General features: G+C 39.9%; 2 protein-coding genes across 2 annotated transcripts in view; one reads left to right on the top strand and one right to left on the bottom strand.

Moving 5' to 3' along the window:
• The window catches only part of LOC132115851 (collagen alpha-1(XXI) chain-like), a 50433-nt gene extending 34670 nt beyond the window's left edge, over nucleotides 1–15763 (bottom strand). The window contains exons 1-16 of the mRNA XM_059524226.1: nucleotides 15687–15763; nucleotides 9845–9975; nucleotides 7765–8322; nucleotides 6558–6723; nucleotides 6130–6355; nucleotides 5372–5545; nucleotides 4823–4900; nucleotides 4145–4156; nucleotides 3966–4058; nucleotides 3826–3879; nucleotides 3682–3735; nucleotides 3361–3414; nucleotides 3028–3081; nucleotides 2573–2620; nucleotides 1781–1834; nucleotides 1624–1677 (exon numbers count right to left, since the gene is read on the bottom strand). Coding sequence (XP_059380209.1) covers nucleotides 1624–1677; nucleotides 1781–1834; nucleotides 2573–2620; nucleotides 3028–3081; nucleotides 3361–3414; nucleotides 3682–3735; nucleotides 3826–3879; nucleotides 3966–4058; nucleotides 4145–4156; nucleotides 4823–4900; nucleotides 5372–5545; nucleotides 6130–6355; nucleotides 6558–6723; nucleotides 7765–8322; nucleotides 9845–9926 — 1761 coding nt within the window. The 5' untranslated portion in view covers nucleotides 9927–9975; nucleotides 15687–15763. The remainder of the gene's footprint in view (nucleotides 1–1623; nucleotides 1678–1780; nucleotides 1835–2572; nucleotides 2621–3027; nucleotides 3082–3360; nucleotides 3415–3681; nucleotides 3736–3825; nucleotides 3880–3965; nucleotides 4059–4144; nucleotides 4157–4822; nucleotides 4901–5371; nucleotides 5546–6129; nucleotides 6356–6557; nucleotides 6724–7764; nucleotides 8323–9844; nucleotides 9976–15686) is intronic.
• A 23165-nt stretch (nucleotides 15764–38928) lies between these two features.
• On the top strand, nucleotides 38929–64387 carry LOC132115655 (vesicular, overexpressed in cancer, prosurvival protein 1-like). Its single transcript, XM_059524067.1, has 5 exons — nucleotides 38929–39211; nucleotides 47813–47871; nucleotides 60217–60294; nucleotides 61280–61413; nucleotides 63554–64387. Exons 1-5 carry the CDS (start codon nucleotides 39149–39151, stop codon nucleotides 63760–63762), a joined length of 543 nt encoding a protein of 180 aa, XP_059380050.1. The 5' UTR covers nucleotides 38929–39148; the 3' UTR covers nucleotides 63763–64387.
• Nucleotides 64388–72089: the final 7702 nt, after the last annotated feature.

Genomic DNA, 72089 nt, shown 5'->3' with positions numbered 1-72089 from the left:
CACCTGGACCAGAGCCTGCGAGATTGCTCCAAATGAGGGAGCGCACTAAGGCCAAGGCCGATCGCCACCGGTCAAAGCCTCCCGTATACGTCGTGGGTCAAAAAGTGTAGCTATCTACTAACAATATTCCTCTCCGCTCCGTTTCTAACAAATTAGCTCCCAAATTTATTGGCCCGTTTCCTGTCACCAAGATCATTAGTCCGGTGACAGTCCGCCTCAAACTACCTCCAGCGTACAGGAGAATTCATCCCGCCTTCCATGTGTCCAAAATTAAACCCGTGTTTTATTCACATATTAATCCACCTACCCCGGTTCCCCCACCGCTGCGTCTCGTAGATGGGGAACCAACTTATTCAGTGAATCGTATTCTGGACTCGAGACGGAGGGGACGAGGATTCCAGTACTTGGTGGACTGGGAAGTTTACAGTCCGGAGGAGAGGAGTTGGGTACCTGCTAGGGACATACTGGATCACTCCCTTATTGATGATTACAATCAGCAGGTAGGCCCTTCTGGGAACTCCAGGAGGCATTCTTAGAGGGGGGGGGTACTGTCACGGTTGGTAAACCGTGATCTCAGGGTTTTGCACTATGTGGGTGAAGTCTGTGTGTTACGTGTCAGCACTGATTAGTTTGTGGGCGTCTCTGCTAATTGTCATCAGCAACAGCTGTAACTCATTACTCATCCCTATATATTGGCTTGTCTAGCATCTAGTATGTCTAGTATGTGACTTATGTTTGCTTTCTTGTGTGTTTCTGCGTTGGATGTCCGTGTCTCCCTGGAACCCGTCCACTCTACGCACATCACCAACAAGCAACATCACTTACCTTCGCTCGCTTCCCCGCAGTTCCTGTGTCACCCTCTCCTGCTGCCAACACATCTCCGCCATCCGGATCCTTCACCCACGTGCACCATCCTGGACTGTGTCTTCCATTCAGCATCATCTTTGTGTCCTATTGTTGTCCTGTATCATTGTTCTCATTAAACCGTGTTTAACTCGCACTTGCTTCGTGCCACTCCTTCACCCAGTCGTTACAATATTTAAATATCTTTATTCTTGTTTTGTGGAAAAAAGGACGTGATGGAAGGTGTTTAATAATAATTTTAACTAATTTCACTCATTGCATCATCAAATTAAATAATATTAGGCTTTTTTTTTTTGCAAAACAGCAGAATTATTTATTATTATAATTATTTTTTTTTAATGCTGGGCTGTTAAAAATTTTTTGGATAAATGGCACAAATACAAAACACGAATTTTCAAAAATACAGATCTAAAGATAAAAATAAGTTTAGCATGTCACACTCTTAGCTATTCTGACACACTGTTGCCAACTTTTTCTCTTTTCTTTCACTTTTTTTCTGTGTATTAATGCTGAAAATCTCTCTTTTTATAATGCAGAAGTACCATGCAGAATAACTGAACACACATGTAAACATAATGACTAACCTCTCCTAACTTCCACGTCTGACAAATGTCGACCTATAAATATCTGTGCATTAATCACATGGTATGCATTAAATCAAATCAGAAAGCCTTTGTCAGTAATGATCAGCGGCTGTGTCACAAGAGTGAGTGAGAGTCACTGTACAGCGCTGCATATCCTGAACACGCTCAGACTCACCTTTGCTCCAGCAGGGCCGGCCGCTCCATCCTCTCCAGCGAGTCCTGGTCTCCCCTGAAGAAACACACGTTTTCAGGACAATTATGAGACATTTTTAGAGGATACCGTCTGGTTCAATATCATTTATCTCATGTCATATAACATCAAACTACATTACCATTGGACCAGGCTCTCCAGGAGGTCCTCGTTCTCCTTCCCCCCCCTGCTCACCCTGTTTAAAAATACAGATGAAGTTCAATATCATCTTTGTTTTGACAGCTTATGATTTATGAATAAGGGCTTTACACTGCTCATTTATTTATTTATAGTAGTATATAGTAATTTACAATATTTATTAGAATGACATTTAAAGGGACAGTCTAGACAAAAATTAAAATTCTGTCATCATTCACTCCCCCTTGCTTTATTATGTGGAACAGAACAGAAGATATTTTAAAGAATGATGTTTGACTTCCCTTTGACTTCTTTTCATTTTTAGATAGACTATCTCTTTGTGACTATCAGTTGTGTTAATGTCCCTTTACTTTTTCCCAAAATGTCATGTCTGTAGTGCATCTTGACATTTACTTCTGAGTCAGTTTCCTATATTATTCTAAAAGGATATTACCATTGTATTACCCATTGTAATACCACTCTATCAAAAAAAAAAAAAAAAACGGTAATGTAAAATCAAATGACATTACAATATTTTACTGTAAATTTGAACTACAGAAAAAATACTATTAAACAAAACAAAATGCAATGCAATCATTTCTTATATGAATAAGCAATAATCAAAAGAAAGTGCAAAAAATATTACCAATAATGCATGCACTTTACAAAATAATTTGTGTCAATAAACATTTGATTTAGAAGTCAGAATTAAAGTTGGGCATAATTTATCATCTGTTTCCTCTGATTTTGGAGTGAAATATTATATAAATAATCTATTATTTATAAATATTATTACCTTTTTTCCTGGCAATCCAACTGGGCCAGCATTTTGTTTTGATGCTCCCTGAAACAAAAAGACAATTAGTTTTCATGTGTGCTGATAACTATATAAAAACGTTTTACATGATGATCCAATGACCTGGTAATGTTTTAAAAAAAAAACAACATTCGACAACATTGTTAATTGGTTTATGCTTAAGCTGTTTATAACTTAATGGCAATAAAGGAAAATGGTTGTAGACTTTAAGCATAACAAGTGCATGTAAATGCACAAAATGTTTTGCACAAAAGTAGATTTTCTAAAAGTCTGTTTGTCTCCAGTAATGCATTTGGCCCTTCTTCACTTGCTGTGTGCAGTGATGGAGATTGTCAGGCTGTTGCTCTGTCAAACACTTATAAAGTAAGCTCTGAGCCATTCACACAGACCTGACAGAGGGTTTGGAAAGAGGCTGCTATTATTTCAGCTCTTACCTTGGGTCCTGGCGGCCCCGGTCTCCCTGGCAGCCCTTGTTCTCCTTGTTCACCCTGGAAATAAAACAGACCGAATGTGACTCGCAATAAAGGCGAGCAAAGAGTCTGCTCACTGAATTACACCTAAAAGCTGGTAATTAGGAAGCGGGATTGAGAACATCACGCTCCACCAAAGTGGGAAGAGGCTCTATTCCTGCCAAATGTTTGTTTCATCTAAATTTGACAATGAGCATCTAAAAGCATCTGCTTGGTTTCCAAAATTGATTATTTTGCTAGGAAGGGTGTGAAGTGAGGATGATTTTTTTTTACCATTTATCCCAATGCAAGACTCACTTTTAAACCCTGAGGTCCTGGATCGCCTCTCAGCCCCAGTGGACCCACATCGCCCTGACAGAGAGGAAGACAAAAAAATATATGTTCTACTGTACTTCAAGAGATAAAGCCATATGCTTAGATATGTAGGGCCCTATGAAATCCATTATTTTTTCTGGATTTATATATATATATATATATATATATATATGTGTGAGATTCTGCATTATACAGTAATTTCCATTTTAATGTCTTATGTCTGATTATGCATTCAGTCCATGTTTTCTGCATCACAGGAATCAGAGGGCCCTAGCAATGTATTGAAATATAAGAACATCTCACCTTTTCTCCAGATAAACCTGGATCTCCTGGCTCTCCTCTTAAACCTGGGGGTCCCTTTATTGACAAAGCTCTTTTTTAATAAGCCTAGTTCACACAGAAAAGCCAGGAACAGACACAAATCCTGAATTTACGGGGTTTACTCACAGGCTTACCATCTGGGCCTGGAGGTCCTTCCCTTCCCTTCTCTCCACGAAAACCCTGTTGAGATCAGACGTTGGCTGTAAATAACCATCTTAGAAGTGACTGCAGTTAACAGGAAATGATGAATGGAGATTGTGATTGACCCTGGGTCCTGGAAGTCCTGGAGGACCTGGCTGGCCTTTGCTGCAGTCGCAGGACTCTTCAGTGTCGATGGTGGGCTCACGATCCAGGGGACACTAGAAAGAGCCGCACAGACTGATACCACATAAATCCTTTCAAATGAGAATAAAATTGTGAGAGAAACAGTCTAATGCTAACTTACCCGCTCATCATCCTGTGAAACAACAGAGAGTAAGAAGAGTTAGATCTATCTGCAGAAGTTTAGATTCAAAGTCTTCAGCTCGTAGTAGATTGTAAACATTTTCCAGCAGCATTGTTTCTGGAACTGTTTTGGTTCCTCATAATTCCTCATAGTCGGGTAAACCTCTATAATTGTGAACAGAATCTACTACAAAAATAATTTTCATGTTCACATTTCCTGAAATAGCAAACAGAAAGCAGTTCTGACTTTACATGACACTTTTCTCTCTCTCTCTCTGAATTGTAAGAATAAAAGTCTGAACTGTGAAACTCAAAGTGAAGTTGTTTAAGGGTACAGGGATTATTTAAACTTGATTACAACATTCACAATGCTTTATGAAAGTGGAAAATCTGTTGAAGGTCTGTCTCTCTCTCTGTTTTTTATTATTTTCTTTTTACATTTCTTAATTTTTAAATGAAGTCTACAGAAGCATATCATTGCTCAGGGTTTATCTGATGTGTATTACCTGCCGATGATTACCATTACAAAAGTGCATAGCCTTTTCAAGGTATGTAACAGATTGTTCAGTATTTAATAAGGAATTGTTGGTCAGAAGTACTAAAATGTAAAAAGCCAAGTCCTAGGTCACAGTCAATCAGATCCCAGCTACAAAACAACAGTTGTGTTCTGTTTCCTCACCACAGAGTAGATCTCACATGCTGTCTCTCGCTCACTTTGCTCTGGGTCACAGTAAAGCCTCAGTTTCTGGATTTCTGTCTGCGGCGGTCAATGAGAAACGAGAAGAAACATTTAGGTTTCTCAAAACAGCAATTATAACAAACAGACGATTGAGATGTAATGTCTATATCAATCACTACTGTGTGATGTTAGTAGTTTATTTAGAATTTAAAACAGCCATTCCAGTGCTGGGGATAGTTCCTTTTATAGTAATGCATTGCAATATTGTTTAAAATAATAATAATAATAATTAATTAATAATAATATAGCAAGCTAGAGTTAGAGATCTTCTTTTGCTTTTTGTTAATTGTATAATAAATAAAAATAAACCAAGTAGGATATGAAAAGAATAGAGAAGTACAATAAAGAACTTTACTAGTTACTTGAAAAAAAGTCATCTGATTGCATTGCTTGTAATGTGTTACCCCCAGCACTGATCCATACTGTACTTTACTTCACTGACAGTAATATCCAGTGTTCAGGTTTACTACTGGAAGCTACTGTACTTACAGGAAGTGTAGTGTCGGAGCCAGAGCGTTTGGAGATCTGAGTCTTCCCGTTGATGAAGATGGGCAACACAGCATCCAGAGCCTCATCCTGGATCTGCTGGTCATCCAGAAAACAGGAGACACGTCTGGGTCCAACCAGAACCTTCAGCTGGTGCCAGCCTCCATCATAAAGAGCCTGTGGGACATTTCAGACTCTGAGAAATGGCTTTGTGCTGATTGAAGACACATTGAAAAGATAAATGTAGACTAAGGTGTGCACAAACACTCATAAATGTCACAAGAGTCTGACAGTTTTCCAGAACAAGCTGTTCTGCATGAATGAGGCGCTGTGATGGAGGGAAATGGCTCTTGGCAAGACTCGACTGAGCACAAAACATCACACACAACCACTTGCTTCTGGCATTAAGAGCCGAAGACATGGAAGAGGTACAAGATGATAATTGCTGGAGCAGAGAACATGAAAACATTTCTGAGAATTTGTAGTATTTAAATGTATAAGTGAGGAGCTTTAGTGGAAACGTGTCATGGGATTTTGAACAGGAAATTGCACAAAGTCACAGTTTTAAAAGGAAACATGTCATAAAGCAGCTTATTTGGACTACATTCTGCTGTCTAAACGGATGTATGGTTCAGAAAGAAACTTCTGTTTAAGTAGCTAGATCTGTTGCATTACTATAAGGATGGTTAATGACAAAATGCAGCGATGCACATTTGTATAAAAGGAGAATGTTCTACAAGCTGCTGGTAGATTTCACTCACCTCAGTGCCTTGTGCATCAAAAGTAACTATCTGTTCCTCATTAACCGTGTTTGTGGTAGTGAAGATGACAGATTTGTCCAGTCCATTGAGTGTGACAGCCGCCTGAATCTGTCCGTCTTTAGACAGGACCCTCCACAGGTCCAGCTTTTCCTGACCTGAAGACCCTTTCAGCCTCAGAGTGGACACAAACACATAGGAGGGAGGAAGACCTTCGGGAAAAATCTCCCTTAAAATAAATGTTAAACGTGTATTAGTCAGACATATAATTATGCAGCATATTGTATAATCAAAACCATCAACTAAAAAAAAAAATCAATTTTTGGAGGCTGTGAAAAGTGATTAAAAACCACAAAATTCCCAATTATTCCATGGTAAACACATACTAAATCTTTATGATTATCAAAATTAGCATTTTGCTTAAAACCAACCTTGTGTTTTCAGTGATGTCTGTGCTCTTGTCTAGCAGATACGCTCCCTCCGACACTAATGAGCCCTGTATCTTCTTGGCTTTCTGATGGATCTTCATGCCCAATATCAGCTCAAAGCCTTTCTCATCACGAGAAGCCACAGGAATACGAGTGGGGCATACAGATTCTGCAGAGGAACACATTTAACATGGTCATCAATACATTAAAAGGTAACTAATTGCATTATGTAGTAACTTTTTATTCAAAGTAAAGCATTACAGTATTGTGTTTCTTAACTACTCAATAAAAAGTAATTAATTCCATTACTTGGTTACTTTTTTAATAAAATGTAATGCATTACAGTATTGCATTTCTTCATAAAGTAACTAATTGCATTATTTAGTTACTTTTTATGGAAAATAATGTGTTACATTACTATTATATTTCTTTTTGTCACCTTGGATGGCCTTGCTTATTATTATTATTTTTTTTTATAATAAAAGACCAAAATGTTCTATTTTTGGTAACTGTAAAGGCTCTTTCACACCAAAAGTGAAATGAACAATCATCAGGCTGATGGAAATGATTCTGCATTAACTCCCGATATCTCTAAATACAGGGACAGGAGAGCTGTCAGTGAATACATGGGAAAATAAAGTCATTTGCATTACTTAACTCAGATATGTTGTTGTAACTTAAAAAGTAATGCGATATTAGTTACTTGAAAAAGATAATCTGATTACTTGTAATGTGTTATCCCCAACACCGCTTTTGTGTTCCACGGATAAAAGTAAGTCATAACGGTGTGTTCAATTTTGGGGGGAACCTACCTACATAAGTACCACTTTTGTACCTTTTACACCTTGCCCTGACTCTTTTGTACCAAATGACAAGGTGTATGTTTGTAATTGCTTTCGTTTGGAGAAACTACATGCCTGCCACTAGTGACAACTGTCTGTCCAAACCAGAGCTGCCAGCTGCATTGGCATTGGGTAAAGCCACATCTGGTTCCTGTTACCATTCACCCACAGTTCCTCCCTGCCATGGCATCATGCCGCTGGTTTGGCCCACGAGCTTTGTGGCTTTCCCTGTCACTGGGCATGAATGGACTGTGGTGTTTTGGTGGTCACTGATAGAACTGCACGCCCAGGAGTGGACTGGTAATGCCAAAACCTAGTTTTAATGTGGTAAATGTTTATGGGAAGTCTCACACGCATGCAAATCTCACCCTCACACAGCTTCTGTTCCATAGCATCACGGATACGGTCGATATTGGTGTAGTCCTCCGCATACAGCACGTATTCACCCTCTGGCTTGTTGGCGATGGTCACTAGCTCTGATGTGGTGATCTCCGTCCCAACGCCCACCGCAAACACTTTAATCCCTTGTGCTCGCGCATCAACGCTAGCATCCATAACATCGTCCTGTGACTTTCCATCAGTCACCACTACAGCAATGCGGTTCTTCACATCACTTCGTTGCGAAGATGCAAAGACGTTGTCCACAGCAAACTTTATGGCACGGCCCGTCTGCGTGTTGCCACCTAAATAGCTGATGTCCTCAATGGCTTTAATGAGATCTCGAGTGGTCTTGTGGAGACCGAGAGGGATCTCCAACCTGGGAGTGTCGCTGTATTGTACTACACCCACCTGCGAGTAGTGTGAACTCACGTCGAAGCCACTGGTGACATTGACCAGCCAGAGCTTGGCTGTCTCAAAGTCATCACTTCCCACACTCCAGGAGCCATCCATGATGTAGACCAGGTCATTCACAGCAGTGCTGCAGCCTGCAGAATGAGGACAAGAACTGGGATAGAGCTAAATACCACAGAATGACAAATATCCATCTACATTCAAACCAAAATTTATTCAAACACCTTCAACATTTCTCACATTATTAGGATTTATTTGCTACTGTTTAGAAATGGTTATAAAATATGACAAGAACTCAGAGTTAAACTGTGTCAGAACAAATTCATCCTTAAAATATCAGATAAGTTTGATAGAAAAGTATGTAATGAATTTGAATGAATAGCTGTCAGCTGTTAAATCTAAAATACACAAATAGATAATACCAATTTAGCTCAACCAATTACCAAGCAATGCTTAATTTTGTTCAGTATGTGGTATAAAAAGGTTGCATTAGCAATTAGCACAACAAAGTGTCTGAATAATTTTTGATCCCAATTTTTTTTTATCAATTTTACTGCTAGTCCACTGGTGTATATATCAAAAATTATATCTGTTGTCTGAATAGTTTTTTTGACTGCATAATGCTCAAAATGTTACACTTCAAATTTATATTCTCTATCAAAACCTACTGAACCAAACAAAAATGTAACTTCATAATGGAATGGTATACTGTATGTACTAGATGGACAGAAACTAGTACTACCCTCCAGAAGTTACATAAGATACTTACATGTTTCCCAGAAGAAGAAAAAATAAGTATGATTTATCCCTGATCATCTAATTCAAAAGTTTACACCCCCCTGCCTTCTTGAGCCTCAGTAAATGTTTTCAAAGTTCGTAGTAGTAGATGTTGTCAATGTGAAACTATGGATCTTAAAATCATACAATTAATGTTTGTAAAGGTTCAAATATGCAGAAGATGCTGGAAAACCAAAGGATTCACAGGACCTGGAGGATTTTATCTGAAGAACAGCAGGCAGTTAAATTGCTTAAAACAATCAAATGACTAATCAACGATTATTACTAAACATAAAAGCAATCGTGGATCATCCAAGTAACGACATATAGTATTAAGATTCATGGTTATGTAAACTTTTGAATGGAGTAATTTTTATGACTTAAGTTATTTTGTCTTGTAGAGCAGTGGTTCCCATCCCTGGTCCTGGAGGCATCCCAACACAGCACATTTTGCATGTCTCCTTTCTCTGACACACCAGTTTCAGGTCTTGGAGACTGTACCATGAGCTGATGACCTGAATCAGGTGTGTTTGATTAAGGAGACATGCTAAACGTGCAGTGTTGGGGTGCCTCCACTGTTGTAGAGTATATATAAACATCTGTCATGTGAAATAACTAACTTAGGATAGTAATAAATTGCATTATTTTATAATGTTCCCTCTTAGTATGTATATGAACTTAGGAGCAAAACAGGATCTACCTTTTGTAGCATCCTTTATGGTTTTGGAACACATCTATAATGACTTAAAATACTCCCTATATTGGCACCTCACTTACTTTTGAAAACCTTGAAGCCATCATGAAACCAGAATTGCAGTCGACCTTTTCTTAGTTGATTTACACACATCAAGTAAAAAAGGGATAAGAAACTGGTAATACCTGCTCGAATATCATCGTCCTCTGCTGCGTGCGAGTACACCAGGAACAGCAGTGCTGGGAAAGACTTCAGAATCCACAACATTCCCAACAAAAGTTCCAGTTCTTTCCCTAAAATGTCAATCTTCAGATCCCTGTTAAATGAAGAACATTAAAATGAGTTTGTTTTGGATGCAGAGCAACATCTATAATTATTCTAAACAGTTAATAATCAGTTTGCTTGCATAATTACTTAAAGATGGCTGTTTCATTTGATTATACCTCTGATGTTACACACTCACTTAAACTAATCAGATCAGTGCACAGTTGTCCACAGGGGTGTTAAGATGCTTTCTCAGAAACAATCAAGTAATTACTTCTGAAATTAAGCATTTAGAATAATGGAAAGGCCTATTGCATTGCATCATTATATTAGGAGACGTTTGTCCCACGTTCCTAAAGTCAACCTAGCTATAACTAATGACTTCTGTATGGTATGATGTAAAAAAAAAATAATCTTGAAAAAAAATAATCAAATAATTAGTGGTTTATTATTATTATAGTATCATATTTGAGTGCAGCAACTATCTAGAAATGCAACATCTTGCTGGACACTTTTGCACCACTAATATTTTATTAAACAGTGTTCAAATTTAAACCAAAACCCTACCCAAACTTTTACATTCCTCTATAAATGCCTGCAAGATTCATACGTCAGCCAGACCCACCCTAAATAATATGCATACATTTATATAACTAAAACAACATGTGTCAGGCTATTTTGTTAAGGTTTCATTGGCCGAGCAACAGGCCCTCTAAAACTTTACAGACTACGGCAATTCCCTTTTAATCAATCATATAAAAGTCTCCATGGTTTTGCTTGGTACCAAACGACATGTGGTCTTATTTTCTCGCTTTGCTTCAGAGAAGTCTACAAGCTCTCATTTAGCATACAATGCTGCCCAACAGACCACAGACTGCAGCGAAGAAAATTAAAAATGGTGAACACAGCATGGAAATAAACATGGCATGCGGCTGTGTTGCAAACGTGTACTTACAGAAAACACTTTTTGTAGTGCATCATTCATCAACGCCTAGAAATTTCATAAATCATGACTATTTAGCTTTAATAATTCTGTGCAAAAAGTATCATAGTGTAAAGATTAGATTAGATTTAATTGCATGTTAGAATATGTCAAACAGCCAGTCTTTCAAAACACACATTGCATAAAATGTTTGTCTACTTTACAAGGGTTTTTCTGAGGCAAAGCATGCTTGACCAAGGCGATGGCATTGTCTTTGGCAAACAGAACACAAGGAATCACTCATTATAGTGAAGTGCTGTCCCATTTAACTATAATGAAATGTTAGAGACACTGACACTAGGCGTTGAGAACATTGGTCAGGGCATGGGAACGTTTTGTTTGACTGTGGCTTCAATAGCAATAGCCATGATGACTCAATAGGGTACATGACAAGCAAAAGATGAGACATTCAAACACACTTCAAGAGTATGTGAGGAATGCTAGTGCTAAGATTTTACTGGAATGAAGATTAAATAGAGAAGAAACCAGCAGAAATCGAGATCCCAAAGTTGAGTTTCAATGGGAGCTGATGAACTGCGTTAAACTGACACTCAGTAGTAGGGGTGTGTGATATTTATCTTCTACAAAAATAGTGCAATTTTTGTTTTAACGATGTGCAAGCTCAAATTATCGAGTATGTATGAGAGTGCAAAAAACAAACAAAAACACATCTTGAGACTACGTGATTTTAGAATATAGTTAGAATACCCTTTAAAATTCAAGTTACGAAAGCTAACAATATCCCTGTAACGGGTTTTGATGTTTTTACATTTATAAGATATGACAGAGTTAAGTAATATCACACAAGCTAGAGTGTCAACAACAAAAATAGTTCCAAACAAATCTCAGAGCAGCACTGCAGTGTTTCTTTCTTGAATGAATCTGTTTTGGAACAAATCATTTGAGTCAATGATTCACTGATCCTTTCATAAAGACAGAGCATGTCCAAAAACTCACACTTGCGGTGTTGGCAACTCGAGAGCAAGTGCACAAGACTGTGCCGGGTATTAAAACACAAAGCGCAGTTCCCCGAATGCACACTACATCTTTATTCTGGAAATAAATTGTGTGTCATCTGTTATAGGGACTAACATGTAGATGTTTATTTTAAAAAGTGTTAAAAATTAAAATAGAGCTCTGTAAACACTTGCACTTTTACAACACTTATCGTGTCTCATAAGGTAATAAAAAGTTCTACTCATCCCTGTGGTCTTCGTGCTCACTTGAACACCTGGACCAAATACAGAAAATGCATCATGTAAGAAGACAAGTGGTCAAGTGCAAAGACCACAAGTGTGTGTATCTGGACCTGCTGCTTCGTTTCTAAATAATCAGCCATTGTGAGTGAATCATTTCAATGAATGATTCAATGAATCACTCATTAAGACAGGAACTTACTGCCACCTACTGGCAGTTTTAATGTCATTTTTAATTATCAACAAAATATTAATTACTGGTTTGAAAAAAAAATGAATTTTTTTTGTCAGTATTGCAGATCCCTAATCAATAGTTAATAACCATAAAAAGCACTCCATTCTGAAGGCAGACGATAGTATGTTTACTTCTACCTAAAGCATGAGAAAGTTTTGTTTGACTGTGGCTTTAACTGATGACCCAACAAGAAAATAACAAGACATTCAAAGACGTTGAGTATGTGAGGAATGTCAATGTTAAATCTGCCAAATATGTGACTTTGTGGCAAAACTGTACTGGATTGAAGCTTAAAGGGTCATATGATCTGATTTAAATTGTTCCTTACTCTTTGGAGTGTTACAAGCTCTTGGTGCATGAAGAAGATCTGTAAAGTTGCAAAGACTACAGTCTCAAAGAGATATTCTTTATCACAGTTAAGACTCTGCTACGCCCCCTAAAACACCCTGTTTAAACACACCACCACATTTCTACGTCACAGTGTGGAAATATTAGCGTTATACCACTCAAATGTTCACGCTAAGAAAGAAAGCATGGTTTCGGTAACACAGTTAGTGTTGAAGCAGTCATGTCAGGGAGATGTGTGTGTATCTAGGAGAAAGAAAAATAACTTTATTTGTTCTTCAGAGAGTAGATGCATTTATGAATATTTAAGAGTACTTACAACAGAACAGCAACTCATTTTATGGATGACTGTTTCAGAGAGGAGGTCATTCTGACTTTGCTACAACAATCTGGCGCTTCTGAATCAGCTACTGTACGTATGTTTTGTTATTAGTTTAAGTATTTGCTATTGAATGTTCAGATGCAGAGTTTTGCTAATAGTATCTGCACGTTGTGAGTGTGTGTGTGAGACAGAGAGAGAGAGACGGTCAAACTTCCAATCAATTCAATTCAAGTTTATTTGTGTAGCGCTTTTTACAATACAAATCATTACAAAGCAACTTTACAGAAAATTACATTTCTACAATATTTAGTAGTAGCTAAGTGGAGTCAGCTCTTAACCGTCCGTGGCTTGTGTTCTGCAAACACATACGAGCTTCATCACTGTGTCTGTCACGAGACTCTGTTCCTCTTTCAGTCTTCAACTGATGGGAAAACTAAGGACATTATTAACTGTCTTTACATTCATTTTGAAAGATGAAGCTCACGATTATAGAAAGGGGCGTTACATTTCCGACGAGTGCTTGCGGTGTTCGGCCAATCACAATGCACTGTGTTAGCTGGCCAATCAAAATGATGCGGTTGAGAGAGGCGGGGCATAGAGGACCTACAATAATGTATAATATAGTATTTAGTATTTAGGGGAAGTCGTGGCCTAGTGGTTAGAGAGTATGATTCCTAACCCTAGGGTTGTGGGTTTGAGTCTCGGGCTGGTGATACCACGACTTCTAATACAGCACGAATCCTAAGTATGGGTCATCATACTTGGCTGTACTGTATGTCACGTCACTTTTCTTATTTGAAAAATAATGTTTTTTGAACATTAAAGCATTTCAACATATTCTGTTACACCGAATACACAAAATAATGATCTTTAAAAAATCATCATGTGACCCCTTTAAATAAAAAAGAAACCAGCAGAAGTCACAACTTAAAACACAATATTTTACATTATTATTTTATCGGTAAAATAATAAATCCCTAATTGAGATTACAGTACTAATTTATATATATATATATATATATATATATATATATTAAAATTTTGTTCATAAAATTATATATATATATATAATTTTATGAACAAAATTTCTCAAGATAAAGGCCAAAACATACTATTGTTAATATTATCTTCATAAAAATAAAATAAATGTATTGGTTTACTCCGTTAAAGAGATGTTCTCTTCATTTACTTGTGCTGTTCCAAACCTGTATGAATGTCTTATGTTGAAAAGGAGATATTTTGAGCAATGGCTTTATTTATTGTTTGTTTGTTTGTATTCATACTATTGATATTAATGTTAATATGGTATTTTTGGTGTTCTGTGGGTTTGGCAAGACATGAGGAGGAGTAAATAATGACATGCATTTTATTTTATTGGTGGACCTGTAACCATTGTCTATTAGGTTACCTATGTCCATTTTTATTCATTATTATTAACAGTGTTGTCCTGTTTAAAGAGAAACATCTGAAATTAAGCTAATAGTTAATAAAAGCAAACTGAGAAGTTTTGGGTTGTGAAAGAGTAATTAAATCCTCCAGGCTGTTCTCAGTCTGTGTGGCCATCGGCCAGCTCCTGATCAATGAAGTGCATCAGACAGATCCAGTGCTGTCAGGCACAGTTTGTGTCTCTCTTATATTTATGCTCTGTGTGACTGAGCTGGTCCTGATCCAGCTAAGAAGGTATGTTCTACTCTACTGAGCATGGCTGATGCAATTTTTAGCAAGCAATAAACAAACAGCTTGACCACAAACTCACTTACCCCAGGGATTACTGCAAACATATGAACACGCTTGCGTGCATCCCTGGCTGGCATCTAAAGACAACATCCGGGTAGATATTCTTCCACAGCCATGTCAAAAGACTGTCAGAAGCCCCTTAAAGCAGGCCATTCAGCCTCAACTCCACATCACTAAGTGCATCACTAACATACACTGTCCCGCTATAAAAAGCATTGCACCAGCATTCAGTGAAGACTTAGAGTCATCAAACTGATAGAACAAACGGTGTTGACAATGCAAATACTTCTAAACGAGAAGCATATTTCAGTAGCAGTATGCACACATGAATAATAGTGTTTCTGCTCTGTTTCAGCCGGTTACATAGTGACAAGAATGCAGAAATAAATGCTGGAATATGTAGGCTTCAGTCAGAAGAGGTTTTAGACATGTTTTACTCTGAATATACAAGAAAGGAAACTAAAATAGGTTGAGCTGTGTTAAATCACAGATCCACTCCGTAAGAATTCACTGCTCTTTCTGCTCTCTTACTTTACAAAACCTGTTCACCGTTTCTGCACTTTTATTATTGGAACATTCATTTGATTACACAATTTTAATAATAATAATAATAATGCAAGACAAAAGATGTGTTGGGGATCTGATCATAATGGATCACCTGCCCTATAGAGGGCGCCTTCTTTGTGTCACTCAATATTTTAAACAGAATATAACTTCATAATAAGTCGATTTTAAAATACAGACCGGTAATTAATCATTAGTATAGTTTTATATCAATTCAGATAAGTGTATATGAGATTAAACACAGTGATCAAACATCTAATCACTTTAAATTAATATTAATAAAACAAAACAAAAAAATCTGAATAAATGTTAAAGAAAGTATTAGTTTCAGCCAACACAGAGATAAAAAATGCATGCATTAATAATTTAGGTTGGCTCTTACCTCCTGAAATAAAACTGCCTCCAGAAAAATGAATGGCTTGATTTGAAAATATGAGTTGATAAATCATCACATGACTGTGTGTGTCCACTGGAGGAGCCATAGTGCGAGTCACCACTGACTGCTTATACAGACAGGCCTGGTGACGTCAGAGAGAGAGAGACACGCCCCCTGATAACCATTCATCACTTTCTTGCACTGTTATTGTTGTTGCTGTGTGTCCAACTGCATACACATTTTCTCCATATTGCAGCTAAATTGTATTTTTACATGACTGTGAATAGTTAAATCTACACAATGCAGTATAAATGAGGTAAGAGTGAAGATTCTCACTGCATCAGAATAACTGAAAGGACATGAAGAGACTGTATTTGCTGTGCTGAACCTCATCTGCATCGGCCTCAGTTTTTTTAAAAGACTCTTTTGCATTCACGATCCACCACAAATCCCAAATTAACCTATTTGTGATCAAATGTGCCACTACAAACATCAGTCTGAGCCGTTTGACTGAGGACAGTAATAGCTCCCGGCGGTGGGCTGACAGGACGGAGTTAATTATGCATGTACAGATTTAAATATGCTGACACTCTAATTAAAATGCTCTGCTGTTCAGTAGCTAATCAAAATGAGAATGAGGATAAACCTAAGTCTCTTTATCTGTAAATGACCAGCAGTTTCCGGACCATCCAGACTGCACTGCTTTTGCCAGAAGCGCGCGCGCGCACACACACACACACACGTGCGCGCGCACACACACACACACAGGTGAACTGATGCTAAAACACCTGCCTCAACAGAGTGCAAGCACAGTGCTTTACTGCCATCTACAGACATGATCAGGATCTGCTGCACGTGTCTTTATGATGCAGATTAATATTAATGCAGAGAAAAGATATTAACGATCACTTAATGATCATTTAATTATCACGCAGAAAACATTTAAAGAGTATTTCATTCATCTACCCTGCCTCATTTATACTAAAGAACTCTTCTGCTTCTTAAAATGAACATAAAGCATGAATCAGAGGTAAAGATGCAACAAACAGAAACCGGAGGAGGCATGTTCTGTTTTTTCCTTTTCTAATGGTGTGAGGCACAGCCTAATATGTTTGGTACATCTACTCTAATGTAACTTTTACAGTATTAATCTATGGACAGTAGATGATTTGTTGATTTTTGTTTTGTTTTAGTTTATTAAACTGATTTGTTTGTCTTAATTCAAATAATTTAAAGTTCACATAAATTCATATTTGGGATGACATAAATATGTAATTTTTAATATGAACTATTGCTATAAGATTCCCTCGCTCCACATCTTTCTTAGTCGGGAGTTTTTTACAATAGTAAATGTTGCCACTAGAGGGCTGCAAAGTAATAAAGGTTGTCACTTTTTCTCCTTTTTTTTAACCCAGTAGTATTTCTGGGAATCTGCCATTGTTTCTGAACTAGGTTAAGAGCAGCACTGTCACTAGCGCTTTACCTTTCTGTTGTTCATTGTCTCTTTATACACAAATGGTGTTAGAGGGATTCAGGATTCAGTACTGGAAGTATCAAGTGAAGTAAACAACCCATTATTAGCGGCTGTTGTGTGAGATGAGATGATGACACAGACAGGTGCTGAAGCTACTGAGAACATCAAATCTGTCGGTTAAATAATTGCATCCTCTAGATGACATTTTATCCGCAGCAGATATAGATAGATAGATAGATAGATAGATAGATAGATAGATAGATAGATAGATAGATAGATAGATAGATAGATAGATAGATAGATAGATAGATAGATAGATAGATAGATAGATAGATAGATGCAGTGCAGTTGTTGTGTTGAATCAGCAGGTGGCGCCAGTGCTCTTCTGTCTGTAAACACACCGTTAGCTGAAGTGCTGTGGCTCTTCCACACAGTAACATTTCATTCATTCAATTGTGAGTTCTATTTATCATTTTAATTCTGTTCTCTGATTTTATATTACACATCAGTTGTATACAAAACATGCTATAGCAGAAATACCCTAGTGTAAAATTAATATACTAAAATGTTATTTTAAATACGTTTATTTCGTGCTAAGTATACTACAAATTAATTAAAATATTATGTACTAAATAATAATACCTTGCAATAAACTAGGTATACTTTAAGTCTGCTAAATCAGAACAACTCATTTTGTGCTTAATGCAGTTTAATTGTGTGAAAATAAAGCCAACTTAAGAAGTACACTGAAGAACATTTGACTGTGATAAAGTGGAACTATTGCAAGTATACTTCAGGTACACTTTAAAAATCTTGCATTTAAAGACCGATATCATTCAAAGATCATTTCATCCTCATCAATAGTGACATTAAAACACATTTTAAGTTTACTATTAAGAAATATTCAATGTGCACAAACAACACTCCAAATAAAGTTTAATTATAATTGTATATCAGTAAGTCTTGAGTGATATGTCAGTAAATATGCAAATAAATCTGAACTATACTTAGTAAATCAAGACTGAAGCTTCAGACCTAGAGTGAGGTCCAGATGATGCACGTCCTCATCCATTCTTTGTCTGAGTTCAGAGAGACTGATCCAGGGTCAGTGCATCAGAAGCTCATTTACTGGACAGCACAGGCTAAAGCATCATTGATCTGGGGAGAACTAGACCTGAATCCTCAAGTGTACCGACTGCTCTCTTTCTGCATCTCTGAGTACAAATGGTATGCATTTTATTATCCTATGCTGCTATTACAGTAAAACCGGAGGATCTCCAGCATGACCCCTTTGACCCCAGTCACTTATTACATGGTGAGCACAATCATCTAATGGGATGTTAATGGTGTTACTGTATTAAATGTGACACACACAGGGCTGCCACTTCAGTTCATGGAACAGGAAAGTGATTTATATCGAAGCACCCCACCCATATACAACATATTCATTAGGCCTCGGCCATCGGTTACACTGCTTTTGACTACAATGAAAACATCATTACTGTCATCATAGGACATGAATCTTCACAGCTGCTATATAGAGACTGGTGTTCACATTGCTGGGAGCAAAAGAAAATGATAGATTGCTTACAGAGGAAACAGGGGAAATGCGTTAAATTGAGATTTAGAGTCATCTCAAAATGCTTTTGCTTCAAAGTGTTTGCATCAGCCATTTCTGTAAGTATGGAAATAGACCTCTCCATTCTGTATGACACGTCTTATGCCTAAACCGTCAGATTTATACAGAAATGATTGCTGGATCCTAGTGCAGCTGTTGTGTAAGCCAAAAAAGCAGCCCGTTAGATTCGGGAATCTGAAATCCTGCATCGCCAGTGTGTGTTGAGCTCTGATTAGGGGTTACATGCAGATCTGACCTCTTTGTTCCACCAAAAAGCATTACGGTATTCACTTCGGTCAGTAATTCTGTTTTTTAATTATTTCTTCTCTGTTTTTTTTTTTTTTTTAGTGCGGGTTAAGATTTATTTCAGGTATTTTACTCTTTAATTTATTATTATTATTATTTACAGACAGCAAGTGAATTTATACTACTACTACTTTTTAATTACATTTTTCTATCTCATATACAAAATAAATTTCAGGCATTTAGATGTTTTTTTTTTTTTTTTTTCTTTTCAGTGTGCTGAGAACCTTCCACATTATAAATTAGCAGCCACAGGTTGTAGGACAGGTTGTTTTCTTGCCCTGTGGAGGTGGATTGGAAATAGATTTCTGTTTCCACTAATGGCTTTTTAGTTGTAACTTGCAGCAGAAGTGCGCTGCGTCAGCTTCTCTGCATGCCGTCGCAATGTCCCATATCCCTGAGGAGCCTGAGTCAGCTTTCTAGAATGTCCACCACATTCCCTTATGACAACAGATTCATGTGTGCAATTATATTGGCGGGCTATTAGAACACTTCTGTTGCTTCGCTTGTTTAGTGCACTGAACAAGAATGATACTAGATCATTGTGGCTGTTAGTAGGTTCATTGTATTGTATGTGCATGTAAAAAAATATAATGCTGCCATATAAAAAGTTCATTATCATTTGTTATATTAAAGCAGCAGTAATGACGGTGTCTTGATCAGCATTTTTAATCCTAGGCCTCTCTATCACTGTGTAATGTGTTTCCTCTCATAAGGGATGTCCTGGCCAATAACCAGTCTGTTAATGGAACCAAACATTCAAACATTCATCGAAACACTGGTTTTCCTTAGACTGGGCTTCTTTTAGTGTTGATTTCTCCCTGTTACACATCTGTGCTTCTATGTTAATTTAATTCAAATGAGATTACAGAACACACTATAAATCAGTTATTCAGCTAATTTAGAGAATCCAAGTTCTGAGTTTGTAATCATTTGGCGTGAATTTCATAATGGACAAAATATGACTGTATTACAGTGAAGGGATGGAGAAATAACCATTATTTCCCTTTTAGCCACAGCAGAGCAACAGCCGATTTGCTTAAAAGTTAATCATGTTTCTTATTCAGCAAACATTAATCTCTTGAAGGAATATTTAGTTTTTTTGTGTGTTTTTTTTTTTTTTTTTGTGAAAGAGTTAGGATTTAGTCCATTAACAGGACAGAGTCTTCACAGAAAACATGGGTCCCAGCATTGTTGTGTATTTCGAGAAGAAGAGGGGGCCTAGCACTGAACCTTGTGGTACCCCATAATTATTTAAGTGAATAGGACACTGTTCTCCTCCCCTAAAAGTCTCAAACCCTGTGAGGCCCAGTGTGGAGAGGTTTAATAGGAGGATCTAATGGTTATGTGGAAGGATGCAGATTGACAGGGCTGAATTTTCAGTGAATATATGGTTTACCATTGGTTACTTTTACCTAAGCCTGCTTGACGGTGGTGGTAAAAGTGCCAGTGAGGAGTGATGTGTTGATGTGTGTAAGGGCATGTAGGAGTCTGGAAGAAATTGCTTGAAAGGAATAGGGTCAAGGGGGCAGGTGACAGCATGGTGAGAGAGAAGACAATTAGAGACCTCATCCTCAGGGAGTGAAAAATTCATGAGGGTGATCCGTGTTTGTGAGACTGTGGGGCTGAGAATTGACTGTTTATGGATGTTGTCTGTGAAAAACAGTTGTCACTGGCTGTCATAGAGAGGGTGGAGGAGGACAGAGGTGAATGTCTTCTACAGTTTATAGGTGTCTGAAGTGCTGTTGCTCTTGTGATAGTTGATGCTTTTGCAGTGGGGACCTTGGCAGAAAAAGAAGAGAGCAGTTTATACCTGCTCAGGATGGCAGGATGTTTTAACGAGCAGCAACTTTTTTGTTTGGTTTGATGTCAGGGGGGTTACCTGAATGAGAGGACAGATGTTGTCTAGACAGTATGCAAAAGTGGAGCTCAGTGTCTGTAGCATTACTTGCATGAAGAAAGGAGAAGTAAGAGAGGGAATTGATTTGATGTTTAAGAAAACATCAAGCCTTGTTTTTTTTTTGTTTTTTTTTTGAGTAATGTAATTTTGATACATTTTACAGTTTTACTTTAATACTCATTTATCATCAGCTTGGTTCCAGGTTCCCATGTCATCATGAGCTGGTAGCTATGTGAAGACCTCGTTCAGAGGTTACATTTTTGCATTTCTTGAATTTACATTGTGGAATAACACAGAGGGGGTTTTAGCAAACCAGCTGGAAAAATGAAAGAATACAATAACAAAGAATACAGTAAGGAATACTGTCTACAGTATCTATAGACTGTTTATAATAAAAAATAAAGATGTTTATTTGAATTTTTTGGTTCTATTTTGGCAGGATATTATGGGCAGAGAACATATCACAAACTCTTCCACATACTCTTAAAAATAAAGGTGCTTCACAATGCCACAGGAGAATGTTTTTGTCTAAATGGTTCCATGAAGAACCTTTAACATCTGAAGAACCTTGCTGTTTCACAAAAGCTTGAAAAAACACACTTGATGTGAAGTTATGTCATTACTTCATTATTTCTGTGACTAAGCTACATAACCATTATACACTTTTGCATTTAGCCCTCCTACTGGCTGTTTGGTTCGCCATCAGGCAACAGTTGAGTAAGTAATTTCATTGTCAAGATACAGTTTTTTTAGAGGAAAAAAAAAAACAAAAAAATGGTTTTCCAATTGCCGCATCAGTTCCCTAAAGATATAAAACAATATGAACTTCAAATGTGCAATCACGTTAAAATCACATGTGAAAAGTTGAACACATGCAACAAGTGGTTTTCAAAACATTTTATTGCTGTTAACCAAGTAATGGACACTTTACTGACTACTTTTTACAGTGTGGGGTCCAAAACAATACTGGACATGGGTGGCTTTTGGATTTTTTTGGTGAACTCTCCCTTTCAGTTAGGAATGCCTCATTTATCAGCACTGCTGTTTCCTTTATGATCAGTGTGGGGCTGCCAGTCTTTGCTTGTCTGTCTGGATTTGCTGTTAGTTGTGTCCTGTCATGCTGTGCTTGATCTTGTGCTCCTGTGATTACTGTCTCCAGCTGCTAGTTTCCCGAATGTCAAGCACCTCAATTTTTGGCAATCCTGTGCATGCGTAATTGTGTAGTGCTTGATATGGTTGCTCAATATTTAATGTGATGCCTTTAATCTGCCTTTTTTATTATTTTATAATGGTCTTTGTGGTCCCCTTATAATGTCAAGATTTATACATCAAAAACCATCATCATTTAGAAGTAATAGGCTATTTTCTGTCCTGTTTTTAACCCCCCACTGTCTGAATATTGGCAGACTGTAGACTCGGAAGTAAAAGCTCACTGCTATGATTGTCTAAGAGTTGTATATGGTTGACTGCCTACAGACGCTGTTGTGATTTAGGTTAAAAATGCATAAATAGGCCACTCAATACATATCAAACTATATGTAATAATGTATTAACAGACAAAGCAATAGTGACCATGTAATAAAAACAGTTACACTTAATTGTGTGTTGCGACATCCAAAATACAGTAGTCAGCTGAGCATCGTCTTTTAGTTTCAATCATTCTGAAAATCCTGCTTCGAGTTGCCTTGTTTGTAAACAAATCAATGGTAAAACGAAGTGAACAAAGGACCAAAGGGGTGTGTTTCGGGTTTATTGTAACCTTTTCACTTACAATAATGGTCAAAAATCTGTGTTTTTAAAATGGTAAAAGCTTTTTTTTTTTTACTGTAGTCGCACTGTTGTATTGAGTCACATTTATCACGCAACACTGATAAAAGTGTATACACCCCCACTTTATTGGTATTTAAATAGTATATGATTTTGTTGAACTTTATTCTTGCAAAGATGGGACTGTATTAAGCAGTATATAAAAAGTGTTACTGTTGCACATGAAAACGTTTCTGAAATGTCTGTGTATTTGACAAATGTTGCATTTAATTCACTTAATTTGTCATAAAGTATGCAACACAGCGTAAGTGTCACTAACGGAAGCAGAAAGTGTCCGGCTTGATGTTTCTGTTTTCAACTCCACTTCGGACTGCAAGCGGCTGCTCTCGTTGATCACCGTCTGTAGCTGTGTCGAATGCACCTATAGAGTAGAACATTCCACAAGCTGTGGTTTTGGCAAACTGGCTTCAAAAAAGCTGTTTTTAGACTAACGAGAAAATTTTGAGTTCTGAAACTTCCAGGATGTTTTTATCATTCAATGACCTCTTATGTCAAAACATCAAGATAATTTTTGTTTCTCAGCTCATGATTCTTTTAACTGTAAAATTATACAACAAGCAAAAATAATGTTGTATTGAATATTGAAAATTGAAATGAAAAATGAAAGTGAAAATTTTGCATCCGAGTTAACATTTTCTTTCTATAAATGTCTACATACAGCCATTTTTAAAAATAATGCAGAATTAAAATTACAAACAAATACAGCAACTGTAATTACATTTATCAAGTGTTTAATAACGTTTTTTTAAATTTTATGGTTCTCACCGAGTCATTGTCAACCCTTTTTTGAAAGACAGTATTACATGAACCCATCCATCATATTACATCATCCCTGGCTCAGAGAAGCAAAACAGGGAATGTGAGATTGAGTTTCATGGACAGACGATGACAGACAGTGAGGACATTCAGCTTGAGTCACGGCCCACAGAACTAATTGGATTCCCCCAGTTTCTCTTCACAAACTCATGGCAACATAAGACAGTAGAAGTGGACTTCAATTCATGGCAAATTATCTCAACTCATTAGAGCCTAGTCATTAGTGAGTCTACCCAATTAAGTGAAAGAACAACACAATGAAACAAATATTAGCTCTCTCTCTCTCTCTCTCTTTCTCTCTCTCTCTCTCTCTCTCTCTCTCTTTCTGTTCTTTGTTTTGATAAAATCTGCTTCCATGGCAACGGAGGTTGCTAAATGCACAGGGGAGGGAAAGAAAACCTCAGACAGATGCTGATTCTGTGTCCTTTCATTCAGGATCACTACAACTAAAGTTGCAAAAGTAATACACACGCACAAGCATTGTTAACACTGGACAAGGACAAACTGAAATAACTAGAACTTAAGTAGACAGACCAATGAGGGACTATAACTAAATTAACTACACACCGAAATTAGTCAAGGAACACATGAGGGATGAAAACACAACAAAAAGATTCTGTGAGTGTGACAGTGTCATTCACCTTGCAATATTTTTCACAGTATGTGTCATGGCGGACAACCAATATGCAATATAGTTTTATGAATAATACTGATTTTGTGTCACAGAATGTAGTTTTAAGAGTTATTTTAGGCAAGTATGTACCTGTTTAAACTATAAAGATCTTCTAGAATTTACTGCTGGCTGGATGTCTAATTTACCTGACTTTACATATGATTTTGGTGGATTTGTAACAGTGGTTCTCAAACTTGCCCTTGAGTACCCCCAGCCCTGCACATTTTGTATGTCTCCCTCATATATCACACCTGATTCAACTCATCAGCTTAGTGGTGGGCGATACTGCATAATTTTGTATCGATCCGATACCAAATACATATAGGGTCAGTATTGCCGATACTGATACCAATACGATACTTTTTACTTAAAAAAAAACTTTAGTGTAGGGGAGTTCAGTAGGTCTATGTCATTATTTCTGAGGTGAATGAATGATCAATTATTTAGGCAATATTTTTTATTAATGTATTGAAGTCCACAAAATTATTAGTTTTTAGGCACTGTAGAATGAATTCTTTACAGCCTTTTAAAATAAAATAAAAAAATTAAGAATAAAAAAAATCTCTCCCTTTTTTCTGGTTTTAAAAGCAAATGAAATAAAGTGCACACAATTATTACTGAAGAACAAACAAAGAATAAATATACCTGTGTAATTAGTACATTCCCTGAGCCCCCCTTCTGAATGTGCTATCAGTTTCGCTCACTCTGTTCGCTGCTCCTCGGCGCTGGGCCAGGATGTGAAAGCAGCGTTTGCTCATTGTAGAGGTAGAAGACACGAGCAAAGTATAATGAACGGAGATGAGAGATATTTCAATTAAAATATTGATTCAATTACAATTGTATCGATCCGTTACCAATACCAGTGTTGGCATCGATACTATCGATATTTAGATCGATCCGCCCACCCCTACATCAGCTCATTAGTGGAGACTGCAAGACCTGAAGTGGGTGTGTCAGATATATGGAGAAATACAAAACGCGCTGTGCTGGGGGTGCTTCATGGAGAGGTTTGAGAACCCCTGATTTATAAAGTAATTTCCCTTCAAGTTTATCCATATGTCTTCTATCAATAATTTAATCATTTTATTTTTTATTTATTCATTTATTATTATTATTATTATTTAATCTAATAGGATTTATTTAATGCTGCCTTCAGGTGCTATGGTAATTATCATAGATATGTGTTTAGAAATTGGTCTTGAACAGCCTCAGCCATAGAGGTCGAGGCGTGGGCTGGGGCTAGGGCTGTGGCCTCAGAGGCTGCTCTGTCATGGCCTCCTGAACTGCCTGCACCACCATGGACTCCTGTGTTCCCTGCTACTCCGCCATGGTTCCTCAAATGATTACTGCTCCCCACCATGCTGTGTCTGTCCTGAGGGACCTCCAGAGCGCCTACCCCCTCCTCCCCACTGGATATTGTGTGGCGCGAGGACACGCCTTCCAGGAAGGGGGAGTAATGTAAGACTTTATTCCATGCTTTGTGTGTGTGTTTTGTTCCTCATGTGCCTTCCTGTGTTTCCTTATTTGGTCATGTTCCTTATCTCGTTTAGTTCGATTATTATTCATGTCACCTGTGTTTATTATTTATCCCTGGTATATAAGTCTGTGCTTTTGCATTGTGTCTCTGTTGGGTCTACTTAAGTGAGTGATTGAGTGACGTGACATTCTGCCAAGTATGGTGACCCTTACTCAGAATTCGTGCTCTGCTTTTAACACATCCAAATTGCACACACACAGAGCAGTGAACACACACACACACTGTGAACACACACGAGGAGCAGTGGGCAGCCATTTATGCTGCCGCGCCCGGGGAGCAGTTGGGGGTTCAGTGCCTTGCTTAAGGGCACCTAAGTCATGGTATTGAAGGTGGAGAGAGCACTGTACATTCACTCCCCCCAGCTACAATTCCTGCCAGCCCGAGAGTCGAACTCACAACCTTTCGATTGTGAGTCCGACTCTCTAACCATTAGGCCATGACTTCCCTAAACTTAATAAACTTGTTGTTATGTTTATGTGTTCCCTGCTGTTTCCAGTGTTGATGTTCCTTGTGTTCCATTGGGATAAAGACTGTGTTAAGCTTACTCTTCACCTCCTCGCTCCTTCATTACTGTTATCCCCATGTGTGTGTCATGGCAGAGGTCGAGAAAATGATGACAGACATTATTTATTTATTCATTTCTGGCGAACTATGCCTTTAATGTTTTTAACTGATTTATGTTTTTAATAAATGAAATGTTAATCTATGTAAGAAACTAAATCTTCCAGCAGGTGGCGGTAAGTGTCTTTATGAGTCATTTATTCATTCTATTCATTCAAACATCTGATTCATTAAGGGAATTCAATAAATGGCTTTCTAAGAAGGACCATCCTTAGGGGGGTGCAACTGGTGAGGTCACACCGGGCCCAGCAGCGAATCTACCCAGGGGGAACTAATTAAGTTAGTAACGTGATATACTGACAACAATATATACTTACCTAAATGATTATTAGGAACACCATACTAATTCTGTGTTTGACCCCCTTTAACCTTCAGAACTGCCTTAATTCTACGTGGCATTGATTCAACAAGGTGCTGAAACCATTCTTTAGAAATGTTGGGCCATATTGATAGGATAGCATCTTGCTGTTGATGGAGATTTGTGGGATGCACATCCAGGGCACGAAGCTCCCATTCCACCACATCCCACAGATGCTCTATTGGGTTGAGATCTGGTGACTGTGGGGGCCATTTTAGTACAGTGAACTCATTGTCATGTTCAAGAAACCAATTTAAAATGATTCGAGCTTCGTGACATGGTGCATTATCCTGCTGGAAGTAGCCATCAGAGGATGGGTACATGGTGGTCATAAAGGGATGGACATGGTCAGAAACAATGCTCAGGTAGGCCGTGGTGTTTAAACGATGCCCAATTGGCACTAAGGGGCCTAAAGTGTGCCAAGAAAACATCCCCCACACCTTTAGACCACCACCAGCAGCCTGCACAGTGGTAACAAGGCATGATGGATCCATGTTCTCATTCTGTTTATGCCAAATTCTGACTCTACAAAAAAATTGAGACAACATTTCTCCAGTCTTCAACTGTCCAATTGTGGTGAGCTCGTGCAAATTGTAGCCTCTTTTTCCTATTTTTAGTGGAGATGAGTGGTACCCGGTGGGGTCTTCTGCTGTTGTAGCCTATCCGCCTCAAGGTTGTGTGTGTTGTGGCTTCACAAATGCTTTGCTGCATACCTCGGTTGTAACGAGTGGTTCTTTCAGTCAAAGTTGCTCTTCTATTAGCTTGAATCAGTCGGCCCATTCTTCTCTGACCTCTAGCATCAACAAGGCATTTTCGCCCACAGGAATGCCACATACTGGATGTTTTTCCCTTTTCACACCATTCTTTGTAAACCCTAGAAATGGTTGTGTGTGAAAATCCCAGTAACTGAGCAGATTGTGAAATACTCAGACCAGCCCGCCTGGCACCAACAACCATGCCACGCTCAAAATTGCTTAAATCACCTTCCTTTCCCATTTTGACATTCAGTTTGGAGTTCAGGAGATTGTCTTGACCAGGACCACACCCCTAAATGCATTGAAGCAACTGCCATGTGATTGGTTGATTAGATACTTGCATTAATGAGAAATTGAACAGGTGTTCCTAATAATCCTTTAGGTTAGTGTGTATATATATATATATATATATATATATATATATATATATATATATATATGCATACATACTGATTATAAAAAATGTATAGCCTGAATGCACTGTAAGTCGCTTTGGATAAAAGTTTTTACTAAAATGTAAGAGTGAAGTAGAGTATATGTATATAGATAGTCGTAACCAAAAGTTTTGGCAGTGACATAAATTCTGTGTTTTGCAAAGTTAACTGCTTAAGCTGTTGTGGTTTTTATTCACATTTTCTCCAGACTTTTGGGTACAGTGATCAGATGCATTTTTAAAAAATTGCTAAAAAAAACTTTTAAGTCGGCTACGGAACAGGGTTGTCTCCTCCCGAAGAGTCGGCTACGGAACAGGGTTGTCTCCTCCCGAGGAGTCAGCTACGGAACAGGTTCGTCTCCTCCCGAGGAGTCAGCTACGGAACAGGGCCATCTCCTCCCGAGGAGTCAGCTACGGAACAGGACCGTCTCCTCCCGAAGAGTCAGCTACGGAACAGGGTTGTCTCCTCCCGAGGAGTCAGCTACGGAACAGGTTCATCTCCTCCCGAGGAGTCAGCTACGGAACAGGTTCGTCTCCTCCCGAGGAGTCGGCTATGGAATACGTTCGTCTCCTCCCGAGGAGTCAGCTACGGAACAGGTTCGTCTCCTCCCGAGGAGTCAGCTACGGAACAGGTACGTCTCCTCCCGAGGAGTCAGCTACGGAACAGGTTCGTCTCCTCCCGAGGAGTCGGCTACGGAATACGTCCGTCTCCTCCCGAGGAGTCGGCTACGGAACAGGTTCGTCTCCTCCCGAGGAGTCGGCTACGGAACAGGTTCGTCTCCTCCCGAAGAGTCGGCTACGGAACAGGTTCATCTCCTCCCGAGGAGTCAGCTACGGAACAGGGTTGTCTCCTCCCGAGGAATCATCTACGGAACAGGGTCATCTCCTCCCGAGGAGTCAGCTACGGAACAGGTTCATCTCCTCCCGAGGAGTCAGCTACGGAACAGGTTCGTCTCCTCCCGAGGAGTCAGCTACGGAACAGGGCCGTCTCCTCCCGAGGAGTCGGCTACGGAACAGGGCCGTCTCCTCCCGAAGAGTCAGCTACGGAACAGGTTCGTCTCCTCCCGAGGAGTCAGCTACGGAACAGGTTCGTCTCCTCCCGAGGAGTCGGCTACGGAACATGTTTGTCTCCTCCTGAGGAGTCAGCTACGGAACAGGGCCGTCTCCTCCCGAGGAGTCAGCTACGGAACAGGTTCGTCTCCTCCCGAGGAGTCAGCTACGGAACAGGTTTGTCTCCTCCCGAGGAGTCGGCTACGGAACATGTTTGTCTCCTCCTGAGGAGTCAGCTACGGAACAGGTTCGTCTCCTCCCGAGGAGTCGGCTACGGAACATGTTTGTCTCCTCCTGAGGAGTCAGCTACGGAACAGGTTCGTCTCCTCCCGAGGAGTCGGCTACGGAACATGTTTGTCTCCTCCTGAGGAGTCAGCTACGGAACAGGGCCGTCTCCTCCCGAGGAGTCAGCTACGGAACAGGGCCGTCTCCTCCCGAGGAGTCAGCTACGGAACAGGTTTGTCTCCTCCCGAGGAGTCAGCTACGGAACAGGTTCGTCTCCTCCCGAGGAGTCGGCTACGGAACATGTTTGTCTCCTCCTGAGGAGTCAGCTACGGAACAGCACCGTCTCCTCCCGAGGAGTCAGCTACGGAACAGGTTCGTCTCCTCCCGAGGAGTCAGCTACGGAACAGGTTCGTCTCCTCCCGAGGAGTCGGCTACGGAACATGTTTGTCTCCTCCTGAGGAGTCAGCTACGGAACAGCACCGTCTCCTCCCGAGGAGTCAGCTACGGAACAGGTTCGTCTCCTCCCGAGGAGTCAGCTACGGAACAGGTTCGTCTCCTCCCGAGGAGTCGGCTACGGAACATGTTTGTCTCCTCCTGAGGAGTCAGCTACGGAACAGGTTCGTCTCCTCCCGAGGAGTCAGCTACGGAACAGGTTCGTCTCCTCCCGAGGAGTCAGCTACGGAACAGGTTTGTCTCCTCCGGAGGAGTCAGCTACGGAACAGGACCGTCTCCTCCCGAGGAGTCACTAAGGAACAGGACCGTCTCCTCCCGAACAGGTTCGTCTCCTCCTACTGCACTAACCCCCCAAACCCCACCCCCAAATCTTGTCGGTTATTGGCTGGAACAGTTTGTTATGTTTTGTGGTGCGGGTGAGCCCAGTTTGTTTTTCTTGTTGTTTGTGTAGCCTGTGGTGTCTAGAGAGACCCCGTTTATTTACAGTGTGTTCAGGGGACAAGCAGCTTCACTTCACTTAGAGCACCTTTAAGCAGCAAACTTTGCAAAGCACAACATTGATGTCACTGCCAAATGTATGGCCATGACAGTATGTGTATATATATATATATATATATATATATATATATATATATATATATATATATATCTATATATATATATATATATATATTAACTTCCTATAGTGAAACATTGTTTTATGCATGCTGGGAGCCATGAACATGTTTTGTATGCTGGCATGAAACATGTCACCATTGTTGTGTTTCATATGCCAAATGTTGATGTCTGTGAGTGTATAAATAACCTAAAACATGTTTTAAACAAAAAGTTAGCAAAGACAATATTTATACACTGTTAAACATCAGTGTACGAACCACAACAGTGTTTCAAATTATTTCAATAGTTCACGCTTACATATAATTAGCTGAGGTATGGAATGCGTATTTGGCGTGCTGTCCGGGGAAGGGCTCCGAGCTCGGGAATGGCCCGAACCTAGAGTACCCCCCCCTTCCCCGTCTATTTATAAAGTGAACTTGAAGTGAGGAGATGGGGTGGAGGAGGGATGCTGATAAACCGTCAATGGATAGAGGTAAGTCAGCGATATTTATACTATGGGATTGATTACTTGATTATGGTCCACCTGTGTTGATTAGGCTAAGTATCTGACGCGCTCCTCCCGAATCTTATTAATAAAATTACATTTCAATAGTTCACGCTTACATATAATTAGCTGAGGTATGGAATGCGTATTTGGCGTGCTGTCCGGGGAAGGGCTCCGAGCTCGGGAATGGCCTGAACCTAGAGTACCCCCCAAAAAGCAAATATACAGGAGGACAGCCGCCAGTTTAGAGAATGCCCCCCCAAAAGCATAGAGTACTGGCGGGGGCTGATTTGGTTTCTGAGAAGTCATCTCGTTGGCAGGTTGGAAGGGCCTACGTACTCCGGAGGGAGCGACTTGGGCGTTGGGAGAGTAGGCCCTACCGGCTGCAGCTAGTGAACTACGTGGTTGTTGGCGCCCGGTCGGTAGGGCTCGAGCCGATGCTCAACTGGAGCTTTTTGGCGTTGGAACGGTGAGCCCTTCCGGCCGATGAGGAGGAGCAGTGTGGTTGTGGTGCCCGACCGGGAGGACCCGAGTTGCCTCGACCGGAATAGGTCACGGTGTCGGCGTACGGGCCCTACTGGCTGATAGCCCCTGCTATTTAGTGGGTGAAGGGCCTAGTGCTGACCGAGAGGGCCCATGAAGCCTCCGACAGGAGATTGAGACTCAGAATGACGGACGTCTGGGTCCTCTCGGTTTGGCAGATAAAAAGCTTTGGGCTGGCCGACAAGGAGGACTCTGGCGACATCTGATGGGAGATCCCGACTCACGGCATTAGATGGATGAGACTCACTTGCGGCCGGCAAGCATAGGCCCGCCCGGGAGAACTCTCGCCAGACGTCTGAAGGGAGCGCACGCATCAGGCGGGTAAGCCTCGCCGGACGGGGAGAGTGGAAAGGAAAACCCGACTGGGAGGTCTCTCGCAGCATCCGATGGGGCATTAGACTCAGAACATCGAACGGGTAAGCCTCGCCAGGCGGGGTTAGAAGATGTGAGGGTAGCTGAGGGTAGCTGAGTTATTATTATTATTATTTATTTATTTATTTATTGTTTAATTTTTTTTTTTTGCAGGATTTGGCGAGAGGACGAGACTCGTAGCGTCGGATGGTTAAGCCTCGCCTACCGTCAAATGGAAAGGGAAGTTGCGTGGCCGAGAGACTGTTACCGACGTCCGAAGGGAGCACACGCATCGAACGGGTAAGCCTCGCCGACCGTAGAGTGGAAACGTAAAGCAAGTCTGTCCAGGAGGCTCTCGCCAGCATCCGAAGGGAGCACGCGCATCGAACGGGTAAGGCTCGCTGACCATAGAAAAGGAAAAGGTAAGGTTGTCTAACCGGGAGGCTCTCGCCGGCGTCCGAAGGGAGCACACGCATCGAACGGGTAAGCCTCTCCGGATGTGTGACAGAAAAGGTAACGATAGGTGGCCAGGAGGCATTTGTCCGCATCCAACGGGGACTTCCTGTTCCCCAAAAACAACTGGGTGAGCCTCGCAGGCCGTAGGATGGAAAAGGTAAGTTTGTGTGGTCGTTAGGCTGTCGTCAGCGTCTTATGGGAGTTTGCTACTCACAGCAAGAGACGGATAAGCCTTGGCGACCGTAGGAAGGAGGGAGGGTTTATTTGTGTGTTTGGTGCCTGCGGCATCAAACGGCTTGCTTGTAGGTTTTGTAACCTAGACCACGCGGAATGGTCGTGATTGGCTGGCCAGGAGGCTCTCGCCAGCGTCCGATGGGAGCACTCTCATCGAACGAGTGAGCCTCGCTGGCCAAGGATGGAAAAGGTCAGGTTGTCTAGCCAGGAGGCTCTGACCGACGTCCGATAGGAGCTTAGCTCCAGGAATCGAACGGGTAAACCTCTCTGGCTGAAGGACGGAAAAGGTTGTCCGGCCGAGAGGCTCTTACCTTCGGCCGACAGGAGCTTAGCTCCCGGAATCGAACGGTTAAGCCTCGCTGGCCAAAGGACGAAAAGGTAAGGTTGTCTAGCCGGGAAGCTCTTACCTACATTCAATGGGAGCCCTGACTCCGTGCATTGGATGGGTAAACCTCTCCGTACGTAAGACAGAATGGCAAAACAGGTAGCCAGGGGCTTTTACCTACGTCCGAAGGGAGTGTGAGCTCCAGGCAACGAACGGGTAAGCCTTGTTGGCCGCAGAATGGAAAAGGTGAGGTTGTCTGGCCGGGAGGCTCTCGTCGGCATCCGATGGGAGCTCGAGCTCCTGTCATCGAAGAGAGAAGCCTCGCTGGTCATAGGATCGAAAAGGTAAGGTTATCTGGCCGGGAGGCTATGGCCGGCATCCGGTGTTTTTTTTTTTTTTGGGGTTAATCTAGCTTTTTAATCGGGTAAGCTTCGCTGGTGGTCGGATGGAAAGTCCAAGATTGCTTAAGCGGGAAAGCGTCTGACAGGAGTTTAATACTCACGATGTCATACGAGTAAGCTTTGCTGATAGTTGAACGAAGAAGGCAAAGGTTGGCTCAACCGGGAGCACTCTTGCAGCACCTGACAGGGAGTTCGATACTGAGGAGGATTTGGTTGTCTACGAGGGTAGACGCTGTGAGGCTTACTTGAATAATTGTTTAGCAAATCCAATAAGCTGCTTCCGATAATGAGTCCAAAAAATCTTGTTGCAGTCATTGTATTCGAAATTAAGCGTGCAAAAATAAATAGGATTTCCTGTGCCAGTGTACCCCAAATAGGTGCCGTGTATCAGCAATGTGGTCGTTGTCGTATTGTCATATTGTCAGCACATAAGATCGATGGTACATATCGACGATGTAATCGTGCATGGGTGGAGTAAGATAAAGATTCTTTATACTTGTCTGAGCTTACTATTTGCCATTTTAACCATGCAGATGCACGAAAAAGCCTATGGAATCACCAATAATCGAAAAAAATATATATATTTTTTGGACGTACTGATAAACTGGCATTAAATATAAAATACTATATTTAAAACTGCTAGTTCATGTAGTCGGCACTATTGTAATCTCGCTTGTCCAGTGAAATTATTTTTCATAAGTTTTTTTTTTTTTTTTTTTTTTTTTAAACTATAGTAGATTCCATTTAAAGTCCAACGATTTAACCCTAATATGGACGTAAACAAATGCCTTAAATATAAGGTATTCAAAAACCGGTAAGTTCATTTATTTGGAGTGAGTTCGGTTGAAATGATGCCTTGGTCATACGCGCTCCGGACCACATGCCTCATGATGGGACCGACGCGCCGCCCCTGAGACCAGAATGAGATGCATTCTAATGTAACTGTGGCATTAAACTCCGTTAGTGAGAGCTCCTTTAAAATGTGGCACATATCGGATTTACCTGGTAAAGTACGATGGAATACCTTATATCTGCAAACGATGCATGTCTATTTGTGGATGGAGACTTCTTTGCCACCTGCAGGCTCACGTCATCCTTTGAGAGCACGGGCGTGCGTGAAGTGCAGTGCTGAGATGGGATAACGGAGCGGTTTGATAGCCGAATTATGGTAGGCCACCTGATAATTATAATTAAAAAAAATAATAATTAAAAAAAAAAAAAAAAAAAAATGTTGATTGGAGAATGGGCCTAATATCGTCTTGGCTATTGTCGATACATGATGCTGTCACCGCAACCTAGGATGCCTGGCATACCTAGAAGCGGAAATTATTATTATTACTCTTTTATTTTATTTTTTTTTTTTTTTTGCGTGTGAACAGACGCTGCTGTGGCAGTGGGGAGATACGGGAAAGGCTCCTGCAGGAGCAGATACTGCTGCGGCAGTGAGGAGGTATAGGAAAGGCTCCTGCGGGAGCAGACACTGCTGCGGCAGTGGGGAGGTATAGGAAAGGCTCCTGCGGGAGCAGACACTGCTGCGGCAGTGAGGAGGTATAGGAAAGGCTCCTGCGGGAGCAGACACTGCTGCGGCAGTGAGGAGGTACAGGAAAGGCTCCTGTGGGAGCAGACACTACTGCGGCAGTGGGGAGGTATAGGAAAGGCTCCTGCGGGAGCAGACACTGCTGCGGCAGTGGGGAGATAAGGGAAAGGCTCCTGCGGGAGCAGACGCTGCTGCGGCAGTGGGGAGGTATAGGGAAGGCTTCTGCGGGAGCAGACACTGCTGCGGCAGTGAGGAGGTATAGGAAAGGCTCCTGCGGGAGCAGACACTGCTGCGGCAGTGGAGAGATACGGGAAAGGCTCCTGCGGGAGCAGACACTGCTGCGGCAGTGAGGAGGTATAGGAAAGGCTCCTGCGGGAGCAGACACTGCTGCGGCAGTGGGGAGATACGGGAAAGGCTCCTGCGGGAGCAGACGCTGCTGCGGCAGTGATGAGGTACAGGTAAGGCTCCTGAGGGAGCAGTAACTGCTGCGGCAGTGAGGAGGTATAGGAAAGGCCCCTGCGGGAGCAGACACTGCTGCGGCAGTGAGGAGGTACGTGCAAGGCTACTTGCTTCGGCTGCTGTAGATGTTGGCTGTGGGAAGAGTAAAAAAAAAGGTTAGTAACATTTGATGGGGCAAGCTAAAAATAAATGGGTAGCCTACCGTGTCACCAGCTCAGCAATTGGTTGCCTGATTTGACAATTCCTCAAGCCTTGTCCACATTATTAGGTTCCTGTTGGAAAAGCATCTTTCCTCTCGTTTGGCCTCCGGGCTCTTTAGACTGTTTCCCGAGCGGATACGTTTGGAACGCTGTTTTCACGTTGTAGTATGGACTGTGGAAACAGAGGCTTTTGGAAACGATGAAGCATGTTTAGTCTTGTAAGACGTTGTACCGAAAGACATGATTACAGCAATAACATTAACCCCTTACCAGTCACCCCCCATTTTTGACATGGAGACAGAAATTACATACCCAAAATAAAGATGTTTCTGCTCATGATTCTTTCTGACTAGATCCATGATCAACAATGATCAATTGGCTTTCAATTGATGCCGGGTTTATCCAGATCAAGTAAGGGAGTGATGTTTAACGTGCTGTGAAAATGAGGTTAATGGCAGTTATGTGCTATTCGCTTCCAAGTGGTTTCTAAAGATGTTTATTTGCCAGTTTTTTCGTATTACGGTCCTTAAAGTCCCCGTGAAACGGAAGTTGCAAACGACTTTTCTCCAGTGTTGTGACGTATTTCCGAGAGAAACGGAATAATAAATGAGGAAAGTAGTGGGCGTGGCTTATTTTCCAACTAGCACCTGATTGGATCTAGATAAGTAGGTGTTTAATTCGAAAAATAGAGGCAGATCTTAATGCAAGTTTACAATCGGTTGTTGAGGATTACTCGCCACCTGAATCACCACAATTTAGTTTCAGCAGGAAAAGGAAGATGAGAACAGGAACACACCGAGGATCATTTACAAAAATGCACCTCCTTGCCATCTCTCCTTTCACACGCTGTCAATGCTCTCTACACACAGGCAGCCTGTCAGTGTCAGTTTGAGGGGCGTGGTTATGGATTAAGCAGACACCAAATTCCTCAAGCCTACATCATCAGTGAAGGTCCTCCGATGCAGAGGGGAGGGGGGGCATTTTCAGATTTTGATTAAAGATTATGAAGGCAGAATTTTTTTTTTTTTTTTTTTGTGTGGATTGGCTCGCATGGATGAATTGTTCAGCACAAAACGATCAATTTAGGCAAACAAAGTAAATATAGTCAATTTTGATTTCATGTGGACTTTAAAAGGCGACAGTTATTTTACTCACACTTGCTATCCTGCGTTGAAACACTATAGCGGATACGTTTTAGATGAATTTTGAGTGATCACACCTGTGAATGGTGAAATAGGTCCCTAAATGATTTGGTCCTACCAGAAAACTTGCATAGAAATTAAAATTTAAAATTAAATTAAGCATTTAGCAGAGACTCTTTTATCCAGAGACTTACGAGCTTTTTTTTTTTTTTCTCCTTCATGGAAGTTATGTCTGTATCATTTCCGTGAGGTTTAAACGTGCGCGGTAAGGCGAATGTAATGCCTTTGCTTCGTGGTTAAGTGGCACCTTCGTCCGACGGAACGTTTGTATCTGTAGTCCAAATCTATGCGCAATCCACACTCCAGATCAGCAGGTGGTGGTAATGCACCTTTACGCTGGTTTGCCAAAACCGCCATAAAACACTAGCAGAAGAAGACGGAACTGCGTCATGACGTCGTTTAACAAACTTTTGCCGCGAACCTGCTTTTAGATGCAACACTTTGGATGCCAACTGCCGTAAAAATCCAATGAAGAAAAAGAAGAACCTGTTTTTAGCATCTTCGCCTGAAAATGTATTGGTTAACGTCGCGCGGTCTGCACCGCTAGAGGAAGTGGCCTCAAACTGCCACTCGGCCGGTACGCCGGGGTGAAAGGCTGAGCCGCGGTGAGAACTGGGGTTCGACCCGTGCTGGTTGGGTTCTTTCTGCTGCAATCCAGCACTCGGGGAGGGCTCGGTCTCGGGCGGCACGATTGTTGTGTCGAGCAAGGCGAGCTCGGAGCTTGCACGGTCTATTGGCCACGACGTGTGGCTTGGCGAGGAGAGCAGCTGTCACGATGACGCTTAATGCTGCTCAACGGCCGTGTTTGGCTGGGTAGAAATGATCTCGGGTCCGAGAAAAGCAGCAGCAGGTCTTATAAATCCCCTGTGTAGCTCTCTTCGTTGGTACGAAAATTGGGTCTGTGGTAAGATGACGGACGAAGCGAACCATCATGCTGATAAACCGTCAATGGATAGAGGTAAGTCAGCGATATTTATACTATGGGATTGATTACTTGATTATGGTCCACCTGTGTTGATTAGGCTAAGTATCTGACGCGCTCCTCCCGAATCTTATTAATAAAATTACATTTATTTTTATATCAGTTGGGTCACTTAAACCATTTTAGTGCAGTCAGTAGGTTGCTATTAAAACAGACTTGCTGATCTGCTTTATATATGCAGAAATGTTTTCTGAAAACAACTGCAACTGCTGCAGAAAAAAAGTATTGCAGCAAAAGTTGAGGGTCAAGAGTAGCCTGGGAAAACCCAGACTACTTCCGGCGAATTTCAATTCTCTCTACAGAATAGTCTGGCAAAGAGGACTATCTAGCTCGTTTCTGTGCCGCCGAAATCGGGGCACCAATCAGAAACGTTGAGGCGGGGTTTACACGATGACGACAGCGCAGCGACGGTAAAGCAGATTTTGTACATTACAAAGATGGATGCTGCAGAGGAACATTCGTTCGAAACTGCTATCACGTCTGTTTTACGTGATTTAAACTTTAACTTTGCGTTAAAACCCGAGCAAAGAACAACACTTGAAGCCTTCAAGTCTGCATACGTCATCTCCTTCATCGCTCTGATTGGTTTTAGGTCTATCCAATTGCGCCCAGAGGCATTTGAACGAGGTCCGTCAGTGACGCCACTTTAGAAACGAGACGTCTAATAGGCTTTGCCAGACCCTAACTCAGTTTCAACTGAAAAGGGTCTGGTTTTAACCAGGCTAGGTCAAGAGCACAACTGAAGCAAACCCTGATCTCTATGATGGTGATCTCAAAAAAAAAAACATTTTCAATAAGACATCAACATTTTAACCTCTGTGAATTCTCAATAAGAACCTCTGTAGATGCATGACAGAAATAAAATCATTCTGGTTAATATTACTATAAGTGGAGCTGGTAATGCTGTTTGTGGAGTTGTGGCTGAAGAAAGTTGTAGTTTGTTCTTATTTCTCTTTCTTTCGTGCTTGTTCAAAGCAGGTGTTTGAATGACTGAGAGAATGTTGCAGGAACATTTTACTAACCTTAAAATAACATTATACTAATATGGAAACTGGACTTTTTATGTTAGAAAGAATATGAAAGTACCAGTTTTAATGCTATCCCACAATGCTTTGTGGTGTCTGTAAAACAATGCTTCTACAGTGTAGTTACAATATTACAGGACTGTCCATCAATTTCCCATCATGCATTTGCATTTACAATAAAAACCATGAATACAGTGTATTGTTGTAAAATGTACTGTAAAATTACATAAATTGCTAACAGTGTATGTTTTCTGTCCAGGTAACAGTCTACTTTGTAAATCTATTCTTATTTAAAGCACGGGCTAAGTAACTGTAATAAGCATTCGGATGTTCTTTTAAAGCCCTGTTTTTTTTTTTTTTTTTGGTGGGGGTGAATGAGACGGAAGCCTTGAGCTGTTTGTGCGCGTTAATATCGCGTGCTGCTGTTTTTCACCGGTGGAAATCATTTCTTTGTTTCGCGAGCGCGGATCAAGCTGTTCTCTCCTCACCGACACACACACACACACACACACACCGCGCCTCCAGCATGCTTGTGCTTCTGCTGTGAACATTCTCGCTTTAATGCAATGAGAGCTCCGTCCTGACAGCATTTGTTCCCTCGGTGCAGAATGCAGGAGCGGGTGAAGCGCGATGGAGCGGCGGTGCTGCTGACGCTGTGCGCGGTGCTCGAGGTGAGTCTGACCGCCTTTCACACGCGCCTCGTCAACTTCATCCTTTGTTACTACCCGCTGTTTACAGACAGATCTATGGTGTAGCGTTCCTAAAGATCAGCGTACAGTGTTTTATCTACATATGTGATGTAGCGCTAGTTGAGCCTTTGTCTCTGACTCTGTCCGCTCCTCCTTCAGTAAAACACACTGGAGAAATAATACTGTAAATATCACTGTTGTCTCAAGGCAGAGTTAAAGCAGAGGTGTGATGTTCTTTATGGGTCACCTGAATTGCCTTTAGAACCGTTTTAGGGATTGTTTAACTCTTATTTGGGGGAATTAGACGTGTTATGTATTTAGTGTATAATGATTAGCCTTTGTATGTGTGTGTGTGTGTGTGTGTGTGTGCTGGCATCATGAATTACACTGTTAATTTATCACAGGCCTGCATATTCATGAAAATCCCATTAAAGAAGTTAAGGGTGGCTAAATGTCAGTATTAAAAAAATATATGTGAGTTGTTTATTTATTTTATGTTTTGTGCTCCAAGACAGTTCACATGTAAAAAAAAAAAAAATAAATAAAAAAAAAAAGATGAAGAAGAAAAATGATTTTCTTGGAATGTAATGAGATCTATACGATTTAATCTTATTTGATTTGATAGCATGCTGATTTGATACTGTTTTGTTTGTTTGTTTGTTTGTTTGTTTGTTTATTGTACACTCAGCTGGTTTGCTATGATCTGATTTCTCTCTCTGATAGCCGTTTTGCTTTGGGTTGGCTGTTTCATTTCCAAATAACTTTTCATTCTTTGATATGTACAGAATTTTAGATTTCAAAGGTTTTTGCGAAGCTAAGGCATCAAGCTTCATCAGAGCTCCTTACTGTACAGCAGATATTGTGTTTGCAGCTACAGTAATGCTATTTTCACCTCATCGCTGCCATCATTATATGGGCTTTCAAGAGAAGAGAGAGACACTTTGTCATAAGCACTTACACAGGAATAAATCAATATCCCTCGTAAATTGTAGTAGCATAACATCAATTAAATTCAGACAGGTGGTGTTGATGGTAGCTCTGATTCTCACAGACATTCCTGCATGTTGTTTCTCAGTAATGATGTGCTCATTAGAGCATGGGCTGCTATTACTGGAGTCAATGACTGGGTTATGACTTATATCTGCCTGATGTATCTGCATGTTTTATCACTCATATCCACTTGTGCCACAGATGCTGACTGTATTGTATGATCTGAAGAAGGCATTTGGAGTTGTGCTTAGTGCTATGAATTTATTGGTTGTTGTTTTAAAGTCCTACAACTGCAAATAAGTAATATGACTGGCTTCTTTTTAGCCAACCTTAAGATTTTGTAAAAGACAGACTTTTAATGCTCAAAAATGTGTAACTTGCGTGTAGTTATCCAGGTATGTAGGGTCAAACTGTATTGTATAACCAGTGAATGTGGTTAATTTCAATTAAACTTTAAGGAAGCTGACATGTGCTGTTGCGATGTGATATACTGCATCTAAAACCATTATAAACAGCATTTTTTAAATAATCTTTTCATATTATTACAAACACATATTATTTGAGGGCCATTTGGACTTTTTAAAATTTATTTGTCACACTATATAGGACGATGAAATTGTGTAATGAAGGTAAAAGGGTATTAAAAGAAAAAAAAAACTTGGTGACAGAACCTGAGAAAAAATAAATAAATGTACAGGAAAAATTGTAGCTGTGGTTACCAGAGCTTCAGCGTTCAAAGGAAAAGGGAATTTAAAAATCATAATTATATCTTTTTAAGAAGAAAAATATTAGCTGTCACACAGGGGATTTTGGCTGTGCCAAAAAACGGTTAATTTAGAAGTATTTTACCATAACACAGAATTAGATCTATCAAAGGTTTTTTTTTTTTTTTTACTGTAGCATTTTTTACCGTCTTTTACCATTAAAGGATGCACAATATTATCAGAACAATATCAGAATCTGCCGATAATGGCTTAAAATGTAAACATCGGCATTAATCCGATATGTACAATTATGCCAAAATGTCCTGCCGAAAAGACCGATATCTCGCATGTGCTCAGGATATGCTAGCGATAAGATCGAGTCAGCATTGTGGTCATTCTTGAAGTTAATTTTTGCATGAATGGTGATTAGATTCACTGTTTTTGATCGCTGCATTTAAACAGAATGCATGAACAGAACGACGTGTTCGGTGCGCCATTGATTCAACAGTCACTAGCGCAATCAGGTGAGGAGTTTTAACTCTCTAGGGGGCGCTGTTGGACTCTTTGTAATAAAATGAAAGTAAAATGCACAAATAACATTAAGATTGTATTCTGATTAAATAAAGCATTAACTGATGTCGTAAAGTCATGAGTATGTTTTTAAATTAATAAAAATCACAAACATGACACTTGTAATTTTATATATAGCCTAGATTTATTTATTAAAGTGTAATGTTTTTTTTTTTGTTATGAGCTCTAAAAGATTTTCAGAATGTTTACAACTCTTTCGCTTTATACCATCTACAAATGATAAATCTTTAAATAAAATGTTACGGTTACCACTGTATCGGTCTTATATTTTTGTGCTCTCATTATAAAATAACTTCATTGTTGTTCATTAATTCTAACAAATACGTTTTTTTTTTGTTAAAACTAACCAAAATGTAAAAGAATTTGTTTATAATCTCTGCGCAGGAGAGACTTGGTGTAGTTTCCAAACAGGAGGAAATATATCGGCAAAATGAGATGAAAAATATCGGCATATCGGATGTTGGCAAAATCGAATATTAACATCTCTAATTAAAACCAGTTAATTTTTTAACTCTTTCCCTTATATCTAACTTTAAACGTAAATGATGTTGAGTATAAGAGCTGCATCAGCTGTTTGTGTGTAACTGACTGTTGTGTTGTGCACACATCTAATGAGAAGCGCTGTGTTGTGCTGCAGTCCGTGTCAGTTACGCTCATATCCAGCGTGCTGCTGTGTCTGGCTCTGTTATTGGAGCTTTATCCGCATTGATTCCCATCACCGCCTTCAGTGACATTGAGCAAAGGCATTAGCTGCAGACTGCAGGATCAGTCAGAAGTTGACAGAAAACAGCAGGGAGTTTAATTCGCCGTTTTGTGTAGCTTGCAGCATTAATACAGGGATTTGCTCACTTGGTGCTGTGAATCTATATTTCAGAATCTATATTAAGTTCACTTTTCCGTTAAGAGCCGATCTTTCTCACTGAATGGCAGCCAATGTTAAACACGGCTCATGTTAAAGGGCTGGAGTCCGGCGTAGACGGTCAGTGGTCTCTGTGTTTGGACGGATGTGAGTCGTGGAGACAGCGGCTGTAATAAAGCAGCTCTGCTGGGACTCATTCCAGCTCCTGCTCCATAAACAGCCATTAACCTTCAATCAGGAAACGACCTGCTGGAAAGAACTGTTCCATTACGTCTGTCATGTTTAGTTTTTTTGTATAAGCGATTGAATTATTGAAGGATGAAACTGGAGTGAAAACATAAACAGCTTCTTGAAAAGAGGTAAAATGTATAGTTTGTTTGAGAATACTTTGTTGTGCGTCGGCTGTCTGTGCTTCATCTGATCCAGTGTGTTAACTCTGCAACGTTTCCAGGTTGACGTTCTGTCCAAGAGAAGAACATGTAGTTTAAAACTCGTTTTCCAAGTTCTTAGAAATGTGATCTTTATATTCATATTGATTCATTTTAAAAACTTGAGAAAAGAATCAGATTTACAGTGCATGACTACACAGAAACATTTCACACTATTTGTCAACCCTTTCTTTAATAATTAATGTCATGCACCAAAAAAGAAAGAAAGAAAAAACAATAAAAGAGAAAAGATTTCATATAATGCCTCTTAAAAATCCAGGTAAAATGGTGTAACAAGGTAAAAAGCATATTGATATTTACACTTTAAATAAGTGACAGTAGATATCTTTTTTTAAGTGTGTATGTGTACAGTATATATATCTATATTAGTGCTGTCAGTTGATTTAAAAATATATAAATTAATCGCGATCAATCCCACCTAACAGTTTTTAAATATACTTTTACATTGCAATTTCACCTTCAATTTTCAAATTAATGTCGAAGCAGCATAAAGACAGTAGATTTTTAATATTTGTTAAATGGCATCTTTTTATGCCACTCAGATCTTTTTAAATAAAACAGTATATGGGACAACCAGTCAGAGTTTTGTCACTGGCCCATTAACTAAAGCCAGCCAGTCTGTGGAAAGCTTGGCAGATCGACCGTTTCTCTGCACAATATGCATCCGTGTGTCCGTGAGTGTCCGAGAGGATGCTGTCCGTCTTCTGTGAGGAGTTTCCAGCCTCCACATTAACTGAAGCCATTTCCAACTCATGCTTCAATAGAGCAGAGAGGATCAGGTCATTATTGTGGAGAAGGAGACGGAGACACAACCAGCAAACTCATTATGAAACTGTCGTTCTTTAGCAAAGAAAAGCAATTCCAGCATGTGTGATTCTGTGCCTGTATTATATGTTTATTCCAGTCCAGATCTGCGTGTTGAGAGCTGGAAGTGACATTGTTTCTCTAACCCACAAACAGCAGACTGAGAGAATGATGCTAGATTTCCCTGGTGAGAAGAGCTTGAGATTGGGTTGGGTTTAGCCTCAAAGCTACTATCATTATGCGGCCGTGCATAAGGACTCTAGGGAGAAAGCTGCAGTCTTACTCATTGCTCGCTGACCTCCTAAATTATGACCTTTCGGATCTTGAACAGAGATTTCTGCTGATTATGGACCGTTGAGATTGCACATGCTTTTAAAATGCTGTAGTTTTATTTTGATTTGATTTGTCGTAAAAATGTATTGATTTATTGATGATATAATATTAATGGATGAAAAGGCTGTTTAAGTGTGTGCATTAAAGTGCACTTTGTGATAATAAAAGTACAATATTAAACCCTTTTATTAAAAGTTTTACTTCAAAGTACATTTTAATAATGTTTTAATAATCTTTTCTTGTGCTTTAAGGACTGCACTTATGTTGACCAACTTGCTTAAACATGCTAAACTCCTTCATTATAACTTTAACTAGAGTCTGTTTTTGATAATATGTTTAAAGAGAATATATTGTAAATGTGCTAAATTGCAACTTAATCATTACAAATATATTTTAATTCATGACGTACGCGTTTCATTACATTAAAATATATTTTAATATAAATATAATTTAAATATAATAAATTATAAAGTATAATATTTATATAAATGTTTACATATAAAGATGTCCTTAAGTCCTACTTAAGTAGGTGAAAACCACTCCAAATCTAAGTAATTATATTTAATAAAAATTTAATGCACATGCAATTAAGTGCTCAAAAACATTTGCGCTTACTTTTAAAAAGAGCCGTTATTACTGAAATAATACAGTTTAGTGTCAGTGTTAATGTATCTGTTTGAGTTTAATGCATCCAGACGAGTCATATTTGTGAGGTGTTCAAATGAGCGCTTTTATGCATGCTTTTCACAATGTATTTTTACCGTATATACAACATTTTGACCACACGCGTTATTCAGCATTGCATACAGTAAGTTTCTGGTCAGTCATTGTTGTGGAGGATGGCCACACTACTCAACAAGTCTCAGGTACAGGAGCCACACTTTTGACTTTAGTTCAGTTTTGCATTCAGGATGTGTTTGCTGAGACAGGAGATGAAACTGAGCAGCGTATACAGTATATCAGTAATACAGTATATACAGTAATCACGTCAGTGCTGAGCTAATGTCATCAACAAAGAGCTTTTATTCCAGCATTTATTCAGGGTTTCAGCACTCACTTGTGTCCCTTTATATATATATATATATATATATATATATATATAAAAATACTTAATATAATTATATTATATTATGAATTTTAAATGTTCAGAATTCGCTAGCTAATTCCTCAAACCAGGGCCGTTTCTAGCCTTTTTGGCACCCAACACACCCCCCCCCCCCAACCAAACATTTGTACCCCAAATTAAAAACTAAACATAGCTGCAAGGAAATCATAAATAATTATTTCATAAATCTTGCAAAATTTGTCCAAATACAAGTATGTACAATTCATCAGAATTAAATATTATTAATATTAAACAATACAAGAAAAACAGGCAAATAAAATGCAAAAATACTAAATGACTATAACATGACAATGTTATGTTATCAGCTACATATTAGCTATACAATAATACACAGTAACCACTTTTCAGAAAAACAACCATGCACATCCATGTTCAAAGGAAGTAACTGGTAACCAAGGACTTAAAACAAATTGACCATGGCATGTTTGAGCATGTTTACTATTTTCGATAGCTTTAAAAGTGGACACGTCTAGACTTAATAGCTGCAAAAGTGTGGAGAATGATTGACAGCCGCGGAGGAGGGAAAACGAGGTTTCCGTATACTTTAATTTAATGATGTAAATAGTCTTCTGTCCGTCACATAAAGCTATGGAATGGCTTCAGATGACTTTGTGATATTATAATCAGACCGATCTCAGACCCAAGTCACACAAACTGACGTGAAAAAAGCAGCGCTGTTTGCAACCCTGAGATTCATTCACCAATCAAATAAGGCTTTTGACGGGACAAAAATAAGCTTTTTTGCGGCCGCCAAATAAATTTAAATGCAGGAAAAACCCTGCTATAATATTTAGCTGCTGAAATGAGCATGACGTAAATCCGTGCCGTGGTGCTAATAATGCAGTCACAGTGTCATGTTTTGCTCGTAGTGGTGATGGAGCTTGTAGTAGAACAATTTGTAACATACCTGTATATTTTGCTTTCTTTTTCTCATCTTCTTGCGATACTGAGCCCCTCAAACATTTACTTAAAGTAATTTTAACCACGGATGACGACATTGAAAGGCAACGGCTTTCTGGCTTTGTATTGCGCATGCACGACTTTAAATAACATGTCTCTAACGGCAGCGGCCACTATCACCACCAATGAAACTTACTCAGATAATCGCCAAAAGTATGAATATATAATATTACCTTGAAATAATAATAATAATAATAATTATATATATATATAAAACTCTTGGTGGGGCGGGGGCTCTCACTGGCGCCCCCCAGCTGTTTGCGCCCTAGGCGACCGCCTAGTTTGCCTATGCCTAGAAACGGCCCTGCCTCAAACCATTTCAAAGTAATGCATTGAATTAATTGTGAATGTGGAAAAAAGCAGGGAAACAGAAATAGAATAAATAATAATAAATATGAGCTTTTACGTTATTTACAGTACATTGCACATACATCATATTATATTCATGTCAAGTCCGTATGGTTGTCTGGACGTTGTTATATGGTTACTGGTGTGATTGTGGTTATATTTTGGTCTCTGGACTACAGATTGTTTTGCTTCTCTCAATCAGTTAAATACTGTCAGTCCAGTCTCCTGAAGAGTAGAAATCTTCTCCGTGGGCATGAGATGTGCAGGATGAACCACATGCCAGACAATTAATATTTAGGGTTTTGTTTTTAAAGGTTATAATGTTTAAAAGTTTGGGGTTGGTAAGATTTTTTAATGTTTTTGAAAGAAGTCTCTTATGTTCACCAGGTCTGAATTTATTTGATCAAAAATACAGTAAAACAGTGAAATATTACTCCAGTGTAAAACATCTGTGTTCTGTGTGAATCTGTGTTAAAGTGTAATGTATTTCTGTGATGCTCCGCTGTATTTTCAGCATCATTCCTCCAGTCTTCAGTGTCACATGATCTTCAGAAACATTATATTTGATATTTTCATGTATAATATTATTATATACTGTTTAAATAATTGTAGCTTTTTGCCTTTATTTGCTGGAATAAAGAGTGTAGAAATGGACATACATTGTTTAAATAATAATAATAATAATAATCAATAAATAAATCTGTAGAAAAATGTAGCCTACTGACAATTTTCTTCTAGGACTTTATCTGGAAATGTGAAAAATAATGAAAATTCCTTCATATTTCCTGAGGGTTTCATCATTCATCAAGTTTTTGCAGTCTTCAGTGCCTCTGTTAGACTGTGAGCTCGATGGTTCAGACGAACAGTGCAAGCAGTGGGAGACTCCACAGTCATACAAACCCTGTGGATGCTTCTTTCTTTCTTTGTATTTCTTATAGTGTTCAGCAAAATCTGAAGTTTCCAGGTACATAAGTAAATTGCACTGAGTGTACAGTCTGTAATGGCTGAACACAAGTGAGCGATCGACTCTTGAGATGATTTATCTGCGGTTTGTTTGATTTGTGCTGTTTGTCAAGAGTTTCTGCCTCTTGAATCGATGACCGGTTGTTTGGGTTCTTCTGAGAGTGAACCAGATTCACAGCGAGTGCTTGTCTGTCGTCATGTCTCCGTCTGGTTTGATGTTCAGCTACAGTGACATTCATTGAAACCTTTTAGAGCCACTTCAAATCTGGAAGCAAAACATGTATCTGTAGTTGATTTTTCCAGGATGTGGTAAATGTTATTAAAATAATATTAATTTTGTAAAAAAAATTCACAACATTGTCTAGACATAATTTATAATTGTCATTTAGATGTATCTTAATTTGAATGCATTTATTAATTAATTTATTTTCCCCTTTTTATATTTTGTCTTTGCAGTGCATAGAAGCGAAGAAGTACTGCTGGTATTTTGAAGGAGGATACCCCATCTATTTCATGTAAGTACAGTCACTTTTATTTGTATGGAAGTTAAATAATGACATATGTCTTTGAAACAAAAAAGCATGCTGAATAGCACTAACTGAAAAATAATGCATTGAATTAACAGTACTTGCATTTTAATGCCTTGTATTTCCAGGGCTTGCATCTTTAGGTCCTGAAATTTAACATAGTTGTTCGTTTAAGCTGTTAATATTTCAATTAAAAATATTTCACACACCTTTTCATAATTAAAAAAATCAATAATTCATATTCACGTTCCAGAATTCACTTCCAAAATATTAAATCAGTTAAAAAATACGATGTATAATATTCGACAGGCAAATTTCGGTCCATTTTATTTCACTTTCCACATTTGCTTCCACAAATTCAGTGGTTAAAATTCGGCAGATAATTGTCCCTTTCACATCCGGGAGCTGCAGGAATAGCAGTAGAGCACAGAGGCATGATCTCCATCTGCTGTCAGTCGCTCACCAGCAGGTGGTGCAAGCGGCTTCTGATGAAGACCAAAGCAACAGGTCGATTAAGTAATACAGTTACAAAAACTGATCTGCAGAAATTAAGCAAGCGCTAAGCAGAAGTTTTGATTATCGGGCATGTGGAAAAGCTGATTGTGTGAATGTTTATTTCAAAATCTTTGCCGTTACCATAGACTGTATAAAGTCTGTTACCCGTAGCCTACAAGTAAGCAGCATTCTCTACCACAAAGGAGATTATAATGGTGTTTTACCCAACGCTGAAGTACAGAACTAACATTACATCTAAGGAAGACATATATTGCTTTCGGTTGTTTAGTTTCTGTAACTTTGTGTCATGGCTTGTACGGGCGGGTGCGGATTTAAAAAATCGGACCCGTGCAGCTCTCTGCTCTGTGCTCTACTGCTATTCCTGCAGCTCCCGGATGTGAAAGGGACAATTATCTGCCGAATTTTAACCACTGAATTTGTGGAAGCGAATTTGGAAAGTGAAATAAAATGGACCGAAATTTGCCTGTCGAATATTATACATCGTATTTTTTAACCGATTTAATATTTTGGAAGTGAATTCTGGAACGTGAATATGAATTATTGATTTTTTTAATTATGAAAAGGTGTGTGAAATATTTTTAATTGAAATATTCACAGCTTAAACGAACAACTATGCTAAATTTCAGGACCTAAAGATGCAAGCCCTGGAAATACAAGGCATTAAAATGCAAGTACTGTTAATGCAATGCATTATTTTTCAGTTAGTGCTATTCAGCATGCTTTTTTGTTTCAAAGACATAAGTCATTATTTGTCTTCCTAAGACATGTCTCTTATTTTATAACCTCTAACATTTACTCAACACCATCAGCATGCATTAACTCTCAGATGTCATCACGTGTTTGTGGAGTGATGAGCCTTTTATTAAGCTTTTTAAAATGTTATGCAAATTATTAAATTAGTTTTATTCTTTTTTATTTTTATGATTGGATATTAGTAAAATAACAAATGAAAACAAATAATAATAATGAATTAATATTGTTTTATTAATGTTTAATATTTTAAATATATATATATTAATAATCAGTGCCTCAAAGAAAGTTATTAAATGGAAAGGTTTTTTTTTTTTTTCTTAATTTCTTTCTTTTTTTCTTTTTTTTCTTTTTGAAGCTTAAGGGCTCCAGTCCCATGTATTGCACTTGCGTGTAAAAGAGCATCTCGTTCTGTAAAGTCCCTCCAGGTTTGGAGCAGTGCTGGAATGATGATACATGTCTCATGTTCGGGGAGCTGTCTCTTTAAGAGCTCCGGGCTGGATGTGGTGTCTCACTCGGAGTCTGTGAGCAGTTCATCGGCAGGCCTCCAATTATAATGCTGCACGTTTTTTCTGTTTGTAACAAGCCAAATTAAACATCCTGTTAGCCTGCTCTCATCTCTGAATGTGTCCTGCTGTAAAACCTGCAGCAGTGTTAGTTTGGGGACGTGAATGCATGGCTTTGCATTGTGGCGTACAGATAAAACAGAGCCGTGTGAGATAGCAAACCCATCACACAGGATGACACACAGATATTTCGCCTGTATTTTGATGTTTTCGCCTCTGGTTCTGTTGAATGATTGGCATCTTTGACTCACAGAGGAAAGACTTGTCTTAAGGTCATTTGGCTATTTGATGGCTATGACCTGTCTGTTTCCTGCTGAGCTCAGATAAGTCAAGTTGTGTTTGAACTCAGATTAAAGGAATAGTTTACCCAAAAATAAAGAAGATTTGCTGTTAATTCACTCACCCTCAGACCATCCAAGATGTAGCTGACTTTTGTTCTTCAGTAAAACAGTAAAGAAGATATTTAGCTGAAAGCATAGGCCTTGATGATGCATAAAATGCAAATCAAAGGCCACCATCACTTTCAGAGTCAAAAGAGCATATCAGGCAACACATCACTAAAACCCGTGGATCCTGATGATATATTGAGGTCTTATGAAGTGAAACAACCAGCCTGTGCAAGAAGCCGAACATTATTGAACAGAGTATTATTACCTGTGATCCAGAGCCTCTGGAAACTTTCAGATTCTTTGGGGCAGTTTGTTTCAATTCACTGAGCTGACATACTGTGATTCCTGGATAGTGGGTAACCTCTTTTCTAACATTAGAAATGTCTTTCTGACATTTGATCAATTTACTGCATCCTTGTTGAATAAAAACATTAATTTATTTAAAAGACAACAACAAAATCTTACTGACCCCAGACAGTAATTTCACAGTAAACAACCATACTTCTGACAAATAGCTGGAGAAACCATTTTCACTTGGAAATTGCTTGTAATTTCACAAATAATCCCAAAGAAATGGTGAGTAACACATTGAATTAAACATGTTGAATCAAAACAACAACAACAAAAATGCCTGAAGTAGCACATTAATCTTTGTTTTACTTAGAAATTCACACAAGAATACACAAAAAAATATTTTGATTTACGACCAAATAATAAATATTTTTGATTTCAGATCAGACATCTTGCATCCACAAATATATTCTAGGGACATTAAAAAAAAAAAAGATACTTTTGTTGCTATTTGTCTACTTAGTCTGGGTTGTTTTCATGTTTTATGCCATTTTTAACATCAGGCCAAAGGACAACGGTTAAAAACGAGTCTGTTGGCTAATACTGACACATTAACAGAAATGTTCATTATTGTGTGTTGCCCTTATACATGAAGTTATCCCTTGATTAGGTTGCTGAAGTAATTTCTAGACATTTCTCCTTAAGCTCTTATGCTTCAAACACACTTCTTTTTTGTTTTTAAGGCAGTGAATTTATTTCCTCCCAAACTGTGGAAGTTATTTCTGATGATTCAGCTTTCTGTCCCTGTCTCCATCCCTCCTGAAAGATTAAAGGCTTTAAGAAAACCTTCTCTGATCTCTTCTTTCATAGAAGTAAATTCTAACTCCTGTGTGGTTAATATTTCGTCCCGTCTCTGTTTCAGTAGCCGTTGAGTGGCTTATGTGGTTCGTGTCACTTTTTAAGTATAGATCATAAGTTTTCTTTGAACAGCTGTAAATATTGACATGGCCTTCTTTTATCATTTATGAAGACTTTCAGTGTACCTAGACACAGTCTTGCATGTTTATTAGATGACCCTGTCAACACGGCATTGCAAGCATTTAGACTTGATATTGATGAGATTAAATTGGGGAATTCAGTAAACGGATTACTTTAGAAATTCACTATTCACTAACCTCATGCAATACAGTTTCATTTATTTTCTAAATGTTCTGAAATCACTGTGCATTATTATAAATGAGATAAACGTCATTATCTTTAGTGCAAACCAGAGTTATTATAGTGCCATTCATTGTTGATCAGACATGCAGAGTCCAAACTCTCTCTGCACTTCAGTGAGCATGTCCGCTTCGACTGCTCTTAACGAAGGAGGCAGGAGGGAAGCTGGCTCATCCGCTGGATCAGTTATGTGAGGTTGAAGAATGGGTAATGAAGGCCAGTCTGAGCGCTTGATCCGAACCGTTGACTGGAGCTCATGAGACAGCGGCTGAGAGCTCTCCACTGCATATCACAATCAAAACTTGACTTCAGCTCCAGTTAGTTCTGCTGCGTTTATTCTCATATTTAAGGCTCGTTATCTAAATGCTCTTGTTTTTGAGGATGTGGATTGTGCACTGTGTTCACTGCATGTAATGTGCATTTGAAAACAATGCTCCAAAACAGCTTCCCAAGTTTGTATTAAGCTTTTATAAATCTGTTTCCAACAAAACAGAAGCATTTCTAAAGAGAAGTTTCCACCAAAATAAAAGATCTATGGTTTAATGTTTAAAATGTAAGGGATATAAAACATGGCTGGCTGTGCATTAAATGACTTTAATCACAGCTAGCTGTGCATTATACCTCTTGTACTGTGGTCATTTGCCAGCATTGACTAGTTAAATCTGTTAATGATGTTTGCATTGTAATATTTGACTGGAAGGGTACAAATGATGGTTATTTTCATCAGTGACAGCTCGTATGGGATTCTGCACACTTCAAATCAGACACATGAACCATATCATGAAGCAGATCATCACATTTATTTGAATGAATTATGCCACTAATTTGAATAATTTATTGAGAGAGAGAAAGAGAGAGAGTGATGATAGTTGTGTGTGTGTGTGTGTGTGTGGGTGGGTGTGCGTGTGTGTGTGTGTGTGTGTGTGTGAATTACCTGCATATGCTTGTATCTAACTACAAAAAAAGAAGCTGACAGTTTAGTTGCTTCAAAAACAGCGATTTTACCTCCTAATTTAATGTAGCAATTCAGTATCGAAGCTACTAAAATAGGAAAAGGATCTGCCGCCCGCAGTTGATTTTGATATTCTAGAGATTATCAAATTGCCTGAGTTTTGAGAGTGCAGTGGATGTGGAGGACTATAATGTAACAAGATCTCGTTCAAATACTGAGGTACTAAACCATCCAGGGCTTTATAAGTTATAAGGAAGATTTAAAAATCTATACGATGTTTGATAGGGAGCCAGTGCAGTGTTGACAGGACCGGGCTAATATGGTCATACTTCCTGGTTCTAGTAAGAACTCTTGCTGCTGCATTTTGGACTAGCTGTAGTTTGTTTACTAAGCGTGCAGAACAACCACCCAATAAAGCATTACAATAATCTAACCTTGAGGTCATAAATGCATGGATTGCCATTTCTGCATTTGACATTGAGAGCATAGGCCGTAATTTAGATATATTTTTGAGATGGAAAAATGCAGTTTTACAAATGCTAGAAACGTGGCTTTCTAAGGAAAGATTGCGATCAAGTAGCACACCTAGGTTCCTAACTGATGACGAAGAATTGACAGAGCAACCATCAAGTCTTAGACAGTGTTCTAGGTTATTACAAGCGGAGTTTTTAGGTCCTATAATTAACACCCCTTTTTTTTTTAGAATTTAGCAGTAAGAAATTACTTGTCAACCCCTTTTATTTTTCATCGACTATACATTCCATAAATTTTTCAAATTGGTGGTTTTCTCCAGGCATCAAAGAAATATAGAGCTGAGTATCATCAGCATAACAGTGAAAGCTAACACCATGTTTCCTGATGATATCTCCCAAGGGTAACATGTAAAGTTTAAAGAGTAATGGCCCTAGTACTGAGCCTTGAGGTACTCCATACTGCACTTGTGATCGATAGGATACATCTTCATTCACTGCTACAAATTGATGGCGGTCATATAAGTACGATTTAATACACTTCCATTAATGCCAACAAAGATATCTAGTCTAATCAAGAGAATGTTGTGGTCAATAGTGCAGCACTAAAAGTGACATGACATACAGCCAAGTATCGTGACTAGGGCTGTGAATCTTTGGGTAGACAGCGAATCGATTCGATTCACGATTAAGAGGTTTTGATTCGATTCAAAAAACGATTTTTGCAAATCAGAATGGTTCAATTCAATTCGATTAACAATGAAATTTGATTCGATTCGATTATTAATGATCCTATTCTGTAAATTTTAGTATACATCTGTATCTGAGCAAATAAAATATTTTTTTGGGAAATACATGACCATTCAATAGATTTAATAACTTGATTCAGAACTTCAGTTCAATAGCTTAACTTCTTAGGACTCAAAAATACATTAAGGCAAGTAAACCAAGAAAAATAAAACTACTTCTGCATATTCAATGCACCATGAGTGCTTTTATTGTAAACATTGCACACATTTCTTGAACATTTAGGAAATACAGCAAAGTGTGTAAATACAGCAAAGTGTGTAAATACAGCAAAGAAAGTGTGTAAATACAGCAAAGTGTGTAAAAACTGACGGCTGGGTATTTTGTATCTTGGTTCTAAAGTGTTTATAATTTCTCGGAAACCAGTGTTTTCCACCACGCTATAGGGGCGCATATCCTTGCAAATAAATCTTGCAATAGATGCAGTTATTGCTTTAGCAAAATGGGTGTTTTCGGGAAGACTCTGAAGTTGACCATATAGGTAAGGAGTAGCACTTCTCACGTCTGACCCTGAAATACTAGCAGCTGCTTTAGGTGCAGGTATTTCTATATTAATGGCATGACGTCTGCGGAGATGGTTGCTAAGGTTCGTTGTATTTCCAAAGTATTTTAACTCAGATTTACAATGTCTGCAAACTGCAACGGACTTGTCAATCTTTCCATTTACTTTGTGAAAGCCGAAGTAATCCCAAACCTTTGATCTCATGTTGGCTGGTGCCTTGCAAATTTCTCCTTCTTCGTTGCCCTCCATTGTGCACTGCTGCGTTTATTCGAATGACAACAAACAGGCGCGAATTGAAGATTAATGACGTAATCCACTGCGCCACTGCAGTGAGGGCGCACTTTACGTCGCAGACGCAACTAATTTAAGATTTATATTTATTTATTTTAAATTATCCATTGTATATTCGTTATAAAATCGCGATTCATTCGATTTTTTAATATAAAATCAATTATTGACCAAAACAAACGATTCACGATTCAAAAATCCATGTTTCAAGATCGATGCATATGCATCGGCAGGATTTGTAATCGATGCATCGAGAAAATGAATGAATCGTTACACCCCTAATGGTGACCCATACTCAGAATTGGTGCTCTGCATTTAACCCCTCCAAAGTGCACACACACACAGCAGTGAACACACACACAGAGCAGTGGGCATAATTTATGCTGCGGCGCCCGGGAGCAGTTGGGGATTCGGTACCTTGCTCATGGGCACCCGAGACTCGAACCCACAACTTTAGGGTTAGAAGTCAAACTCTCTAACCATTATACCATGACTTCTAAGATCCAAAAGCACTAATAGAGAGATACACCCACGATCAGATGATAAGAGCAGATCATTTGTAACTCTAAGGAGAGCAGTCTCAGTACTATGATACGGTCTAAATCCTGACTGGAAATCCTCACATATACCATTTTTCTCTAAGAAGGAATATAATTGTGAGGATACCACCTTTTCTAGTATCTTGGACAGAAAAGGGAGATTAGAGATCGGTCTGTAATTAACTAGTTCTTTGGGGTCAAGTTGAGTTTTTTTAATGAGAGTCTTGATAACAGCTACGGTTTTGGGGACATATCCTAATGACAATGACAAATTATTAATAGTCAGAAGAGGATCTATGACAGGGCTATTCAATTAATTTAATCTGAGGGCCAGATTATAGAATTGAAAATTTGAATGGGGCCAAGGGGGTTGGGGGCCATCCCAATCTCTTTAATGTCTTCTAAATCTTATATATTAATCTTTATTCAAGCTACAAAAGTTAATCAGCGACTAGAACAGTCGAGTGATTTCTCTTTTTCATTTCCATGATTTCACAGACTTCAGAAAGTTTCACTTTAAAAGGAGCTATGTGGAGGTTTTTACTTAAAAAAAATCTTTAAGATAGAGTTTTCAATTGTACATGTATGAGCCAACCATGATGTAAAAAAAAGAATGACACCTCGACTGTCCACCATGGTTGCCTCTATCAGCCTGTAGGCTAAATTGTGTGTGGAGGAGTCGGGCCCGAATTGGTGCGAAAATTCACAAAATGTGACATCATGCGCGTTCTCGTCTACTTGGGCTAACAACCGTACGGCACGCCAGCCATTATAGTAAGCAGCGGCAATAGTGTTTTCAAATGGACTCTGCAGATGGAAAGAAGCGACCAGCCTCCAGCACAATTCAGACACCCACGGACACTCCTCGTAAGTAAAAAAAAAAAAAAAAAAAAGAGCGTGCGCACTGAGAACAAGCATGAGACTGGCTGCAGTTCCTCTAACGGCCACTGGTGTCAGTAACGGTTTGAAATTTCAGAACCTACGCAATGCTCCTTTAAAAGCAGCCCTGCCTCTTTAAAATCTGAAGTGCCTGATGCATTTGAAAATTATATCCGGTTTTCTCCCAAGTCTTTACGATTACTTATTTAAGGCCATGTTTACGAAATCACTCACCAAAACCATGCATGTTGACATAATTGCATGTGTTTTTGTCTTTTGAAGTGCTACTGGTGCATTTGTCCTAAGCTGCTAGTCAGCATATGCGTTCAGCCGAACGCGCAGACATTTATTCTACCGGTATACTGCATTTGATAATCACCTTCGTCCAGTCTGCGTTATTTCTCGAAATACATTATGACTGATAACACTCTCTTTATATTCGTTTAAACTAGAGTTAACTACCATAACTCCCTTACACAGCCGCTTGTCAACGCTGTCGCTGCCGTCTATTGATGTTGCGGTCTGGTAGATTGTTCTTGTTGCGTCTCTATCAGGGTTGCCAGGTTCTCACAAGAAAACCCTCCCAAATACTACTCAAAACTAGCTCAATTGCATCTCGAGGGGCACCCCAGTTAAAAATCACGATTTTTGGTGGGGTTCCCCTGCTTAAATTTGCATTCCAGGGGATAAATATTGTGTTCTTGGAGTCGCTTCAACCCACGGATATGATAAACGACTTCCGGTAACAGTGTTAAAGTAGCCCAATTCCTTGGCAACTTGGCAACACTGCGTCTCTTCCTTTTCTGGCCCGGGCCAGTGTTGCCACCTTGTGGACAAACTAACTTAGTGCAAACACAATTCAAGACATATATGCGATCTGCACATACTCTTCTCGCGGGCCGGATGAAGATGAACAGTGGACCGCATTCCCCCCGCGGGCCGCCAATTGAATTGTCCTGATCTATGACTTCTGGAAGCACCTCTTTTAGGAGCTTAGATGGTATAGGGTCTAACATACATGTTGTTGGTTTAGATGATTTAACAAGTTTATACAATTCTTCCTCTCCTATAGTAGAGAATGAGTGGAACTGTTCCTCAGGGGGTCTATAGTGCACTGTCTGATGTGATACTGTAGCTGACGGCTGAATGGTTGCAATTGTGTACAACTTGTTAATTGTGATTAATCGCATCTAAAATAAAAGGTTTGTATTTAACTTTTATAACTTTGTTTATATATGTATGTGTATTGTGTATTTTTATTATGTATATATAAATACACACACATGCACGTAAATATTTCAGAAAAAATATATTTTTATATATTAAATATATTTATTTATAATAGAAATTATTTGAATGTAAATAGTATGTAAATGCCTGTACAACCCCAATTCCAAAAAAATTGGGACACTGTCCAAATTGTGAGTATAAAAGGAATGGGATAATTTACAAATCTCATAAATTTATATTTTATTCACAGTAGAATATAGATAACATATCAAATGTTGAAAGTGAGACATTTTGAAATGTCATGCCAAATATTGGCTCATTTTGGATTTCATGAGAGCTACACATTCCCAAACAGTTGGGACAGGTAGCAATAAGAGGACAGAAAAGTTAAATGTACATATAAGGAACAGTTGGAGGACCAATTTGCAACTTATTAGGTCAAATGGGAACATGATTGGGTATAAAAGAGCCTCTCAGAGCGGCAGTGTCTCTCAGAAGTCAAGATGGGCAGAGGATCACCAATTCCCCCAATGCTGCGGCGAAAAATAGTGGAGCAATATCAGAAAGGAGTTTCAGAGAAAAACTGCAAAGAGTTTGAAGTTATCATCATCTACAGTTCATAATATCATCCAAAGATTCAGAGAATCTGGAACAATCTCTGTGTGTAAGGGTCAAGGCAGTAAAACCATACTGTATGCCTGTGATCTTCAGCTCTTAGACAGCACTGCATCACATACAGGAATGATACTGTAATGGAAATCACATCATGGGCTCAGGAATACTTCCAGAAAACACTGTCGATGAACACAATACACCGCGCCATTCGCAATCGCCAGCTTAAACTCTATAGGTCAAAAAAGAAGACATATCTGAACATGATCTAGACCACATACTGCATCAGTTACAACATCATGGCTGCGTAGAAGAAGATCCGGGTACTGAAATGGTCAGACTGCAGTCCAGATCTTTCACCCATTGAAAACATTTGGTGCATCATAAAGAGGAAGATGTGACAAAGAAGACCTAAGACATTTGAGAAACTAGAAGCCTGTATTAGACAAGAATGGGACAACATTCCTCTTCCTAAACTTGAGCAGCTTGTCTCCTCAGTCCCCAGACGTTTGCAGACTGTTATAAAAAGAAGAGGGGATGCCACACAGTGGGAAACATGGCCTCGTCCCAACTTTTTGGAGATGTGTTGATGCCATGGAATTTAAAATCTAGCATACTATATTACAATAATAACACATAACATAACATTCTCGATCGCTCTGTAATAGCATAATGAAGGTGCTGATGACGATTATTGGTCATACATTTTATGGTCCTTTGCCTTCCGTAGACGATATGAATACATTGAGACACTAAACTTAGTAATTGCTTTTGAGATGTGAAGAGACTTTCAACCAGCATAACAAAAAATGTTTCTGAGCCAAATCACCTACCATGCCTTTAACTTGTTCTGCCAAACAAGAGCAGTACTAGAGGAGTCAGAGCCGACCGTTTTCTGTTTGGATGTATATACAGGATGGACTGTGTCTTCAGTATTTGTGCTATTGTGAGCTGAATTACAGGGATTCTCAAAAGCAAACATTTGCAGTGTGACTTTTGTCTGAGCTGCTTCAAACCTCACTAAACAAAGACTTGCAGTAAACATCAGAAGCTCGATGAAGATGGTTATGCTCGTTAAATCAAAGGGCAGCAACTTTTAAAGTGTTCTGGTGATTAGGACCTTCAGTTACAGATGCTCTGTTGAAAGGTCATCATCAATGGATAATTACCTGCTTCAGCATCCATTTACCCAGCATGCCAATGGGTCACAAGAATAGGATTTTATATTACAGTGTCAAAAACAAGATTATGTATTGTCTAAATGTGTTTAAGCCTACTGAGTAAGAACATTAATAAGAGCACAAGCAGCATTAATTATTATTTTTATTTATAAAATTTTTAAAGGGAGATTTCCTGGTCAAGTTGTTTTGTGGCGAAGGGAAGTTTGCACATCCTGCTCTGCGTAGCCTGACGTAAGGGTTTATAAATGATGGAGAAAATCTTGTTTTGGTGGTGAACTGTTTTTTAAACTCTTGTGTTTCTCGTTTGGATGAATGGGTTTTAAACATCTTAATCAAAGCAATGCAAAGCCCATCTATCAGCATCACAGTGCAAGCTCTGAAGCGTAAAGCTGCAGTCACAGAGAAACATATCGACCTGTCATTGCATCAACTTTCAAGCTCTGCTGGATGCAGAGGAACTATGTGTGATGATTCTCCCAGAGGTTTGCTGAAAATCAGCACTGACATCTCGACTCGTGCTTGAAGTGCAGTCATTCCCTCAGATAGGAAGATCTTCAGAGGAAAAGCTCAGGTCAGAACTGCCTTCTGTGAAGCCGATATGCTGTCGAGCTGAAGCTCTGCTAAAAGAGTCTTTGCTTCGTCCTGAAGAGCTCCAGCTGATCTCTGTCTGATGTGATGGGACAGAAGAGTCACTAAACAGCAGATCAGCACATTTCACAGCACACACGTTATCTGAAGTAAGACTGGAGTAATGATGCTGAAAATACAGCTTTGGTCACTAAAACAAATTAACAGATTTTTTAACTCATTTTTAATTGCTCCTCATTATAACACAATCACAAAGTGAGAATCCCTGTCCAGTGGTTGGAAAGATCCCGCTGTGATTGCAGAAGAACGGTGAGCTGGATGGACTCTGATCGCTGCAGGACGCAGAACTGATTAAAGTTACACAGAATGTATGAAAGGTTTGCAAATACTGCAGCTGCTGTGGAAAGTCATCTGTTCATCTTGTGTTAGTATTCAGTGCATCTGTCTTCATTCCAGTTCATCCATCCTTGTGCATGTTTTCATGAGATTGCGTCGATGGTTGGAAATGGAAATGAACTGATTGAATCTTTTCTTATGTACGGTTTTTCTCCACAGATGTCGCTCGTATGAGGAATGCTGTGGGACTCGCTGCTGCGTCCGAGCACTTTCCATCCAGAGACTCTGGTATTTCTGGTAAGAATGGCCTTTCTTCTGCTTTTATACATTATTACTTTGTGTTTTATTTTTCATTTTACTGCATGATTTACTCAGAAATTAACAGAAAGTAACAGCACATTACATTGATTTAAATGTAGAACTTTGAAGTTGAAAAACTGAACTAGTGTTTTTTGTAACACTGCTTCAAGCCTTTATATATAATACATCACAAAAGTAGTTTTAGTATTGTATTTAAGGAATCTCTGTTCATACTCATGAATTATCACTTTTTAAATCCTTCAAAACACCAAGTTTTACCCATTTGACATCAAGAATACAGGTTAGAAAAAGAGTTTAATTTTACTCATCAGTGTCCCTGCAGCACAGAAGCAGTCATCAGTGTCACAGACGTATATTTGTAGAAATAGACAACAATACACTGTATGAGTCACAATTATACTTTTCTCTTTTATGCCAAAAATCATTAGGATATTAAGTAAAGATCATGTTCCATGAAGATATTTAGTAAATGTCCTACCATAAATATATCAAAACTTAATTTTTGATTAATAATATGCATTGCTAACAACTTCATCTGAACAACTTTAAAGATGATTTTCTCAATATTTAGATGTTTTTGCTCCCTCAGATTCCAGATTTTCAAATATTGTCCTCCGAACAAACCACACATCAATGGAGAGATCATTTATTCAGCTTTCAGATGATGCATACATCTTAATTTTTATAAAATGTAATCTTATGACTGGTTTTGTGGTCCAGCGTCAAAAATATATCTGATACTCTTAATTATGACGTAATATTTCAGCCATATTCTTTACATTTTATTTTTACTTTTTAAGTGGTTTGAAGCTATTTGTTACTTTTTTCAAGCTTCATTTGATGAAGACAGCAACTTGAAACAGTACAGAACTGTGATATCTGCTGTTTGCGGGTGATGTGCAGGAGCTGGCGTGTGATTGGATGGTGGTTGTGTCAGTCATGTGTATCTGCTCTCTCATAGGCTGCTGCTGATGATGGGCGTGCTCTTCTGCTGCGGAGCAGGCTTCTTGATTCGCCGGAGGATGTATCCATCAGCGCTCAGCGAGGAGCCTGCCTTCAACGTGTCCTTCACCAGACACCCGGTCAGCTCGCCAGGTCAGCGTCACACCATCACCATCACCATCACCATCATCATCATCATCACCATCACCATCACCATCATCATCAGTGTAGGGCAGAGCAATATGGCCAAAAATACCATCTATTTCCAGGAAATTTGACCGATTCAACATCATGATTTTGATGGGGTTTTTTTGTTATTTTTTTTGTTATCAAATGGAGAACTTTTGATCATTTTAATTCACCCTTGATCAATAAAAATATTAGTTTCTGAAAATAAAATGAAAAACCACAAACCCAAATTTAAGATGTTGACTACAAATTGATTGTAATATATGAAAACATTTCGCCCAGCATTAGTGCACACTGTATTTGATATTTTTCTCTAACTGAGAGTGTTTTTGGAGTCTTGTTTGTTTGAATCATTAAATCATTAGCTCTAATTGCAGCATATGATGGAGTGTTTGAGAAGTGTGTGTAATGAGGTCCGGATGCAGCTGGTGTAAACAGATCAGTAGGTTTGGACCAGAGCCTGATGGTGACAGGACACACCTCTCCCTGATTATGATGCTGCTGCTGCTGCTGCTATTAAATATATCCCTCATCTCACAATTTGTCCTTTAACTGAGCCAAACAAGGCTTGGAGAGACCGAGCCAATTCTTGCTCACTATTACAGTCGCTAACAGGCAGTTATTATTAGTCGCTCTCGCTCAGAGCCAAGGTTGGCACTTCACCACAGACTTGATTTATTTCCCATCTCTGTGCCAGACCAGCAGAAAATTGCAAATGAGCCATTCTGGTGTGAGCAGATATGTCACCAACATATGGCCAGCAACGCCCTGCTGTTCTCAGTAGATGACACACAGTGTTTCCGACAGCCGATTGTGTAAGCTGGTGCATGCTGCTGCTGGATGTTTTCATGCATTCGGTGCGTCACACTCCATCATATCAATTGCTGCTTCGGTTGGCAGCAGAATAATAAAGGCTGTAATTTGGATATTTAAAGGAATAATCAGGGTTATTCTCTCAGTTTGCAGAAACAGCTTACAGTAATGCACAGAACCCTAGAGTCAAAGGCAGACATGCCAAGCTCATACTTGCTACTTGAGCAGAGATGTGGCATGGATACATTTACATTTATGCACTGACTTAAATGTAAATGTTTGTGCGGGCAAAGCAGAGAAAGAGGAGTTAACCTTTCTCCTTATGACGACATAAGGGGAAGATTTCAGATCGTCCGTCTGATCTCTCGCTTTCTCAAAGACAGAGCAGGACACCCAGGGCTTGGTTTACACCTGTCGACATTTCTAGCCACTGGCTAGGGGAACTCATATTAATGTTAAAAAACCTCATTAAGTGATATTTTCATGTCATGGGTCCTTTAAATTGTTTTGTTCAGAGAACAAATTAACATGGAAAAGGAGAAGCTCCCTCTCGTTAATCTCACAGTAGATATTGAAACTGACAATCATGCTCCATTTTGAGAAGAAAACAACTGGCATCAATATGAGACTGAATCAACCTCTTGTTTCTTGCAGTTGAACTTAATCTTTATGATATATTACATTTAAAAACATAATATAAAACTCTGAAGAGACTTTTTCACACATAAAAAAACAACAACTTCAAACGTTTAAACGGTGAAGCATATTAACCATATTTAAAACATTTATTTATAATTAATTTTGTAGATCCAACAACCCTCTTCTGAAGGCGGGAGAGAATATGCAGCTCATTTGCATTTAAAGCGACACTCTCCAAAACAGCTCTTTTTAGACAAACCCCAAAAATGGCATTTTCCAGCTGTTATAATTAATGATCTGTTGGGTATTTTGGGCTGAAACTTCACAGACCCATTCTGGAGACACCCAAGACCACAAATACATCTTGTTAAAAGGGGCATAATAGGTGATGGTTTTGAGACGTGACCTAAAGATAACGAAGAGTTAATGATATTGAGAAGCGTTTCTTGGGTTAGGTAACAACTCTTTCAGTAATTTAGTGGGTACAGGATCTAATAAACATGTTGTTGGTTTAGATGCAGGGATAAGTTTATTTAGCTCTTCCTGTCTTATATCAGCTTCCCAGCAGTCCAGGAGTATTCCAGTAACAGCATGTGGACATTTTATACATCAGTAAACCTTGAGATGATTTTATTCACTGTTCCTCCAACAGTCTCGCAGCAGCCGGGCATGCAAGGCTACGGTGACCCCTGCGGCGCCATGACGACGGCCCTGACCCCAGCCTTCCCGGGTCAGATGACCCCAGCACACATGATGAGCTCGTACCCCCCGCCGCCCTCCTACTGCAGTCATCCGCCGCCCTCGTACGATCAGCTCTTCAGGAACGCCGAGAAGAAGAGCCTCAGCCAGTCCTCGCAGTGAGACGCAACTCACGCTCTTTCTGCCCGTTCCCAGTCTCTTTAACGTTTGATTGGTGTGCTGTGGAGGGGCGACAAAGAGAACAAAGGTCCTGATGGGGTTTGAAACGGACTTCTCTCCTGACGGAGCTTTGAAGAAGCTGTCGAGATGCCAAGCACAGGAGATACTGAGAGTCTGGACTCTCTTTCTTTGAGAAGTGGGTCTTGATGGACAGGAGATGAAAACACACCACATCCATCCTGAGGACGACCGCACTTCAGAACCCATCCTGATCTCAGATGAGCGTTTTATCACATTGCAGCCGCTGAATATCATCCTCCTGAGCCTCTCAAACATGTGGAAGCCTGTTTATGCCACTGGATAAAAAAAAAAAAAAAAAAAAAAAAAAAGGTAATTGCCACTTTTCATCTCGGAATTCTGACTTTTTATTTTGCAACTGCAAGTTCAATTCTGACTTCTTTTTTTAAGAAAGTTTTGTAAGAAAATAGTTTTTTGTCAGAATTAGTCAGAATAACTCGTGATTGCAAGATTATATCTAACAAATATAAGAAGTCAGAAATACGAGATATAAACTGAGAAAGTGCAAGAAAGGTCAGAAGTGTGACTCGTTTCGCAATTATGACTTCTTTTTTGTTACTCAGAATTACAAGATAAACTCACAGTTTTAAGAGAATACTTTTTTTCTCTGAATTAGACAAGAGTTCATATTTTGGAATTCTGTCGTTATTTCTCACAAATGTGAGTTTATATTACACAATTCTGAGAAAAAGTCTGAATTGTGAGATAAAAGGCAGTGTGTGTGTGTGTGTGTGGCAGAAACAGGCTTCCATACAAACAGGAATTTGGCTGTTGTTTTGTTCCTGTACCAGTGATTTAATGGGTTAATAAACTCTTGTCTGTGTATTAATCTGAAATAGATGATGAGCTCACATGGAGTGAGTCTACTGAAGCCATGTTAACTGCGCAATTTATTCACATCTTTTCTGCTTCATTACAGCCATAGTGCCCTGTTCTTGTGGATGGGCCAGAAAACTGCAGAAGCTCGTTTCTGGTTAAATGTCTGGTTTTATTGGAGAGTTCACTCTCGTTAATGGGCCTCTGCGAGTTTATCTGTGCAGATATATGTGCTACTGTATATACTGTAAGGGAAACAGGTCAATTTAGCTCAAAGGGAATCATTTAAGATTTTAAAGGGAATTTGAACAGAATCACTGTTTCACGGCTGATCACTGAGACGCCCTGCGATTCACTGAACGAGCCGTTTAACATCAAATCTGTGCTGGATATTAATATCCAAACTATAGTGAAAACACTATCAATTAGCACAGTAACAAGATCGGCAGTTTAAGACATTAACTTGTAAGCACAAAACACAAGATACTTCTCTCTTCGATATGAATAAGACTTTATTAGATAAATCTAAGACATATAAACTAATCTAACAAATAAACGCATGCACTCACACATTCACACAAATTACAGGAAGATAGAAAGTTAGGGAAGGATGAGTTTAAGAGAATGGAAATGTGGAATCCCAAGTTTACAACAATACATGAAATTGTTGAACGCTCAAAGAACGCTAACAGTGATGACTAAAAGCTAAAGCTAGGAGCAAAGGCTAAAAGCCAAATTTGATGGTGTCCTGAGTATTTAAACTGGGCTTTTGGCCACATCTCAAATGTTGTCTGACCCATTAGATATTGTCTTTGCTCGGGGGTCTCATAAATCATATGTTATCTTATCAAGCACATGGTCTGAATTTTCCCGCTCTTGCAGGATATAATTTTGGACATGATTCCTATAGCAAGAATATGATACATTTGACAAATAACTGATGGTCAGGACTGTTTCAAGCTAACAGATTCAACCACAGTCTTGATTGACTCTTTAATTTGTCTGGTTCGGGTCTGATACGCTACACTCTGGTTAACTGTTAACATCACTGTGAAGAGAATGCAGATGGAAAATTGTTTCACATTTAAACCCTGAGTTAAACTTCAAAATAAATTATAAGTTGCAGAAAATTGAACATATATTTAGGACTAAGAAACCTTTTTCTATGATTACAGTTAATTCCAATAAGAACGTTAAGAGTAATATTATTAAGACCAATATTGTTGTTGTTATTTTGGGGGGTGAAATATGACCGAAATATAGTCTTCTTAACATTCACCAACCAGCACTATTTGAATATATATATATCAAATTAGACTGATTTGGAGACCATTTTTAGTAACTCCTGAAGGTTGTATTTGACTCTGATTAGTATATTGAATGCTGGCTGGTTCCTATTCTTGATGTTGTGACTGTAAAGACTGGATATGAAAGTACATTTATTGCATTAATTACACACATTATTTATCTCCCAATGAGGCCTAATACTGGCTGAAAAACACACAAAGCATCAATAGATTGGGCTGTATTTTAAGTACATTCAAAAGTTGTTTTGAAAGTGTTGTTTTTTGTCGTTGTGGTCCATTGTTCATGGTTTTGTTTGAAACTGAACTATGCAAAGAGCGACTGAGTCCATCTGCTAATGTTGGAGTTTGTTTTCTGTTTTCTGGTTGAAGAGATGTTCAGATTCAAGGACCGCTGTGAAACTGTACGTGTCACACATCTGTCTCTGGATTTGGAGTGAGTTATGGATGATGACACGATCTGTGGATTGACACACCAGCAAACCCTTCATAATGAAACGCTCTTGATGTCAGAAAATCATGAACTCTGATAATAAAGTTCCCTCTGTTCGAGACTTTTGCTCATGTGTCTGTGTTTGTGTCTGTTGTCCAGCTCTTGCTAATTTTAAGCTACTTTGTAAGTGTTAACTTGCACAGTCATGGCATTTTACTGGAACAAGCCTCTAGATTTAGCATAACATCAGATGAATAGCTTTTAGGTTAATTAGACCCATCTTTTCTTGGTTGCTTAAATCGAAACTCAAGTCTTGTAAAAGAGTTCTACAGCAGATGATTCATCTTGAAGCCTTTTTTTACATTTATATTAAAGCACACGTTGCACACAATCATCTCACCTTGAAAAATAATCACAATTACACTAATGTAATCACAAATTATTTAATGAGGACATAATGGGAGAAAACAACCACAACTGACAAGCTATATTGTCCTGTAGTGGCAAAACCCAACTTCCTTTACTACATTTGTGAGGCTCCCTTTCGAAGGGAACTTCGACAATACGTCATCGACGTTATGGGGAACGCCTCAGGCGTGACAGGTGTCTGAAATCAAATATCAGCTCACAGCAATCATGCTGACCTGCGACAGCCGTGAATCATCAGCTTGAATGATGAGCGTGCCACCTGGATATAAAAAGGGCGCCTTGAAACCATGACAATATCCTTTTTCGTCTTCAGTGACTGTTTTGTCTGATTAAAACATCTGCTTACAGCGAAAATGAAACGCACTTCTAATGCAAGTCCTAAAAATTTTGTGAAATGTGCTGACCCGTGCCCAAGATATTTGTCGCCGGGTGACACTCACGAGATGTGTGTGTACTGTTTGGGTGAAGAGCAAGCACAGGATGCTCTTGAGGGAGCGTCCTGTACAAATTGTGAGCGTTTTCCTATGAGAACGCTCCGCTCTCGTCGGGCTCTCTTTTTGAGGGAAGAGAGTTCAGCATCTGGTCCTCGCGGATCGGGTCCCGCTCGTGCCGAGGCAGAGCGGCGACGCGCTTCATGGGGCTCCCAGATGGAGCTCGCTGACAGTCTCGAGAGGGGCGTTAAGCTCTCGGACGTGTCATCGGCTGACGAGAGTGAGCTGCAGGTGGATGACGGAGATGATTCTCCTACTGATACTGCAGCGAGTGCTCTTAGGGCTGGGCAAGAGATGGCTGAGGAGGATGATTTAGATCCTCAACCTCGTCAGCCATCCTGTCCCGTGTACGCAGAATTGGTGGAAGTTATGGAGCGCGCCACTGACAAACTTCAGTTGCCATGGCGGCGCGCTCAGGGAGAGATCGTTCGAGGGGTAATTTCGCTGATGTTGAGGGGATCGGGGAGTATGGTTATGTGTCGATGCCGCCCATTGACGAGATGTTTGCGAACAATCTCGTATCTGGGCGGGTGTCGACACTAAAAGCCCCTTAAAGCCATGGCTCGCTTGAATGGCAGAGCATACACAGCAGCAGGTCAGGCTGGTGCTGCCCTTCATACCATGGCAGTGCTCCAAGCCTACCAAGCTGACCTGCTGCAGGATCTCGACCAGGGGGCGGGGCTGTCCCCTGAGGCGGTCGCTGAGTTGTGCCGGACCACAGATTTGTCTCTCCGGGCCACTAAACAGACTGCTGCCGCGATCGGTCGATCGATGGCGGCGATGGTGGCCATGGAGAGGCATCTGTGGCTCAACTTGGCTGATATCGGGGAGAAAGAAAAAATCCCTTCTCCTTGATTCACCAGTTTCGCCTGCTAAACTTTTTGCCACCTCTGTTGAGGCGGTGGTTGGAAAGTTTAGGGAGGCGAAGGCACACTCAGCCGCATTTAAGACCTGTATACCGCTGAGATCCGGGCCCCAGCCCAGGCAGGCGGGAGGACCTGGTCCATCTTGGTCTGAGGACCGTAGACAGGACCAGAGGTCTAGTGTCGCCTCTCGTGCGCCCCCTCCATGGAGGAGTAGGACGCAGAGGAGGCGAGCCTCCCACAAGAAGAAGGACTTAAGGGAGGTCATACAGCACAAGCGCAGCAACGCTCAGTGGAAGTAAGGTTTGATCTACCCTGGAGGGCCTTTTCTACCAGCCCTCTCCCTCTTCTTGACTCCCCAGGCGTTTACGTTACACCAGCCGTTGAAGATTGGACCAGAAGATTTGGCTTCCATGCTGAGTATGTGATGGCCTTCCTGTCATAACATTTTATATGCGTGGTGGGCCACCGCTCATTTCTGTTTAGCATCAGGGCTATTAGCCACCCAGGGGTAGAGTAGTTGGTCTTCCTTAAAAAAAAAAAAAAAAAAAAAAAAAGGAGAGCTTTTTTGCTTTAGGTTTAGACTGACGCTGGCGCTTCAGATAGATCTTCAGATAGATGTCCTGCCTATCGGTTTGTGACATTGGTATCCTGAGTACTTGCTCCCCTGAGCTCTGTAAAGTTTCAGTAGGTTGAGTGTTTCACAGCCTCTCAATCAAGTAGGCTGTGGCTCCTCCGAGCCCTCAGGTAGATCTATGCTTGTAGGTCGGCCCTCACCCAGGCCGCCTCTGTAGCTGGCCTAGGCTATGCTAGGGATATTGGAGGCATTTTGCTAAGTATAGCTGCCGCATTCATTATGTGTTAGGCTTCCTCCCCTAGATTTCAGCCTCCTCCCTTAAATGGGAGTTGTTGGCCAAGGCACGCCCCTTTCTCTGCATTCAGGGGTGATAGAGTAATGCAGGGTGGTAGCTCAGGTAGGATCAGTCTGGCAAGGTTAGGCCATCTTTCCCTGCGAAGTGACAGTACGTCAGACCCTGCCGAACAGAGATGTTTGGGCCTCTAGAGCTGGCTCCACTCAGCCCGTTGAGCTAATCGCTCGACTGATGGGTTGAACTGGGTTGGCTTGCAATTTAGCCACCCGCTCCCCTAGGCTGGGCGCAGGACAAATCCCTGTCACCCTTTGGAGCCACTTGCAGGCCCGCTCCCTGTCTAACATTGCAGGGGCATATGGTTGTTACTCCCCCGCTAACTCCGCGAAGGCTGCACGGTTAGGTAGTAGGCCCCAGCAGGCCTCGTTGACCGGATAGCCCCCAAATAGGGCTCCTAGGCCAGCTCACCTTCGGTGGTTGGCCCTGGTAGTTCGGGCAGAAGGCTCACTGCCGAGTAGTAGGCCTTAACAGGCCTCCTCGGAGCTGGGTCACAACATTGTGGAACATACATGTTTATCAGGTAGTAGGCCTCACTAGGCCTCCCTGGAGGTTTAGCTCCCACATACTGTGCGTTTCCACTAAACAGCATGGTTTTTCAGGTAGTAGGCCCCTCCAGGCCTCTCTGCAAGTGAGCTCCCATGTTTTGTGGTTGTCAGGTAGTAGGCCTCACCAGGCCTCCCTGGAGTTGAGTTCCAAATTACTTTGAGTTTCCACTTAAGGTGGTTATCTGGTAACAGGTAGTAGGCCTCTCTAGGCCTCTCTGTAGGTGAACTCCCACATATTGTGGTTATCATGTAGTAGGCTTCACCAGGCCTCTCTGAAGGTGAGCTCCCACATACTGTGGTTGTCAGGTAGTAGGCCTCTCCAGGTCTCCCTGAGAGTAGTTTCACAGTGGTGCTGGGTTTTGTAAGCTAGTGGCCGCTTACTTTCAGTTTAGCAGTCCTTATCAGGCAGCTACCGAAGGTGAGCTTGCTCCCTGGCTCGACTCAAGTTTTTATTCTCTGCTACGGGTTCCCTCCTGGACCCTCTTTATCCTGCTACAGCCTGGTTGCCTACCAGGTAGATCTTATGCTCCCCTCACTGAGGGTCAATATGAGTATGTGGTCTCCTGAGTCTGGTCAGTCGGTCGTAGGCCTAATGAGGCCTCCCAGTTAGATCAGTCCTTAGGCCCTCACAGGCCTCCTCAGTGTTTTGAAACACAAACACTGGGTAGATCCGTGGATCGAGTAGAGAAACTCCCCTCGCTGGCAAGGGCTGTAAAGCACTATGCTGAGTCATACTCTCCAGGATATCCCGTCTCTGAGATCCGGGCCGAGTGGTTCACTGCCTGCTCCGCAATTCCTCGGGTTGGATGCCTTCCTAAAGGCAAGTGTCCAGAGGCTCTGTCTTCGGACAGACAGGAGGTGGCCAGACTGTAGTGTCTTATGTAGTGACAACAGGTCAGGCCTGCCTGGTGGCATTTCAGGTGGCACGTCCCCCTGAATAGTGACTGGCTGGGGTTCCCTAGCCACATTCCCTAGAAGGGACCCCTTCTTAGAAGTTGAAGTTGTGGTCCTAGGCCCTTGAGCAGGCCCAGGTAGACCTTTCACTAAACTGTGTTTATGGAGGTTTTCTGTGGTATCAAATAGCTTGGGCTAAGACCGTAGGGAGTGCTGTCACTGACAGCCCAGTGTGACCTGAAGGTGAGTGGTTCTAGCGTTCATTGAATTGCTGGTTCTGACAGTTGTCACTGCCATTGGGCATGCACTCCCTTTAGCATGGCGGTGTGGGTATTTCGTTCCCCATAACGTCGATGACGTATTGTCGAAGTTCCCTTCGAAAGGGAACGTCTCAGGTTACAAATGTAACCTTTGTTCCCTGAGAACAGGGAACGAGACAATACGTCACCCAGCCATGCCTCTGGGTCTGCCTGCCAAACAGTCCCTTCAGACGAAAGGATATTGTCATGGTTTCAAGGTGCCCTTTTTATATCCAGGTCGCACGCTCATCATTCAAGCTGATGATTCACGGCTGTTGCCGGTCAGCATGATTGCTGTGAGTTGATATTTGATTTCAGACATCTGTCACGCCTGCGGCGTTCCCCATAACGTCAATGGCGTATTGTCTCATTCCCTGTTCTCAGGGAACAAAGGTTACATTTGTAACCTGAGACGTTTTTTATCATAGCACCCCCAACACTGAAAAAATACAAATGCAGCTCAAGGTCCCCAGATCAAATTTTTATGTTGAGATTTTTTTTTTGGCAAAAATATACATAAAAGAAGAATAAATATAACACTAACACTATTACTACTAATTATTAATAACTATTATTAACTATTAATACTAAATATTAATAAAGAAGCAACACCATGTTTGGTTTTAAACCATTGAAAATGGGTAATATTAAACAAATTGAGTGGCATTGGTCTCTGGGACTGAATCATACAGGGCCTTAAAAATCTGAATCTAAAATAATATTGAGGTACAGGCAGTCTTGTTGAAAAAACTTGCCTTGAGAAAAGTGCCTTTTCCCATTTTTGAATGGTCACCACTGGGATATAATGAAGAAAGATTGAAAGAGTCAGATTGTCCTCCAGCTACCAATCTCTGTGTGAAAATAACATCACAGGGCTGCCATCTTTCTGAAGTCATCTGTAAACTGGCTCCCAATTTTAGGTCAATTTATTTACTCAATAAATATGCCTCCATGATATATTTAGATTTTTTTTTCTTTCTTCAGAAAAAAATACTGACAAAATAAAAAAATAAGCCACGAAAGTTTCAGAAATTTTGTTGATTTGAATGACCCAAATGTGTTCTGCAAAAAAAAATTTACATAATAATTAAAACAAATCTTCACTTGCACAATGCTTCACAGGATGAGTAGTTTGTCTTTTATCGCAGTTTTACCTTTGTTTTTGCAGTTTTCATAACATTCTTCACTTTTTTTTTTTATTTGGTTCATGGTTAAGAGCTCTGGATATTTTATTTGAATTATTTCTGGG

The sequence above is a fragment of the Carassius carassius genome, chromosome 35, assembly GCF_963082965.1.
Source record: "Carassius carassius chromosome 35, fCarCar2.1, whole genome shotgun sequence".
In the NCBI taxonomy this organism is placed as follows: domain Eukaryota; kingdom Metazoa; phylum Chordata; class Actinopteri; order Cypriniformes; family Cyprinidae; genus Carassius; species Carassius carassius.
The sequence above is the reverse complement of the archived record's forward strand: the minus strand, read 5'-3'. Positions and strand labels throughout refer to the sequence as shown.

Coding starts and splice junctions, on each gene's coding strand:
- LOC132115655 (XM_059524067.1), top strand. CDS start 39,149: ATGCAGGAGCGGGTGAAGCGCGATGGAGCGGCGGTGCTGCTGACGCTG. Junction 60,295..61,279: donor CAGAGACTCTGGTATTTCTG/GTAAGAATGGCC, acceptor GCTCTCTCATAG/GCTGCTGCTGATGATGGGCG. Junction 61,414..63,553: donor ACACCCGGTCAGCTCGCCAG/GTCAGCGTCACA, acceptor TTCCTCCAACAG/TCTCGCAGCAGCCGGGCATG.